This window comes from Alosa sapidissima, chromosome 16 (genome assembly GCF_018492685.1).
Source record: "Alosa sapidissima isolate fAloSap1 chromosome 16, fAloSap1.pri, whole genome shotgun sequence".
In the NCBI taxonomy this organism is placed as follows: domain Eukaryota; kingdom Metazoa; phylum Chordata; class Actinopteri; order Clupeiformes; family Clupeidae; genus Alosa; species Alosa sapidissima.
Window position 1 is genome coordinate 11,181,148 of NC_055972.1, and position 72,089 is coordinate 11,253,236.

Genomic DNA, 72,089 nt, shown 5'->3' on the forward strand with positions numbered 1-72,089 from the left:
TATGAACATATTTTATGGCGGCAACAAAATGAACTAGAACACACACATGAGAGCAACATCCCTTACGGCTACGACTTTTTCAAAAGTTCATGGCATTCAGTAGTGATGGTGGCAAACTTCACAGACAACCACCTCAACTTGTACAACCAGCCAATCCCAGCTCAGACACAATACATCATCGGCAAACAGCAGCACAATGGCGTGAAGTTGTTTGCATAGGATTGGTCACGGCCCTGCCTCTGATCTACTGCCAGCGTCCTCTGCCTCCACACCCGTGCGGTGGCAGGCCCAGAGGAAATCAGGCCGATCCGACGCAGCCTGGGGTGACTCGACCGGACCCTGAAGCTATGGTTGGGGGGGGGGGGGGTGTACTGGTGATGTGTCTATCAGCATCCCCACTCAGGACAGACTCGGGATCCAGGCGATTAATGCGCCCATTAATCATGATCAGAGAAGCATCAGTCGTCGGGATCCCCGCGCAGACAGGAGATGACAGCGAGAGGCCGTAAACCTGTCCAGAGCCTAATTTGATTACTGTCCTGACCAGCATCTGTGCCGTCTCCACGCCAGACCCCCGCACCAGGCCCTGCGCGCTTGATGGAATGAAAAAGACAAGCCGCTCATGCGTGTAATGGACGTCTAAATCACCGACGTGCCCACGGAGGCTCCACACAGGTCGGCCAGGAGGACTTCTGCTAACTAAACTTTCTGTGTGTGTGTGTGTGTTTGTCAGATGTTTATTTTTGAGTGTGTGTGTGTGTTTCAGTGTTTTTATGTCAGGTTGTGTCTCATGGGCTGGCTCAAGTTTGATGGGAATAGCAATCCAATGTCATTCCAGGGAGGGAGAGAGGGAATAGATGTTCTATTTGCAATCTGGGGAAAGAAGACAGAATCAGCACATGAGGTCAGATGATCCTGTCTGTTAACCCCCCCCCCCCCATCTCTCTGTCTTCTACACAGACAAAATGCCCCCCCCCACCCCAAGACAAAACCCAGCCATTCCTGAGACAGGTGATATCAGCAGAAGCCTTCACACCCGGAAGCCACTTAAGACCTGGCATGTTTGGCATGCCGAAGCGCCCGAGGCGAAGGAGGATTGCCAGTCAAGCAGCTGGGCGAAACCTGCCCGGTCGCTCGTCCCACCCTCCGCCCCCCCCCCCCCATCTCCACTGCCTCCCTACCTGACACCTCGGCGCAGATGGGCCAGGTCCCCCAGGTACGGCCCTGCTAAACACTCGCCATTAATCATGGCATAAAGCCCGCCCAGGGGGAGCACCTCAGGTTAGCCATCATTTGGAAATAAATTGGGTGAAAAATAGCTCTGGCAGGGAGGGAGGACTGCTGCGGCACGCCACGATGCCGTCTCCCTGAGGGGAACGCCGCTAAGTGTGAAAACAGGCGCCGTCCAAGCCGCTAAGTAATCTGTCAGTTAGTTAAAGACATCATAATTCATTTGGCTCCGAACAGCTCGGCAAAGTGATAACAACCGCGGCTGTTTGCTCGCCGGCTCCGACACATTCATCTTCTTTATGCACCCAACGTAAGTCTGACGAGGATGGTTCTGACTGACATTCCACCATGCCATTTAATCCTCACACTCGGAGAAAGAGAGAGAGAGAGAGAGAGAGAGAGAAAGAGAGAGAGAGAGAGAGAGAGAGGGAATGAGAGGGATTAATCTGAAAGAAAAACATTCATTAGAGAGTTAGAAGACATTAAGTAAATGATGACAAACAAACATTAAGGCAATACAAATTTAAAGAATGACAATTTTTGCATTTTTGAGGACATTCTGGGTCCACAGAAAATATATACGGATTTAAGGAATCTTAAAGAAATGTTCATAGTTGATATGGCCATCAGACATGACAATAAAGTGTCAATATGGTGTCAATACTCCTAAAGCATTATAAAGTATTCTTAAAGCCTCTTAATAATTGTCATGTATCTATATCTACATACAGTATATTGGCATGACTGAATTCATAACTTGTTATGATCTTATTGTATAAGCCTCTTATTGTATAAGCTTCTTTTAGAATTTATGTTTAATATATTTATATATTTATGTTTATATACCGGTATATGTTTAATATAATTTATTTATTATAATGAATGATCATCATAACCATTATCAAGTTTTATTACACATTCTGATACTTCAAAATGTAAAGGCTTACAGTAACATCATTGTGCTTCATGAGTGCATTCATTTAATTGTACTTATGTGCACCTATGGCAATGAGGCAGAATAATTGAAACCTTTAAGAATTTATAGATACTGACTTTTTTAAGTTACAGTAAAACAAACAAAATACAAAAACAACTGTGCGTCCTAGAAGCCTAAGCAGTTCTAAATTGATTGACTGTTGTGATATTTTCGGTGTACCATCCTATGAGTTTAACTCTCTAATTCTTGATTTTGGAATCCATGAGATCAGCCAAAAACACCAAATAAAAATGCTCTACAGATGTGTTTGGCCTCTTCTCTCTGTCCTTGCAAGGTGTATGATCTGCACCTATTTTAGGTCATGTTAAGAGGTCATATTCTGCAAAGTAGTCTCCACACGTGGGACCATAGGACCCATTCAGAAGGCTTTCAAATTTCTGACATGTTCAGTGAGGCCCTCCACAACACTTTGTCATCACTAAACATACAAACACAAAGCCACTATCGGAACTCCCCCTATTACCGTCGGTCCCGTATTTCCACTGTCTTGCGTGTATGTGTCACTTAATATCCATTTCTATACAAACCAAGACAGCGGACTCCTAAAGAAACGCAACCACCCACACCATAGGGGTATCTATATTAGCTATGTACCAAAAATGACATTTTACCGTGACTCAATATGCTGTAAACAGTGTTGTAAGGCTGTGTGTACACAACCGCTTGGAGCTCCAGTGGAATTTTAATTTCACGACGAGAATTCTCAGTCTAACCGTCCATGTGCCGTTGAAACGGTGTAAATAGGCGACCCATCAGGCCAGCACTATAACTCCGAGCGTGGTAAACAAAATCGGATATTTCAGGCAGTAAATGCTCCCGTTAAGAACCAAACCAGATTTTGTTCAAATCTACACACCTATGGCTACTGAAAAATGTAAGGTTAATTTAGCAAATGTTATTTTGAAGTGTTAAAAAACATTGTTGTTTTAGAATTTCTGAACAAAAGTGGTGATAATTGGGGGTGTTACGATAGCACTTACAAAAACCACATTCAGAAACCGCCCTCCACCCGCAACAGACTCAGGCACATTTAGACCATATTTCACAGAATACCTCCATATGGAGCCCAAGCGAGGGACCCCCCTGACTTCAGGCTCCAGGCTGGCCTGAACGGGAGTCCAGGCGCGGCCACCTCGGAGAGCCTCCTCAGGGAATGGCCACTCTGGCTGCTCCCTTTCCGAGCGGATTAGAGGAGCATGGAGCCCGGCCTGTCCAAAGGGATGATTTATGACTGTGGGGACGAAGGCGTTTAAGTGGCAGTCTTTGCTGTATTGACACTTTGGCACTTGTCAGAGATGACAGCATCCAAAATGCACCAGGCTGTTATTGCTGGGTTCCTGCTATGTGGGCCTTACATTCGATCGAGGACAGGAACTGTATACCTAAAAGAAATTAAATACAAGTGAAATCACCCTGTGGCATAATTGTGTTTAGGGAAGTGACTTAATCAATAATAATAGTAAATATTTTAATTTCTTGGTTTTAATGGGTACAGGAGCACAATTGAGATAGATTTCACCACTAAATGTCCTCAGAGTTTTAATGCCCCTATAAGTCACATTAACGTTGCTCAATAATAATTCTTCTGCTAATTTTTAGTTGTGGGATACATTTTTACATTTACTATCATGCATTTCCCTGGCAGGTTATCACATAGTCATACTTCATCAGTGAACAACAGAGATGATGCACAGTGGTTTGGCTGCATAATATGCAGAAATAAACGGAAGCCGTTTATTCAACCACATCTGATCTATTTATGATATCTCTCATCTGGGCAGTCTACGGAATACAAAGATTACACTGGCTCTGAAGGTGTGTCTTTAAAACTATATCTCTTTATATAACTCTATTCTGTTTTTTACACTAACATAAAAAATAAATCACAAAGCAATTACCCCAAAAGCAAATAAAGAAGGAAAAGTACTTTCAAATAAACTAAAAAAATAAGTAAGTAATAGTACGCTCTGACTTTCTGATTTTCTGTACATTCAAACGTAATCAACTTTTAATACAAATATTTCACAGATTTCAAGATATTATATTTACCTATATATTACTAATATTTACCTATATATTTCATAAACACCATTCTGGGAGGCAAAATTAATAGAGACATATTTGCCTATTATAATGAGATTATGATATTAAAGCACACACACACACACACAGAACACACACACACACACACTCATAGAATTCTTGCACAGTCAGAATTTTCTAACCTTAATAAGCCTACAGCACATTAACATAACACATTTCCTTAGTCCCCCCTAGATCATTCTAGGTGATGGTCTGTTCCCCTCTCAGGCTGTAGGGGTCCGCTATGTCTTCTCATCACAATGCGTCTAAAGCCAGCACTGTGCCTTTCATTCCCTCTCTGATCTCCACAAGTCCATTGTTACCACGGTGAAATTAATAGACTCCGTTGAGAGCCAGAGCTTGCCCTTTCGTTTGATTCCAATCTGTTTGTTCACCTCTGCCACGCTCTCACACACACACACAGTCAAGTGCACACCATGGGCTCTCATCTGTCAAAAGGCCATGGTTTTACCTGCCCCGCTTTGATGCTGCTCCACACACAGGACCCAGACTATGCCCAATCCAGGGGTGAAACTTTGAATTGAACATGGGGGGGGGGGGGCATTATCATGTAATAACAGTTTCATTCATCATGATGATATGATTATGGGGGGGGGGGGGGGGGAGGGGGGGGGGGTATCGGGGGGAGGAGGGATGGGGGTTGCATTGGCAGGTTTTGATTATTTGATTATTTTAGGCCTATAGCCCAATCACTTGTATCAGTTACTGTGACCCCACGTGACACTTCACTCCTACCTCTCACCATGTGTTCCACCCATGGGCTAGAAAATAATGATTAAGCCTCCCCGACTGTTGGCCATTTTTCCCAGCCGCTGCACTGGGGTCATCGGAGTGGGGTCATCTGCAGGCATCACAGTGGGGGTGGAGTTGCATCCATTCCCGCGCTGGAGAAAGAGACAGAGCTCAGATTCTTACCTCCAACAGCTTGAAGCTGTCAGCAAGACTAGACAAAATAAATGACTTGGTGACCTACTTTTCCCCTTTTTTTCTATGGGCCTGCACAACGTCTTGCATTGTCTCAGGATTTTTTTTGGAGTCTTAAGCAAAGATGTCCTTGGTTTTTTTTTTTTTTTTTTTTAAAGACTGCTCCTTGGTTTGATTGTCTTGGCTGAGATATCTTTGTTTTGGCCTGCTTTTGATCTACCTTTAAAAATGACTTTCATCATCCATCATCCTTGAGTGTCACAGCAATGGGAAAAGAAAATGATCACTGCATCATTCAAACAACCGATGTCTTCCGATGTCGCCTTCCTCTGGACTGGCTTGTGCAGAGGTGTGAATCCTGCATGCATTGTTTTCCGGTCCCATTAGCTCAAGATTGCAGCTCATTTTCTTGTAACTAATTTAACTTACAATAACATATATCTACTTGTGGTAATCTATTTACTTATTTAAGAGAAAAATACTTACAGAACTTTGGTATTCATAAATCATGAGCACACAATGAACACATTTATGTGTATGTAATAAATTCATTGTGCATTATTAGGTCTGGTTATAAGTCTATATATTTAGAAATGGACATGAATGCATGTAAGCACTCTAATGTTATTGTATATGTACTACACACCTATGATTAACAAACTTGTATGAAGTCACATTACGGCTCCATGAAGAGTATTTGGTGAGTGAAGGGTATTTGGACAACATTTAACAAAAGTAAAAGATCTTCATCAGGGCCGTTATCAAGACATTAACCTTTAATTTTATTATGCATTAGCTTTATTATGCATTCTGATAGTTGATAGTAATAATATCGTAGGCATTAATATGTATGAATAATTATGTAGACTTTTGTCTATCATTATGAGGCATTGTGAATACTTTAGAACTCTTTATTAATGTCTCTCATGCTTTGTGAATACTGAGTGCCAAAGTTCCTTAGTTCAGTCCATTGAGATTAAAATATGAAAATAAAAAAAACACAATTTTGAAGAAAAATCACAATACTAAGAAAAAACATGTTCTCATCTCAAGACAAGACATTCATATGCTTTTGTCAGTGTGTATTATTACTCCGTGTTAAGAACATCATAGACAACTGCTCTTGTGTATGATGCTGAAGAAAACACAAATCTTTACCAACTGGCCCTGGTTCAATTGTGTCATTGACAATGTTTCTTTTAGATGCCATATTTTCAGCCCTGATGCATAATATTTTCCCTTCCTGAGAAAGTGCTTCTTCAGAAGTCTTTATTATAGAAGAATTTATTATAGCACATGGGAAACCACAAAAGTTGTGAAGGACTTTTTTGTACACAGGAGCTTCCCAACCTCTGCACTGGCTGTGCCATCAGTATGGGGTAAAACTGATAGACGGCCCCCAGTGCGCTTTAACCTGCCAGGCCCAGACTATAGTGTGGCAAGTCGCCTTATAAAACACCACTACCCGTCAGATGGAAGGCAATTTATGCCGAGCGTTCATTGTCATCTGAGCAGCCTTTGTCTGAAGCCATACAAGGCATATTCTAAAGATGTTTGGGTGCTGTAGTACATAAATCTCTAGGAGGCCCCCTTTTAGGTGCCACTCCGTTTGCCTGCTCTATATCATATTCGTGCGAGGACCCCGGAGCTGTGTGTGAATGGTCAGTGTGGATGGTAGACACTGGCGGGTGGTCTGGGCAATAAGGGTTAAATATGGTTCAGTCCCTGAAGGCATCAATGCCGGGGGTTGTTAAAAAATAAGTTATGCTCGCTCTATATCTTGTCCTGAAGTCAGAAAATGACAAGAGGTGGCGGGGCTAACACACTGTTGTCCCGCCTCTGAACTTCATGCTTGAAAGTCAGACTGAATGAGGCCTGTACACCTCTTGTTGTCCTTAAATTTATCGGCTAACCATCAAAAGCTGAAGGCTATAACCTTCTCTTTGTGTGACCCTATCGATATACTGTGCCTCTTTGTAACACAACATTGGACATATGTCCATTCAGAGGAGAATTTATGGAGATGTATAGACTCATTCCTGCTCTTAGAGACAGAGTAAACACAGAGAGACTACATGAACTGGCTACCCACAACTAATGCTGGACAAGCAGTGTCTGGCTGAATGAACTCTGCATGACTTTGGATGTTGTAGTCGCAGTTTAGTAGTCTGAGGTTCAGTTGCATGCACCAGTCTGCAGGGACTTCAATGTCTTTAAACTGATAACACATTCCTATTGTATTTAAGTAGTGTGTTTGAGAATGAGATGTCAAAAACTAAGAGATTGTACACAGGGGCAGAGTGGAACACTAAATATCACCTGGAGATTCCAAACTCCAGCGGCCCAATCCCAACAGGGAGTGGAAGTGTTGATGGGTGTGTGACGCAACTTATTCCTTATTTCTATTTTAGAGGGGAAATCCAGGGCTACTTAAAACATGCGGCGGCCACTCATCTAAAATCTTCAGCAGTGTGTACGCATCTCATACCTGCATGTCAGGTCATCATAGTTGTTTCCACGTTATTACTGTGGGGAGGGGCTGCAAAATGAGAGTATGGGGCTGCCATCACTCACTCCAGGGTGCGGGAGGGCGTAGCAGCGATATCAGGCCCTTTTTAAGCTCACAGTAATCAGCCCGGCCTCAAAACGTTATCGGACATTTTCTGGGGGAAAGTACTGTACAATCACAAATCACAAAATACTTCCCTTCCTTCCTCAGGGAAATATGTTTTTCAAATTAAGACTAATTATGATTTTGCTAGGGTTGTGTCAGACCTTCTAATTAACTGATGATACTGCCCTTGTCTCAGCGCATATTCACATGTATCCACAAAGTGAGGAGAAATACAGACCATTCTCACAGTGCTTTTGTACTGCACTGAAATGGTTAAATATTGACCTCCTATGGGCCATCCTTTTTAACCCTTAAAGAGGTGGCACAGTAGCCTCCCTGGGTGAAGTCAGGACGACTACCTCTCAAATCCTGAGCTGGACTCTCTCCTACCGCCCCCTCCTACCGATGCTCCCCATTGTCCAGCTGACAGTGTGGGCCACTGTCCCCATCGATCACTTTGACAAAGTGCCACCGTCGGCTGTTCCCACACAGGCGAGATCCGTGTCTCCGTCTGCTTACGCTGGCAGCCAGGTACATCGCCATGGCGACGCACGGGGGCCGAGCCCAGTCGTCGGAGCCCAGCGGCGAGACCGGTGTGGCGGCCAGCGTCAGTCCCACAGCGTCGCGTTGAAAGGAAGAAGGGACTCACCTCTGACACAGTCTCCTCCCGTGAATGGGGAGTTTGTTTTGCGATTGCCATGGTTCGTCCTCACACCCAGTCCCTGGACAAACACTGGTGGAAGGGGGGACACCCGAAAGAGGCGGTGGTGGTGGTGGTGGTGGTGGTGATGGTGGTGGTGATGGTGTCTGGATGGGATGGGGTTTGGGGGGGGTGGGGGGGGGGTTCAAAGCGTTCGGGGTCCCAACTTCAGCTGTGTTCACATGAGAATCAATCTGTTCAGAGTCTTTGAAGTGAGAGGCCGAGAGAAAGAAGTGATTGGGGGTCGCCGCTGAGAAATGGAGATGAGGAGACTGGTTCAAAGGCAACAAGGGAGGAGCGCCCTGCACCTCTCCATCAAAAGGGAGCCATTAAGTGATTAACATGGGGCCTTTTTATATCTGCTTACGGAGATATCCATCAAATCCTTGCAAGTGTGGGCTTTAATAGTTCTGAGATATCACCCCACAGCTCCATTTAACACCACAGCGCTCCATATTAAGTCAGGTTTACCAAGCAATCGGAGAAAACTAGTGGTACTCATAGTTTGAGAAATGCTATGGCCTAACATTAATAAGTTAAACAGTAAAACAGTTATTCAGAATGACTTCTCTTCAGAGTGATATTACAATGTTGGAAAATTATTTCCAGCTATACAACATATTTTACATACAAAAAATGGACCAAAATGGGAAGCATAATTGATAAAATCAACATACTGCATGTATTTTGCTAAACCACTGAATAATTCTATATAATGAAGTGGTCAAGCCTTTTGGCATTTTGTTTGCCATTGCACACTGTATAGCAGTTTGATTCTAATTTAATTTGGTCACCTACTCCTTCTCCGAAATCTATCACTGTTCTGAGCGTCCAGTTGCTGTGAAAGTACAACTGGACACTCACTCATGCAACCTGAGAACACAGTCAAAACAAAGGTCTGCTACAACAGCCTGTCCCAAGCTTGTTGTCAGGCACTTAATTCTAAATGAAAGGAATGTTGTTTTATTTGTATTGCTCTCTAGAGAAACCTAGATTTCTGTCAGGAGAAAAAAAGACTATGAGGACAAAGAACAAGAGCAAGGGGGGAGACTGACACTTTTAGTTCTTTCTTCCTTTCTCGGCGGAACGCAAAACAAGCTCAGACAACTCTCTGCTTTCAGCTAATTAAGCTGTTTTAAAGAGAGCTGGTCGAACAGTGACACCCTAGTGGGGAATCAAGGAGTCAATGGGCCGATACTGAGGGAGAGACATTTATGGGTTGGCTTTTGCCATTGTCTCCCCCTGAAGGGCCTTTTCTACATGGCCGCCTCCGTCGCAGTGACCTGCACAATGAGAAGAATGCCGGCCCTGACCTCGCTGCTGGCCACAAAGGGGATAGCCACAGAATAAAAATTTCACGCCGCTGAGCTGCGCTGCAGTACGGCCAAGATTCCACAGATAGTTTCTGTTTCTTTTCTCTCCCTCTCCCTCATTCCTTCCATCTATCCATCTCTCTCTCTCTCTCTCTCTCTCTCTCTCTGTCTATCCTTCCCTTTCTCCATCCCTTTTTCTCTCTTACTCATCTTTAATTGCTTATCTAATGAGTGACAAGGGATTATGTGTCACTTCTTTTAACATGTAAGATCTTTTAACATTAAGAGCTTGAGATGCGTATGAAGAATGTATTCACAGTTTGCCAAAAACCTAAAGAATATCTTTCTCTTAGGGCTTTGCACTTCTGAACTTGCAAGCATGGGGTTGGAACCACACTTATCTGGCTGTTGGCCTAAAAACGTTTTGCCTGGCAATTCCCCAAAAACCAATGGCCAAGTCTCACGACCCCCTTTTCTCCAACCAGCGAAATGTTAGTTTTTGGATAATATTGCAAGACAGACATTGCCAACAGAGGCAGAAAATGTATTTTCTAATTGGTAGCCTATGTCAACACCAAAGGCATTAATGTCAGCATTTGACAATCTGATTTATTATTTTCCAATAAGTAGCACTCATCCAATATATACAGTAGCTGTTGTTCCTGTGGCAGAAAAGGCTGCACTGTCCCTGCTAAGCTCCCACACTGTATCATGGAGCTCAAAGGTCATTGCTTCAGGTGCAGGTAGAGATTAGAGTTTTTGTAAACACAGCATGCACTTTCAGAGGAACGCTATTTGAACACTGTGAATTGTAGGCCTACAGAGGTCCTAGGTCCTAGTTTTAAACCTAAAAACTTTAATTCAGACACCCAATCATTTCGCGACCTCTTCCCATATTTTTGGAAACCTCCCCTGGAGGTCCTGTATGCTAGTTTAAGAGCCACTGGTCTAAATGATCCCATTAACACAGCATCATAGGTCATTTTCTACAAGGAACATTTAAAACATTTTGACCATACATGACTCACCACAGGATTGCTTCTCGTCCAAATGTTCCCTTAGAATGTGAAAGCAGTTGACAAACTTAAAGCAATAAAAGGTCAGACTTTCAAAACATGCCATCACTGGCAAGCCTGTAAATACTTGTAAATAGCTGGTAAACACCAAAACAATTTCAGATTTGACAATAAAGCAGCATAACAATCACTTTACAAAGTTCACTGAAGAAAATCTCATGTACAATGTGAACAACTACTTTAAATATATCATCAAATTATAGACACAAATAATAAAAAAGTGGAAGTGGAAAGTGTGACGCTGTCTTTTGGACGGGTTGCAGCATAGGGCCACAAGTGGTGTGCACGTATCTCCGTGACCCTCCCCCACCCACACGCTGTGCAGCGGGCACCATATGGGAAGCCTGAGCCTCACGCTTTCCTGCCAGGGGTTAATGACTGGGAGAGTCTCCCACCGGAGACCGCTCCAAAAGTAACCAAACCATTGCTTTAGAATTAAAACTCGACCTTCCGAGGGGCCTTTAGGGATACACACACATATTGTCCTAAAGGAGAGGAGAACAGACAAGGTGCTGACAAACAAACATATTACATACATACAATGCTAGCATGCCAGCATGTGTGTTTACGCATGTACAGTCAGTTTACATTCTAGTGCTTTTCTCTTTCACACACTAAAACAAGTTTTACTTCAAGCCATACTTTCACTTTTTGGTGAAAATACAAATATCAACAGTTGCTACTCAGTAAAGGCTGCCTTATTAAAAAATAATTAGACCGGATTAAAGAGAGCATAAAGGTGAGCTTTGGAGGCCTATTGGCTTCTTAAAGATTTGCCTTTGTCTGGGACCAACAGTTGTTTACCACAACTGCCTTTCTTGATTACCTTTCAACTCAAAGTCCAAAAAAACAAAAAAAACAAAAATCAGGGAAAACTTGGAATGACCACCTTTGAGGCTGGCCACTAAGCGCGTCCACACAGAAAACAAAGATGTCTCTTGGAGACCGTCTCAATGTCTGCACATGTTGCAACCCACTTGATGTACATCCAACTCATGTTGTTTTGCTCAAGAACAGAGGCTCTGTCTTCAGTCGAAACACAAACCCCCTCTCCCTCGTCAGCCTGTCACAGAGGGGTCGAGCTCACGGCATCTCTGATCTGGCGGCGTTAAGTTTTACTTTTTAATTATTATTTTAAGAGTTAAAACCAAACTGTCAACACCACCTGCTACTTTTTTCCCTGCCAGTTTTGCCTCTCTTTAGCACGAGCCATGTGTTGTCATAATGTAGCGCCGTCACACAAAGTGTTTAGCACAGTTTCAGCAGAGCCAAAACATGAACAACAAAGCACACCAATTATAGAGTCATTTATGTGTTTGTTGAGGCTTCAAATGGGCCCGCTTCTCTCTGGCTGACCATATTGAAGGGGTCATGGCGAACATCTGAAAGACGGCTTTATTACAGAATGGCTATTTCCCCCTTACGTTGTGATGCTGAAGGAGAGAAAGAGAGAGAGAGAGAGAGACCATGTGTGAGTTAAAAAAAAAAAACTTTGTTCCTTGCAACAATTTGGCGCCAACGGTCCGCACACATTGCTCTTGCGTCTGTCCCAGCATGTGTTTCTGGGATTGTTCTGGACGGGAAAATGCCGAAACAGCAGGGAACAGGAGATAAACGGGCAATTCGTGACTCATTAAAAGAGGCGACGGTGGCCAACATTGTGGAGAGTGGAGGGACCCTCGTTCCAACTGGGCTATAAACTTTTTCGGCACCAGCTGGACTGAGCATCTGTCGGCTCACGGCGCCGAGAGATGAGCCGCCACAAATGACATCCGAGCGGAAGCGCCGCAGTGCTGGTGCCGTGCGGTGCGGAGTCCAGAGCGCCTTACATAACCCGCGCTGATTGGGCACCCAGGGACTGTTTGGAACGGTGACACAGCTTAATGTCAGGAGGAGACGGCTGCCAACGTTCTCGCTGGGCACGGGCAGTGGCATCAGCACACCAAGCTGACACTTGGCTCCCCTAGGAAGAGGAGGTGGGGGGAGGGGAGAGGAAGATGAGAGCATGCTGGGAAGAGTCAGGGATTCACAGGAGGGTGTGCTGACACTATACCTCATGCCTGAACCCTTGCAAAGTGTACTAAAAAAGTATACTTTGGCCAAGTGTGTTTAAAAGTGTACTTAACACCTACGATAACAGTAGCCTTTTGTTGAATATGGTCAAGCTCTGTAACTGATTTAAAGATTTAGGATAGGCTCGGAGATTGCACAGATAGAGTTTTTTTCTGTATTAGAGATTGGTAACTTTGTGGCATGTTTTTGCATGTGTAAACATGTAGATTTTTTGGATTGTAGGATCTGTGACATGTTTGTGAATATATAAATATAGTAATTAAAAAGTCTTCTCTCTTCTTTCCTCTCACATAAAGTAAATCTCTACTCTTTTAAGCATAAGTTCTTTGTCCATCGATTTTTTAATGGGGTGTTTACAACCATATTACCCAGTTAGTGAATCAGCCCATGAAAAATAGATAAGAGCAGGGGCGCTGCATATCGCATCCACTGCCAAATGAGTGCCGTCTTAACTTAAGTCTTCGCCATGTGACAGAAGGGCTTGCTTTTCATTTCGCTGCGTCGGGGTCCAATTTGGACTTTGAGAAACTTTACGACTCCCCGAACCAATTTCCTGGAATATGAAAACCCCAGCATATGGCGGAGGACAGCACGAGGCAAAGAAGTCAATTTCCCCATCGTGCTATAACGTGAGGGTGACATTCATTTCAGATGTCCTACCCTTGGCCCTCCTGCACTCCACATACATTCTGGTCAAAAAACTGCAGCGGGCCTGCAAGCGTAGTGGTCAGTGCAGAGGCAACTGTTTAAAATAAGCCCAACACCGCCAAGCCACCTGACCAAACTATACAGAAACTGGTATGGAGCTGCCAAAACGTTCAGCCCTCTCCATTCTCTGGGCAATATTAAAGGCCTGCTGTTTCACGCCCATGAATTTCAATATTTACGGTGGACCGAAGAGGAGGAGGGGTGGGGGGTAGAAGCATGGCTGCGCCTGTTTCAGGGATGGAATCCGTGTGCTAGGTTTTTCCATTTTGCCTGGCCAGATGGGGTGCAATATGCCACCTTTCTGGGAGGACAGATGCAGATACCCCACCCCCACACACCCCATCCCACCCAAACATCCCCCTGGCTGTGGGGGCATGTGACTCGGAACAACATCTGGACCCAAGGCGGTGCCACCCCTTCAGTTTAGGATGCTGCTCCGACAGCATGAACACCAGTAGACCTTTAAGGTAACAGTCAGCTATCTGTCTGTGTGTGTGTGTGTGTAGAGGGTGTGAGTGTGTGGAGGGTGGTTCTGACACTCATTTTAATGTGTGTATGTCTGTGTGTGGAGGAAGGGGTATAAGTATATATACTCTTTTGATCCCGTGAGGGAAATTTGGTCTCTGCTTTTATCCCAATCCGTGAATTAGTGAAACACACACAGCACACAGTGTACACACAGTGAGGTGAAGCACACACTAATCCCGGCGCAGTGAGCTGCCTGCATCAACAGCGGCGCTCGGGGAGCAGTGAGGGGTTGGGGTGCCTTGCTCAAGGGCACTTCAGCCGTGCCTACTGGTCAGGGTTCGAACCGGCAACCCTCCGGTTACAGGTCCGAAGTGCTAACCAGTGGGCCACGGCTGCCCCACGTAGACCACGGCTGCGGCAGTATCCAGTATCCAGTCACCCCTTCACGGTCTCAGGCATTCCGATGCCCATCAACTGTGTAACAACCATTGAGTCCTCTCCCCCCTCACACACATACTCCACCACCACCACCTCCCCCCTTAGAAAAAAAAAAACCAAGAGGCTGTCAATCAAACGGGTTGCCGTGCAGTCTGATGGAGTCTCGCTCAACATGGGCCTGTCATGGGCTGATGGACAAGTGGAGTTTCCCACCTTGTAGGGGGTCAGACTGTGGCGGGAGAAAAAAACAAGTTTTTTCCCCATATTCCTTGCTGCTTGTTGGCAATAAGGAAAGTTAAATATTTGACCTTACAGTAAGTTATTACGCTACAAATCAATAGTGTCTCAGTGCAGTGTGATCAAGAAAATGAAGAGTACATGAAAGCTCTAATTCTAAAAAGATTAAATGCTATATTTTATGTTGTTTTGCAAACTGCAATCTTTTAAAGTTTTCCTTTTATGCAACATAATCACACACAAGACTCCAAAGCCCAATTAAACAATAATACGACAATTTCACAGTACAGCAGTCACTGGGCAATTATTCAACTTACTGAGGCAATAAACTGCCTTCAAATGGCTTTGTTTGTTGTTCTTAATCTACGTGGACGCATACTTAAATGAAATATTGATATCACTTCTACTTTAATGCTTCAAGAAAAAAATGTCACTCACCTGACTCACCAGTCTAATAGGCAACAACAAGGTTAATTTATAGCTCTTGACCATGGTAGTCAACCATAATGAAATGTAATTGTCTCCAAAGGTGTGGCTTTGTATAATGTCATGTCACACATGGCTTCACAGACCCTGTGATCTATTCCAGGTTGACCACAAGGTTAAGAGGGTTCCTCTCTTCCATATTCCACACATTAACACAATCATGCATCATGTCAGAGTAGAGACACATCAGAGTGGAGATTTCTGTCATTTCCCACTTTCTGATAGTCCTGGTTAACCCTCTTTACAGTCCTTAGACCAACACATGACAAAACATGAAAAAAAAAAAACACACTGTACAAGTTAGGAGGTAATGAAAGCCTCTAAAATGCCATCTCCTGTACCCCCTCACACCCCTACCCCATTCCTTCCCACTCTCTCTCTCCCTTTTTTTCCTTTTTTGAATAATTAGTGATGTGTGTCAATATTGCGCCCCCATAGTAACCATATGGTGAGCCCGGGCAGACAGGCGATTGTTTGGCGCTGTGAAATATTGTGTTGCCCGGCAAGCAGTGGAGCCAGAGCCGGCAGGATCCGTTGTTCAGACTGACAGTTACATTGTGCGCGTGAAAGAGGAGAAACTTCTGAGGAAAGGACGCGAGCACACCCAGACAGAGTGCCCTGACCCTGGGGAGAAAGGCCGATTGGACATGGTGCCACGGCCGCCTCCGAACCGACCACCCCCCCCCCCTCTCCCCGTCTCCCCCCCCCTCTCCCATCCACTCCTCAGGCTGGGGCCCCTGTGGCCCTATCAAAGGGAGGGCCACTGCACTTATGGACGCCGTTTGAAAGACCAAAGAGAGAAAGCCGTCATGTGTTTACCTCGGAGAGGAACAGCCCACAACAGGCCTGAGCAACGGCCTGGGTTTCACAACAGCCATTGTGAGACGTATTGGTCATGTGAATATCCATTACTTGCCCATTATTAACAATCAATTACTCAAATGAAAGTAATCTCAACTCACAAGAGATAAATAAAGAGAAATAAACATAAAGCATTTTATGATTTTAAATAATGTATATATTTGTTTATCATTTAGATAAAAAAATATTAAAACAAGACAAAAAACAAAATAATAATATTTACATTGACAACTTACAAGATGTTGGATGATAATGTTGACACAAAGGAAACATACATTTGAAGACATAGATACTGTATACTTTTGAACAAAAGTAAATATAAATGCACAGTAACTGTGTTAGCAAGAGCTTACCCTGATCAGTTCACTCTCAGTGCCTGTCTGTAGGTGCTCGCTCTGGGGCTGCAAAGGAGACCTGGGTACCATGGAAAGAAGCAGTGGATTAATGTGGATGTTCATTGCACTGAAGGTGCTATATTTGGATGAATTTTAATAATTTACAAATTTGGCATATATCTTTACATTGCACAAATAGGTATACATATTCCCCATTTTGCCCAAATGAATGGCATTGGCATGGCATAGCACGGCACGCTGTTAAAAACGAGGGACAAATGCATGCTGGAGGCAGTTGTTAGTGGCGAACTCTCTATGGCATGAATGTGGCATTTGTTTTTTGGATCGTTTGGGGTAGCGCTGCCTGGCACGGCGGTGAAAGGCAGCGCGACAAACAAGAGCAGGCGCTCGTTTGGCCACCTGATCAAAAAGCCGCCATCTTCCCTGACATGGTAATCTGCGCCACTTTCATCGGGGCGCTTGGCTCTCTGTGCCAATTACCATTCTGCTCGCTCAATCTGCTTTGTTCCCTAATAAAGACAGACTAAAGTGATGCCTAGTCTGCCTTTATCCACAAAATAAAGCCCAACAATTAAAGCCCGTGTCTCTTTGCACAGCTTTTGATCTCTTACAAAGCTGTCCCACTCACTGTTTGCTTTCTTATTTCCCCAGGGTTGGGGTAGTGGTGTGTGTGTGGGGGGGGGGGGGGGGGGGGTGGTGTGGCAGTATGGAGGCTCAGCCAGGCTCGTGGACTTGGAGCGCCGGTCGTTAACAGGCGTGGGCCAGGCCTCTTGTTTTAGCGCTCTCAGGCTTGGTGCAGGGGCCTGGCGAAGCCATCGGCGTGATTCATTTGTCCACGTTGACCCCGGGGTCCCACGCTTAATTGCCCCCGCAGATAATCTGCCAGAGCCCAGTGCCAGGAGAGAAGCCCACCATTCCGGCTCAGTGCTCGGAGCACTGACCCGATGACCAGAGGGCGCTGGCCACAAGAGAGCGGGGTCACACACACTCACCCGGCCCCTTAATCAGCCTCAGATCCAGTGACTTCTCTCACTCCGGTGGACCCGGGTGGCAGCGTCAACAATCTACTTGAACTCTCCGACATTGCCTTGTCATAAACATGTCATGGCAGATGCCCTATACTGTGTTCAGATATCATAACCCTCAAAATCTAAAGATTTGACAGAGTGATATTAACATACAGTAGTTGGTGATTGCTACAGCTATGCAAATAATGAATGTCACTACAGTCATTAATGTAAATATCATATGCTTAAAAGTAGTCATAGCACCAACTATTTGCAAATCTGAAAGTCATCATGGAAATGGCTGATTATTGTCACATTTATACAATTATATTAATGCATACTTACTTTACAGAATATTTATTATATACTTTACAGAATAAATTATGAAAAGACATGCCATCAACCATTGCAGGTTGATCACATGGTTATTTCAGTGTTAATGGTGGAGGGTTCAGGTATGTGTTCCTATAGCAGACTCCCTCCCTGTCGCCCACTCCCACTCTCATGACCCCACCTCCGGAGGCCTGGGGCCAGAGGCTGAGAGCGGAGCCTAGCTCAGCAGCCCTAACGAGGTGTTACGAGCCGTTGCCCTCGAGGAGACGTGGGAGAGAGAGGGGCGCTCTGCATGGGCACCAGCCTCTCTGTCAGTGGCCAAACACAGACGTCGGCAGCCGGGGGGGGATGGGGGGGTAGGGAGAGAGAGAGGGTGGTGGAACTCTCCTGGTGCCGTGCCTGCTGGATAGACCCATCTCACATCTGGTGTGGATGACAGAATGGGAAATCCAGAGGACGGAAAAGCAGCAAGTGCTTTTTGTTCCAGGGATAAAAAGAGCGTTTCATAATGTGGAAGTTCTCCAACCTTGTGAGTTGGAGAATGTATTAAAAAAAAAGATGCAAATGAGAACAAATAAAACCAGTAAAAAAAGAGAAAGTATTGTCTTGCTGGGGATATCATACAAAAATCACAACATGCATTAAGGCGAAGCTAATTACCAGGAAAGTTGGGATTGAGGAAAATAAACATTTAAAAAACACAGCATGAGCCCTCAGAACACATTTAACATGCTCCTTCTCGTTTATTTGGCAGCGCTTTAGTCTCTATATGCAACAGCAACAGGGGGCAAACTTTGTTTTTTTTTTATATGTTTATAAGAGAAGAAAAACAAGATTTGATGAAATGACACAAAGAGGAGATATTTCACTTTAATGCCAGCTCCCCTCATCAGCTTTTTTTTTTCTACAGTTTTTTAATCACTGTTGCTCCCCCACTGAGTTTCGCAGAGACTTTAATATCAATTTTGACAGTACTGGCATTCTGAATTGAAGATACCAACAATTGAATCCTATCACCACACAAAATAAGCAAAGATGTTGATACTGTCAATAGCTGGCAGGCATCTCAGAATCCTGCTGCAGAATCTTATCTTTCTGGTGCTGAAGCAGGAAGTAACCGACACATCTAAGGTAGCTCTAAGCAGTGGTGGGAACAAAGCTTGGCCGTTTCCATAGAGACCCCCCCCCCCCCCCCGCATCCCACCCCATCTAACTCTCGACCAACCCAACTGACCACTGCCCCCCTGCTTCCCCCATGGAGCAGGGGTTACCCGGGAGCCTGGAGCCTGGGGCTGGAGCAATGCTGCGTTTACAAAGGCCCTGACAGCAGAAGTGTGGAGAGAGTGATGAGGACTCCCGCTGGCCCAGCCTCCTCCACTGGCTCCCTCCATTCACAGAGCCACAGACCCTGCTGGCCACAGCCAACCACACACACACACACACACACACACACACACACACACCCACACATCTCGATATCCACACATCCATACAGAAGATATCAACTCATCTACACACAAGCATGCTCACACAAACATGCACAAACACACACGCACACGTACATATACCAAACTCAATGTCCTCTCTCTCAGTGAGGGGTGAGTTCCACCTATCGGAGCTGAGCTTTTATGTATGGCTATGACAGGAGACATTCCTTTACTTTAGATGTCAAACACCACATCCAGGAAGAGTTGGGTAGTAATTGTAAACAGAACAAGTTTTAGACCATCCAGAGTCAACCACCCTTCCAGATGAACCTAATAGCAGTGTACGTATTTGGTATTATTAATGATCATGGTGTTTTACATTACATAAATGTTGCATGTCTTGTTGACATGAATTTTCTTACATTAAATATGGGAGTTTAAAGCAGTGTGGTGGATATTACTTTTTTCACTTGTTGACATCAAACCCATAATTTAAATTAAGGCCCCAAGAGTCTAATTAATTTTTACAGATGTTATACAGGTGGCACACAGACACACACACACATGCACACTTTACATACATTCTCTCTCTTCTTCATCTTGCTATCCTAACGTTACTCAGCAAAAGTGTTCCTCTCTCTCTATCCCCCTCTCTCTTCCTCTCTCTCCCTCTCTCTCTCCCCCTCTCTCTATCTCTCCTCCCTCCCTGCCTGTCTCTTCCTGTGTGAAGCGTCCCGCTGCACAGAAGCGCCACTCTCTCTCCGGGGAGAGCAGGCCCTCAGTGTGGGGTGTCTTTATCCGGCAGCCCCTGGCCCCTGGCCTTGGGAACCTCCGCTCTGTGGCCCCCAGGTCTGAGGGCCCTGGGGGCCACCCCACCTCTTTGTGCCCCTACTGGCAGGGGAGCAGACTGGGAAGTGGGAGCGTGTCATGCCTGAGGACTCTCTTTCTCTTTCACTCTCCCTCTTTTTCACTCTCTCTCTCTCTCTCTCTCTCTCTCTTTTTCACTTTCTCTGCTCTGACACACATCTACGTCCCTCCAACGGTCTCCCTTTCTCCTCTCTCCCCCTCCCCACATTCTCTCTTAGTGGTGGGGGGGGGGAAATCGATTCTGTTCAGTATTGGGATATTTTGTGCACGCAATTATATCGATAGTATCGCAATATTTAATTGTATAATTGATTATCTAGCTTACTTTTATTTGAGTCAGGTTTATTCGGGGTTTACTCTGATAACATTAATTAGCTTATTACGCCCACAAAATGGCACTTGTTGTGCTGCTTTGTTGTTGTGCAATCAACAGCAATTTCAAATGAAAATGGCTTCACAATCACAATCTGGTATACACAACACTCTGCCTTCTTTCACATCGAAAGTGTGGGTGTATTTCGGTTTTCAACAAAAAGCGAATAGAAAGGACCTTGACATGCACCATGCCATGACAAAGTTTTTGAACTACCCTCCTACTAAGTTTTTGCACTTCAGTTAAAGTGTAGAAGATAATGTTCACAGAATTAAATGTGACATTTGAAGTGAGTTAAACAGTCTTATGTTTTTCTTATTTTTTGTAATGCCTTTGAATAATATGGGAGACATGAATCGCAGTATCGAATAGCAATACTTGTTGTATCGCAATATGTCAAGAATCGCAATAATGTTAAGAATCGCAATAATATTGTATCGTGGCCCAAATATCGTAATAGTATTGGATCGTCAATTCCCACCCCTATTCTCTCTTATGCGTATATATGCACATGCTCTAATGAGTAACACATACAAGTTTGCACACACGGACCTATTGTAAGACTAATGCAAATGCATGGATACAGAAATATGGACATATTCACACACACACACACACACACACACACAGAGAGAGAGAGAGAGAGAAAGAGAAAAAACAGAACCATTCTTTGAAACATCTTGAAGTTAATTCATTGCAAACACTAAAAATACCACAGAAGCCTATTCATGGGTTTCATCATGTCCCTTTCCACAGGTGTATAAAATCAAGCACCTTGATTATCAATGCAGACTGCATGGTGCTTGATTAATACACCTGTGGAAAGGGACCTGATGAAACCCATGAATAGATGCACACATATGCATACATTACATTATAGTCCACGATACTATTTCTATCCCTATCATAAAGAAAAGCTGAAAAGAATGTCCTTACCCTATCAGAAAAAACCCTACCTGCTTTTCCAAATACATACACCACAAAGGTTCAGATGACTGACTTCCATAGAAAAACATAGTGTGCCTGCCTCCTCTCATCGTTTTACTATATTTAGCTTAAGATGTTAGAAGAGAGACAGAGAGAGAAGGTTAGAGAAAAAAGGGATAGAGAAAGAGCACACACACACACACACACAACACTATGACCTCAAGGATGCTTGTAGAGAAATGGAGGTGAGAGGTGAGATGGAGAGAAGGTGGCAGAGAGAGGAAACAGAGAGAGGAGAGACAGGGGAGCTGGGGTTCACACAAAGACAAAAACCACTGAGAGAGACAGAGATGGAGGGAGAGAGAGAAGAACACTAAGAAATATAGAGGTGGAGGGAGAGAGAGAATAACACTGATAGATAGAGATAGAGGGAGAGAGAGAACATTGAGAGAGATAGAGATGGAGGGAGAGAGAAAAGAACATTGAGAGAGATAGAGATGGAGGGAGAGAGAGAATAACACTGAGAGAGATAGAGATGGAGGGAGAGAGAGAAGAACATTGAGAGAGATAGAGATGAAGGGAGAGAGAGTCAAGTCAAGTGCTTTTATTTGTCACATACATTTTACATGTAGTGAAATGTAAAAGGGTCCTATGCTCTGCATTTGAATAAAAGAACATAACGCATATATATATATATATATATATATATATATATATATATATATATATTAAATAAAAGCAGTATATAAATAAATAATATAAAAAAATAAATAGATGCAAGTTAAAAACATATCTGTCTTTGGGAGAAGAAAAACTTATTTAAAATGCGCTGAGTTGAGCAGTCTCACTGCCTGTGGATAAAAACTCAATCTCAGTCTCTCAGTCCTTGTGCTGACTGACGCAGCCGCCTGCCCGATTTAAGCAGGGAAAAGAGACTGGAGTTGGGGTGAGAGGAGTCTTGCATGATCTTCTTCGCCCTTGCCCCCACCCTCATGGTGTATATGTCTCTCAGGCTTGTGAGGGGGGCTTTTATGGTCCGCTCCGCAGAGCGCACCACTTTCTGCAGGACCTCCCCGTCTTGTGCTGTGCAGTTACCGTACCAGGCAGTGATGCAGCCTGTGAGAATGCTCTCCACCGCTGAGGAGTAGAAGGTTTTCAAGATGGAGGGAGAGACCTTGAACTTCCTCAGTCGGCGGAGAAAGTACAATCGCTGCCTGGACTTTCCTGTCAGGTGTTGAGTGTGCAGTGACCAGGAGAGGTCCTCAGTAAGATGTACCCCCAGGTACTTAAAACTAGGAACCCTCTCCACAGGCTCCCCACTGATGCTAACTGGGATGTATTTGTTGCTGGACACCTTCCTGAAGTCCACCACCATTTCCTTAGTCTTCCTGACGTTCAGGGCCAGGTTATTGGACTGGCGCCATAGTGCTAGGTCATCCACCTCCTTCAGGTAGGCCTGTTCATTGTTATTTGAAATGAGACCCAGCACCACGGTGTCATCTGCAAACTTGATGATGGTGTTTGAACTGTTGGTGGCTGTACAGTCATGTGTATAGATGTTATACAGCAGCGGGCTTAAGACACACCCCTAGGGAGAGCCTATATTGATGGTTAGCTTCCCTGAAGTAACTCCTCCCCCCACTCTGACCACTTGGGGGCAATCAGTGAGGAAACTGAGCACCCAGTTGCACAACACAAACTGATCAGTGAGGAAACTGAGCACCCAGTTGCACAAAGAGAACAGCATTGAGAGAGGTAGAGATGGAGGGAGAGAGAGAGAAGAGCTCTGACAGGGTAAATTGCCTAAGATGCAGCCTATTTTCCAGGCTCTTGTTGCATTTGTCACATAGTGAGCATGGGACCCATCTACTGTGGACCTGTCTTCACAATACTGCTTGTGACATAATGTTCAACAACTTCCACCCAGGACTGCATTTCCCAAAGGAATCATTGAGCAACCAACATGGTCACTTAAAGAATGAATGTTGAAGATTATCTTCATCATTTTGTTTTTTCTTTCTATGTTAAACGTTCTCCAGTGATGGTTTGTGAAAACACACGCCTGTTCAGCACGCCAGAGTTCTGCAGTGCCACCGAAATGACTAAAACATCACAACAGAAACCTAGCCTAGTTTTTCTCCAAGTGACACAGATGGATGAGGAAGATTGTTCAATGGAAGTCTGTCTTTCACACCTGTGAGTTTACATTTGGTGGAAAGAGATGATCAGATGCCACAAATTGAGCAATCAGTCTGTTCAAGTTCAACAATTTAAAGACATTCACAATTGTACTAAAGGCTCTTCAATTTTGTATAGGCCTATGAATTATTACCATAATTTCCAGACTATTAACCAAGGTTTATACATTGATTTCCAAAGTGTATTCTGCTATGAGGTTAAAGCAGGGGGCGGGCCATACATAGGAATGCATTTCTTTTCTTCATTCTTCTTTAAGATTAAAACACGATCTGATTCTGATTCATTGGGCTATTAGGCACTGCGGTTAATACATAGGTGTGGTTAATACATGGTTTTGTGTTTTTTATTTGTATAAAACACTGTCCTGTGGTTTATACATAATGCGGCCCATACACAGGAAATTACTATAGTTCAGCCACAAATCATTGATCATTTAATTACATATTGTTCTACTCTCCATAATCAGAAATATGTGGCATCTCTGCTTTACTGGTGTCAAGACCACTTTATTAGGAATTGCACCTAGTATTTTATATTCCATGGATCTAAACCCTATATTATTCAAATGTAGAAATACTGTATATTAATATACTGTATTTATTCATAATGGCTTTGCTTTACATGTTGTTTTTGTCACAAGTGAATCTCTGAAAGTTTCAACAAGAGAACACCCCAGGGTATATAGCTATACTGGTGTCATATGCCCGATGTCGCTTGACAGTTTTCACCATTTATTTAACAAATATTGTTTACAGACCTTTTATTTTGCTATTTTGAAACCATAATTAAAATATGTAAAAATATATATCCCACTCCACATAACATAACAGGACCTGAAATGACAAATAATATGTCACAATTTAACTGTTTTTGTCTTTCAGTACACTGTGCAATTTTATAAGCATTCAAATCCATACAAATATGAACATATGACAAGAATGCAGAAACATATCTAATGATGATATAACACACACTCACAAAAAAATAGCATAAAACATCTGAATGCACAAGTTGGGCTCCCACTGATAACATTCTATTCCCAGTGAGGGGGCTTATCTTGGGGGGGTGGGATTGTTCGTTGGTGCATCTATCATTTCGTCTGCCTATTAAAGTCCACAAAAATCTGATCAAAACTTTTAAAATGACAAAACAATCACAGCAATTAAATTGTGTTTCTTATCAAGAGGAACAGCACCTGTGTTGTTCAAAAAAATATTGCCTTGAAATGAGATGGAGGTTTTAATATCGTGATGTGGGAAGTGGGAGGCACTGTGAGCACTCACACATCCAGTCTTTGAATTTAGTCTGTCAGACACAGCAGGTGTTTAAATTACTTCATTGTCTTGCAACCTGCATTTGGATTTTTGATTACCTTTAAAATGAATCACGTTTATTTTGTCAATGAAAATCCTTCACATTTTACCCCTGGTTGACATATTTTTGTGGTAGAAAATATTTTCTTACATTTATAAAATAAGATTTAAATAAAGCTGGTATTGTGATGTAGTTAGTACTGGCAGTCTAAAACACACTGCTTGCTACACATTGCTCCAAAAGCAGACCAATGCTCTTCCAAAATGTTTAATTTGAGTCTACTGCCATCTAGTGTTACAAAACAGTGAACTGTTGGTTACAGGAATTCGTTGTCCATCCCTTGTCTAGCTTCACACAAACATTTCATTGTACTGAGAATATTTGGTATTTTTCCATAAGGCAGATAGTGAATTGCCATGGTGGGGGGTGTATTAATGTTCCAAGACAGCCCATGTGTTTTTTTTTTCAAATTCATACTTAGGTCTATATCAGGGAAAACATTGAGAGTTAAATGTGTTCTGCACTGCATAAACGTAACAATGTATGTGGGTGTGTTTGTGTGCATGTAAACATTTGAAATGATTATTAATATTATGATTATGATTCATTATTATTGGTAGTATTGTTTTGTTGTTATTATTATTATTTGAAATTGCAGTGCATACAAATGACCACCAGAGTGCACTGCTGTTCTAGCCCAGTGTCTTCAAGTCACAAAGTTCACAAAAAAACACTCTCAACTCAAGATTTACTTTTTGTGATTCTGTGTAACAGGTGCAGATATAATTCCAAGTAAATTGCATGTTTTTAAGCCCTACTAATATTTCATTTTTGCAGAGCGTGCATATACCTCATTTCAAGTAGGTTACAGCAGTGTGCACGGAGGGGATCCCCCTGTAGCTGTCCTCACCAAAGCTCAAAAACAGAAACAGTGTGCTTCCTTTGACTAAATGAGCGACATGGTATCTGGTGCAGCAGGGTGGCAGTGACGCAGATGCAAAAAAGATAGCAGAGTAAGCTATTGTAAGACATGCGTGTCTACACACCACAAATGGTGATCACATAAATGATTAGAGATGGAAGGTGAAAGTATCAGTGACGTTCTTCAGTTTTGGAGTCTACCTGCAGACCTGCACTTCCACTAATACTTGATTTTTTTTTTTTTTTTTACTTACTTGTTTACTTGGCCCTCCCATTTCTCTAGGAATCAAAACACTGCAAGACGAAACATAGGCTAAACAACAACAACAACAAAAACCGTTCATACAACATCTACTTGCTTGATGGATATTGTAAAAATATAGGGCTGAGATTTACCTTGAAGCATTATTGTGCTGGAACTGGAGTAAAAACATTCAACAGGTTGCCATTCAACAGGTCAATCATAAACCATCATAAATCATTTTCCTCTGTCAACTCTGGCAACTAACAGTCGTTGGATTCAAACTGTTTCCTGAAAAACATAAAGAGAAGATTGCACTGCTGGAAATTGATTCAATATATAGGTAGGTTGATCAGGCTATATTGTTTTTCTTATAGAGGAAAACTTGTAAAAACGCATGCAGTCTCATTTGTACCCCCCCCCCCCCCCCCCTCTCTCTCTTTCACACAGACACGTATGTGAACTCATTGAATAGCCTATTTCATGTTTGCTGGTTATGCAACTTGACATATAGGTTACAGCTGTCTGCATATTGCAAAATGTAATGTATTTGCATAATGTCTAGAAGAGAAATTATAGTGCCCTTTTTCCTCTAAAAAAACGCCTATGTTTGTTGTGTTAAGTTCATTGTGCATAATTTCAATCAACCACATCAACTTCCATCCTCAACTAGCCATCTTGCTGTTTAATGTTTTGCACCAATGTTCCCCGTGCAGACTTGCCAATAGCTGGCCTATAGCTTAGGCTATATTACAGCTTTTTGACCATTTCATAAATAAAATTTAAAAAGAAAACCTCTTCAAGAACAGAGCATTCCCAATAACAAGGTCTAGGCTAAGAGGCTACAGGTGTATGAAGGGCTCTAAGAAACCTTCTGAAAACAATGTGGAAAATACGCAATGTGACATTATCGGAACTCACAGGACGCATATCGTAGCCTGAAACCTAAGGAATTTCACAACAGATAATGACGTTCGACTCTCCCATCCTTTGTGCACAGAGGGTGGAGACTGAGAGCGTGAAGCGAGAATGGCGTCAGCACGTCACGCCATCATAAGCGTAACGTGATGGCGTCACAAACTAGCTTTCATGTGTGCGCCCCTGGTGGCCATCGATAGTATAGTAAGCGGCTCAAGCAGCCTTGTAGCCTATGTGAGCGAGCGTGTGTGTGGCGGAAAGTCCCTAGCTCTGTGGAAATCCCCACTCTTTTCCGTGTTGAAGAAGCCGTATTGCTTAAATTAAGTTTAACACTGTGAGCTAGAATCTTATACCGTGAGGACACTACAACATATCTGTGAGTTAAGGTTAATGGCGCTATGGACGACTGCGGTTACATTCAGTGAAGTGCCAGTGGTCTAGTCGGAGCATCTTATGGGCTTTGTTGATACCGACATATTGAACAGGTAAGAGTTGCATCCTGTCGCTTTGCCTTTTTTCGGGCCCGGTATCGCTGCAATATTCATAATTTTACGCGATAGGCCTAACGTTATAGCTTCCAAAGTATATCAACCCAATGTCTCGTTTACAAAGCCCCTCAGTCTGGTAGCGGGGTTGCTTTCCCTTTCCCTCTCTCTCTCTCTCTCTCTCCCTCTCTCGGCGCCACCGTTTTTGACAGCCATTGTTTACGAATACGTCACCTACCAGCAATTAAATAGCATTAACGAAGGATGAAATATTCATATTGATATCAGTGTCACTGACAAAAGCAACGACGGATGTCACGACTAACAGTTTAACATTGTTAAAATGTGTCTATCAAACCAATTACGTAATCGTAGCGTCAGCAAGGGCTCCTGTTGTAATATTTTTTCGAGCCCGAAGTACCTTAGCTGCGGCGGCGGTCTCCATTGTGCCCAGTCCTGTGGTGTAGCTGTCTGCTTTAGCCTACTATGTAGCGAAATCACACAAAGCCTCGGAGACAGCGTTTAGCGAGGGCCCTTGGCCTTAATGGGGGAGAGAGTGAAGGCAATATCATAACATATCCAGAGCTTAAACTGTTATTTTACTTAACCTAAGCACCTCTGGCGGGGTTGCTGGTGCCCTTGTCTTCAACGTGACATCTTTTGAGTGAGAGTGCCTTTTCACCTAGCAACTTCTTGTCTTCTGTTTCCCATACGATTGTCTTTCTCAGTACAATTTGTTTCTTAGTTGACCGCCTTCTTTGTGTCAAAGTCGGCAAAAGGCTTGCCGACCAGACAGTTTCTGTCAGCATTATCCAACTGACATTTCCTTGAAATGCTTTTTTCTCACGAGCTTGTGAAATGACACCAGTAGATTTGATATGAGGCCAAAAATGATCTAAAATGTTTTTGGTGACTCTGTTTATCTGGTTCAACACTGCATGCTGCATGGGAAATCTTTTGTAAACAGAACTCTTGTATGAGGTGGTATTTAAAACAGACACAGGTCAACCACATTATTCCAACTCAACACGCATGTCTAGCCTCTTTTGGTCATGTTTTGAAATTCATTCATAAAGGTACAGGTAGCTAAAGTACAAGTGATCTTATATCAATGTATTGTTCTTTCTCTGAGACTGAAACTGAAGATCAAGATCATCAGCAAGTGTTGTCTGATGTATGCTGAGGCCTCCTGCTTAACCTCCGTCTCTCTCTCTCCATCCTTCTCTGTCTCTTTCCCAGTACCGAGTTGGTGCCGATTATTCCGGAATACGCCATGTCGCAGGGTCAAAATTTCCTGCCCAAGTTCTTGTTTGTGAGCAACCTGTTCAAGGCCATGAAGATCCGGGAGAGGGTGCCCAACGACGTGGTCAAGCCGTCGTCCAGTGGTGGCCTGGTGCACCACCTGCGGGGCATGCACCGGCACACGCTGGAGATGATCCGCATGAGCCACTTCCACCAGACCTTCCGCGAGGTCATCCAGTCGGCCATCTTGGACCGGGCCATGCAGACCTCCCTGGAGCAGGAGAAGAGGCTCAACTGGTGCCGCGAGGTCAAAAAGCTGGTGCCACTGCGAACCAATGGTAAGATCAGAAACACACACACACACACACATACACATCCCGGTGCTGAAACTGGAGACCCTGGTACCCTGTTGTTGCTGACTATCAAGTGAGATTGATCGATTCAAGCTGTGGATCAGTGGCGATTACTTACAGTTGATGTCTTTTTGTGAAGTTCTCCCTATTGGGTATAACACTGGCTCAAATGATGAGGGTTATCCATGTTAAACAGTGAGTGCAAACAGTTCATCTCTAATACTGGAGAGAAGGTAACCTCTGTTATCCTCAATAATTATCCATAATTCCAGGGTAAAGTATGCATTTGTGTGTGTGTGTGTGTGTGTGTGTGTGTGTGTGTGTGTGTGTGTGTGCTATGATGGTGAAGCTGACATGGGCTAGGTTGCTCAACATAGTTTAGTCAACCCTAGCAAAACATCCTCAAGTTGAAACTCCAGGCATTTTGTGGTTCCTCTACTTGGTGCTAGATGTACAATCTGTACTGTGTTTCGGAAAGTAGTGTCATGGTGACCTAAAAGGCATATTCTTCCATGTAAAGAACCCCCTCATATCCCCCACATTTGACACGACTTAACTTAATATCTCAATCGACTTCACTTGTCCATTGCTGCTGATGAGTCCCCCTTTGTCGTACAGAAGTCAGAGTGCTAGTATGACTAAGAAGAAGGAAACTTGTGTGAGTGTACCAGTGGAGTCTCCCTAGCTAGTTTACTAGTCATTTACTGTAAGTCCTCTCGCTGATGAGGCACTGGATGATTGCTTAATGTTCAACTATATTACTGGATTTTTCTCTTAATTTTTCCCAAAGAGTTTATAGTCAATTGTGAATGAGTAGAATAGGAACTGACTTGCGAGAGACTGCTATTTTGCTTGCAATGGCAGATGACAGATCATCTTTGAGAGTTGAAAACTCATATTCAGCATACATGAAACATATGTGACATGAAAATTACATTTCAGCATGATAACAGCTTTAGGCTTAGTCTTTTAGAAATGGCTGCTGCTGTCCCTGGTTGTGTATTAAACTTAAAAGAGAACTTGTATGTTGAGAACTTCTATGTTGACTTATGTTTATGTTTTTTAGTAGATGGCCTTGTTCATCTTCATTAAACTACATGTATTGACAATGTTGTTGTTGCTAATGGAATTTAAGTGTTTCTTCTGACAGTGTATTTTAAATGGACAAATTCTGGGTTGTGAATACATTGTCATTTTGAGTGTGTGAATATATTTTCTACATAAAGAGGACAGGAACGTTTCAGACAGTATTAACTATATTAACAAAGGCTAATTAAACCATAGCATTTATGCCTATTGTGTAAGAGTTCTCAGTCACCTGACATGATACGTTTTATAGCCATATAGCCTAAGTGAAATATTGCTGAAAAATACTATTACCCACAATTCACTGTGTGATTGTGCATTTTAAATATATTTTTGTTTGTTAGAAAAGGAGTTGAAATAATGTTGCTATGTACGCCTGTAGATCATGAGTTGGTAACTTCTGAAGGCTAAGTTGGCTAAATGGCTGATTAGAGGCTGACTGCGAATTCTGCGAATGTTAGTGCTTGAGAAAGACCAAGGATGTGATATGTCAGGTCCTGGCAGCCATTTCCTTCTTAATGAGAGGGGAATTTCCTATTTGAAGTAACACAAAGCCCAGGGTTTATCTTGTCTTTTTTTTTTTTGGGAATCTCTGGCCTCACTCAGGGACATGACACATATGTGACTCCTCAATGTGGAATTTACAGAGTGTGTAATATCAGCCCAGGCCGAACTTGGATCCTCCTGACAGGGGAACGTGTGGACAGTGAGGTGGGACAAACTGGTGGCTTCCACTGGTTGCCACCACACTGCTCAACTGTGAGCCACATTGTTTGTGTACACTTCTCGAGCGTGTGATTGAAACCCGGCTCGTCGTTGATAAGAATGTGGTTGTGTGAGTCGGTGGAGGGTATTTCCAAGACGGGATCTTATCGGTGTCATGTGTCCAATCCCAACTTTCCCTTTTCACTCGCAACCAACCAGAGGGCTTCACCATAAAGGAGAAAAGGGGTCTCAGCCCTGGACTTGTTTTTGTCTTGAGTGAGAGCAGAAGAACCTTTAACTTAGTTAATGCGGAACAGCCACATCCAGGGTTCACGTGTCCTGTGGTTTCAACATAGGACAGTTTCAACAAGTGGCCGTGAGGCTGTTATATAGAGTGTGCATTTTAGCTTCACCAAAATTGCGTAATAGCCATATTTTTGGCTTTCATATCTCCGTGAGCTAACCTTAGACGTGCACACCATCAACCCACTGTGGTGTTGTTTACATTCTCATGGTGTGGAATCTTTGAGCCTCGAAAAAAAAAACGTGCCCTTCCTCTTCCTTTAGGTTGGCGGAAAAACATGATATTCAATTTTTTCATTTGGCTCCATTGTTTGCTGAAAGAGCAAATGTCTCCTTTTGTTGTAAATTGAACAGGCCTACACTGCAGAGGTCTGCATTAGTCTTTGAATACCTTTGAATACCTTTTACCGGCATAGTAATTCACAGGGCATGGAAACAAATATCAGGAGGGAAATAAGATGTAGCTGTGGAATGCCCTCTCTCTTATTAAAAATAAATACTAAAATGGGAAGTATATGTCACAATTCATTCAAGGCCCTTAAAGAGGAGGGGTTTCCCAGTGTCCTTTTCTCTATAGCCATACCATCCTTCCTTGGTACCCGTGCATATTCAAAGTCTGCTTTATTGTCAATTTCTTCACATATGTGCAATTTCATTCGCTTATGTGAGAGACAGGATGTAGGCCTGTGTGTTCTTTGCAGATTGTCATGTTTGTTTTATGCTCAAGTGAGCTGAAGTGACCAAACATTACAGTTTGACAGAGCCATGTAGTAAAACCATGAAGAAGAAGAAGAAAAGAGGAACTGCGATTACTCTTCCCTTCCTCCAGTCTTGTGAAGGGTGCAAAGTTGCACACACTATGTAGCCGACATGAAAACAGGTTTTATGTTTTTATTACTCCGTTAACACGTGGTCATAAAAACGCCCATCCCATTGGCTGTCACCGGGCAACGCATTCCAGTCGCGCCGAACCGAGCTCCGCCTCCCGGGAAAGTCCGGCTCTGTTGAGAGGACCTGCGCCTTGAGCCCAGGGGAGACAACACCAGTCTATCGACACTGACTCAGAGAGAACCACACACACACTGGGAAATTCCTGTGTGTGTGTGTGTGCGCGTGTGCGTGTGTGGGTCTAACTTGTGTGTGAGCGGTAGGGTATTTCAGTGTATGTCCATCGCACTCATCACTTGTGTTGCCCAATGAAGAAAGTGGGCTACAACTCTGCAGATTTAATTTAATGAACAATAATCTCAAGACATCTAAGAGCTGGTGTCACCAATGCACCAACACCAATGCTTTTGTCCTTTCCAAGGAGGCATAGAGTTGGAGCTGTAGAGGTTCAGCTGAGATTATCATGCTTCTTTAATAGCTAGCAGTTGTGTTGGTCAAACACATGGGAACATGGAGTAAATCTAAGTTGACTTAGGGTTTGGATGGCCATTGTATGGTCTTATTTTTGGAAAAGTGTTTTAACTTTAAAATGCAATAAATAATCAGTGTCTGAAGACATCAAACCACTCCTTGATACTTTATTTTGGCATGATTCGGATGCATTTTAGTTCTTTGCTTGCAGTGAGTATTTCTACCCAATGTGTGTTCTTCACTGATTGGTAGGTTTCATAGCATACAAAGATGAAGCAGGCAGTCTTTGACAGATACAGTGTTGGCACTCTGAACCAGCCTGCTTGTAGAGAGGACGCTGCTCTCTAAAACATAGACCAAAAGAAGCGCGGTGCTCAAAGCTCCTGCTGGAAAAGGCATGTACACTTTGATTTTGAATTCATGCTTTGAATTGACCCTTTCTTCTTCTTCTTCTTCCCTGCCTTGCAAGGAGGAAAGAGGAGGGGATGATCTCAGACGTCTCTTTTTTTTTTCCAGACCTCCCGTCATGTTTCCTCTCTTCAAAAAAAAGTGGGGATGTTAGTGAGATGTAACGCACACCCATCTGATGTGCTTTAACCAGGTTTTTCGGAAATCCCCTGTGCCTTTTTTTTTTTTTTTTGCTCCCTTTTTTACAACTCTTTCAGTCCTGTACTGAAATGTTGGTGTCTTTCTAGCTTTCATAGAAAGAGTGTGGCTGGTGTTTGAGCATGATATGGTCACCTGCAAGAGTTGTGTTTCTCTTTGCCACAGTTGTAAAACCTCAGGAGTGGTGAGCTTTGAGTCACGCAGGTGCCTTGAAGCAGATCTCTTGTAAGCTTCCCCGCAGCCGTGTCTCTATTGCCAGGCTGCTTGAGGGTACAAAACGACTGGGAAAAGTGTGTGTCTTCATTTCACTGTGCTGTCAAAACTTGCTCAAAGGCAGTCTGCTAGTTTGCGTGTGTATTTGTGTACGGCGATTCGCTTGTGTGTGGATGTACGTGTGAGACATTGTGCAGCTATAATAGCACCAGTTCTCCCTCACTGAACATCAAACACCAGTACAGTATCATTAACACCTGTACAGTATCATTAGCACTTTTATGATTTGTGTGTGTTTGTCTGGAAACTTTGGGGAACTCCACATGATAGGGCATTTTTGTTAATACGACAGTGTTATTATCACTTATCACTGGTTAGATATGAAGGCTCAGGTGTGCTCTGGTGTCATCATCTCAGGTGATGACAGGAATTACCCGGACCCTAAAACCAAATTAAGTCTAAAAATATGGCATACACTAGCTAGAGATATGAAAAACAAAGCTTTTCCCTGATATATGTTCTCTCTTAAAGCAACATCTTTAACTGAGAACCTGGAGGCCCAGTCTCTTGCTTTGAGTCTCTTCTGGGTGAAAGGCTGCTCTAAACACCTACCATAGCTGTTCTGTTTGAAAGTCATGTTGGAGTCTTTTCATGTTTTTGTGTAGTCATGTGTGTACACGCACATTGATTGGTATGTGTTGTGTTTCAGGGGACGGTAACTGCCTGCTCCATGCCGCGTCCCAGTACATGCTGGGGGTGCAGGACACGGACCTGGTCCTGAGGAAGACCCTGTACGCAGTGCTGAAGGAGACCGACACGGCTGACTTTCGAGCACGCTTCCAGACAGAGCTGCTCCACTCACAGGAGTTCACCCAGACAGGCCTCCGCTACAGCACCATGGTAATGCTAACACTCACACACACACACACACACACACACACACGCAGACCAGCATACCCAATATAGACTTTTTGTTTGGTACTAATGTTATGCTGCAGTGTTATTTTTTGTTGGTCAAATATCTGAAATAGGTAATATAGGTTGTTTTAGTTTTTTTCCACTGCAGCATTGGGGGGTTTCGGTGGCTATGTTAAGATTATTTTAGAGATAGCAGAGTGAGATGTGATATTTTTTTCTTTTCATGGTGGCCCACATCCGCCAACCTCACCAAGACTGCAGTGTTGGTCTTATTTCGAATTCTCCTTGTGGTGTCCTTACTTATTGTGTGTGTGTGTGTGTGTATGTGTGCGTGCTGCAGAACTGGGATGAGGAGTGGAAGAAGATCGTGGACATGGCCTCACCAGTGTCCAGTAGCAACGGCCTGCAGTTTGACTCACTGGAGGACCTCCACATCTTTGTGCTGTCGAACATCCTCCGGAGGCCCATTGTGGTCATAGCAGGTTGGTTGTTCCGGCCTCAGCACTCTCTTCCTGTAAGGGGCGTACTCCGCTTCCACAGAACCTTTCAGCGGAAGCAGTCAAGTTCTTTGGTAACTTGCTGAACCACATACACCCAACACATTGTTCACAATTCAGTCTTCTATTCTTCTATTTAATTCATTTAAATGGTCACTATTACATTTTTGAACAATTTTGATCAATTTTAACTTTGATTTACTAGGTCTGCCATGGCATGTGACATATTATAGGCCTGATCTACTGGGTTATACAATGTTGATTTTACGGCAAATTCAGTGAGCGTTGTCGAATGTCTCTTCCTGTTAACAGACAGTGTGGTAAGAAGTATGAAGTCTGGATCCTCTTTCGCCCCGCTCAATGTGGGCGGCATCTACCTGCCCCTGCACTGGCCCGCCAGTGAGTGCTACAAGTATCCCATAGTGCTCGGCTACGACTCACAGCACTTCGCTCCCCTCATCACCATCAAGGACAGCGGCCCAGGTGATGACCACACCTGGTGTGACATATAAGTGACCCCAGTGAGGGGTATACTAGTTGCACTCATCACACTCATGATGAGTACTCCACAGACTCCAACTGATACCAATATCTATTAGTTGTTCATGCCAATATCTTAAAGGGGAAACATTTTCTTTTTGCTGTCAAAAGTAAAGGTTAGTAGGGGTTGTATGTCATTCTGAAGGCAGGTATTCCTGTTAAGAAATGTCTGATTTTATTTGTGTGATATGTGTGGTGTAGGCAATAGCTTGTATTTGTGGACAAATTTAACTAAATCAAAGAGACATGGGTGAATATCTAAAAAAATACATGTGTTATTGTGTTATCATCCTGAGTAGTTGTAGAGGCGTTTTGGATTTGACTCATGTGTTTGTGTGTGACTGTTTGCACAGAAATCCGAGCCGTGCCACTGATCAATCCGGGCCGCGGCGGCTTTGAGGAGCTGCGGGTGCACTTCCTGACTGAGAAAGAGCACCAGCAGAAGGAGCGCCTGCTGAAGGAATACCTGATGCTGATCGACATCCCCGTCATCGGCCTCCCCTGCGACACAACGCGCATCATCAGTGCAGCCAGGTAGAGCCACAAAAAACACCAGGGCTTTGAACCAGATTTTTTCCCCAATTGGTTCGTTCCGAACAGAAACAGTATTTTAACGTTTCCGGTTTTTGGTCCAACCCTAAAATTTATGTTCCTGAACCGGTTAGAACAAAAAAATGAAGTTCCTGAACCGGTTAATAACATTCCATGTCAGCTGCGGGACATACAAATAAGTAGGCTGATCATTAGGACTTTAAAATTCTGTTGTTAGTCTACATAATTTTCCTTAAGTCTCTATCCTATCATCAAACATTAAAAAAGCACTATAGGCTACATTATGTAAGCGGCATAACTGTAATTCTGACATGCCTACATTTGTTTCAGTATTATACATGAATTAAGACAAGGAAAATGTCTGCCATGTCGTTTATTGGCAAACAACTAAGGACATATCCATTATACTTCTTACATAGCTCAATGGGTGCAAATGACAAATAGGGCAGGCTACATAGCTGTCATTGAGAACTTCAATTGACCAAACCTGGTCAGGGCCCAATCAGTGCATTTGTTTCTCCTATGTCATCAAATAATACAAAACCACAAAGCATTGCAGAAGCATCACTGTAGTTCTTACATCCATTCAAAAGCCTATGGGCATACGATCTTTATTAGGCTACTTGCTGGCGGCAAGCTTCTATTACATTTGTCCTGATGAGTAAACGACCGGAAGTGAACCTCACCAAATCGTATTGCACAGAAATCTTGTCAAAGAACAAAAAAAATAACGGTGTTAACCGGTTACCATTATTTTAGATAAACGATTCTGTTCCGGAACATAAAAAAATGTAAATGTTTCTGGTTTCGTTTCTGTTCCTAGCAAAACATCAAAAGTTTCTGGTTTTCGTTTTCGTTCCGTGAACCGGTTCAAGGCCTTGAAAAACACACTTCAATCATGTGAACAGGGGAAAGGAAAACACGATGGAAACAGAGTTCAGGGTATCTATTAGCTATGGAAGAAAAATCACGGAATTTGTCGTATTTTATATGTATATACTGAACAGTTATCAACTGATATCTACCACATGCCTATTCATCTTTGGATGCAGATTTTACAGTCCATTTAAGCAACTGATCCTGAATGTGTTGATTGCTTGTTGATGTCCAGGTTGGATGAAGGGAACCTCCCAGAGGATATGGACCTGATGGAGGACTACTTGCAGCTGGTCAACCACGAGTACAAGCGCTGGCAGGAGGACAAAGAGGCCCTCTGGGCCCCTCAAGCCCAGCAGCGGCCGCCGCCCTTCTCCGTCTCACAGCTCTCGCTCATCGAGATCCGGTGCGCCACGCCGCGCTGCACCTTCTACGTGTCGGTGGACACGCAGCCGCACTGCCACGAGTGCTTCGAGAAGCGGCAGGCCAGCCGGAAGCTGGAGCCCAACGTGACGTCGTCGGTCGGACCCGGGGTTGTGGTGGGGACGACGGGGGCGGGGGTGACGCTGGGAGGGCCGATAGCGGCCGAGTCGGAGGGAGGACGCTATCGGGGGGCCCCTCCGGCGCCCACGACTGTTGACCGCACCCAGATTCCGAGCCCGCGGTCAGCCCCTCCGACTGCCCCCAGCCTGAGCCTGTACAGCGAGACGCACGCCATGAAGTGCAAGACGCCCGGCTGCCTGTTCACGCTCAGCGTGGAGCACGATGGACTGTGCGAGCGCTGCTTCGCCGCCCGGCAGAACCCGCCGCCACCACCGCCGCCGGCCAACACAAACACCACGCCCCTCAACGGCCCCACGCACTACGTCTGGAGCCAGTGCCCCGGCGGCAGGGACCGCGAGCGAGACCGGGACCGAGACCGCGAGCGAGAATGGGACCGCGAGCGCGAGAGGGACCGCGAGGCCGAGCGCTGTAGCATGTGCCGCCAGGAGGCCTTCAGGATATTCAACGGACTGTGCCCGCCCTGCATGCAGCGGACAGAGGTGGAGAGGGGCGAGCCCCAGCTGCCCGGGCCCCCCCGCATCGACCCCTTGGCTGCCTCGTCCTCGGTGTGGACGCAGCTCCGTGACGCGGAGCGGCCAGCTGCTTGGGGACTCACGCCCCGGCACGTGCCCACCAACACGGCGCGGCTGTGCAAGCGCAGCGGCTGCCAGTTCTTCGGCACGCAGGAGAAGCTGGGCTTCTGCACCATCTGCTATGTGGACTATCAGACCAACCACCGTAAGTACACACACACTTGCCTCTCCTTATTTACACACAGCACACCTTACTTAATGCCTGTGTGTGTGTGTGTGTGTGTGTGTGTGTGTGTGTGTGTGGGTGGGGCAGTCACCATGGTAATATTGTGGTCGGGTGGTTGCCTTGGTGTTGTACCTGAAACAGGAAGGCACACATAAGGGCCCTATGAGGGCGTTGACAGAGAAAAAGATTTAACAGCGACGAGGCAAAAATTCGGTGCTTGCCACACAAATGTCTTGGTGGGCCCAAAAGCAAGGCCCTGAACACAACGCCCCCTTTTGGGGCATTCCCCCCATTCATTTGTCTCAGCCTCTCATCCCTGTCTGACCTACACATTTAACTGCTAGACCAATTATGACGTATCTCTTTCACCCAATAGTAATGCAATAGGCTATGCCATTACGGAAATTCCGCCATTCCTATTGCGTGTGTGTGCATGTGTGTTGCATGTATCAGTACATGAATCCAGCTCGACGTTGAGAAGTGCACTTGTTGAATGTGTTTCAATGAATGGTATCTATCAATGAATTGCTTCTCATACTCATGCATGGGAGTGGGGTAGTTTGACCTTTGTGTTGAGTTTGACTCAGAGTGATACGGACTGTTAAAGTCACCTTGGAGCGCTATATCACTACAACCCGGGGAGCACCAGGACGCTTGTGATGCCTTTACACATTCATACTGGGACCAGCACTCAAAAGTGCTTTGTCATTGTCAGTGAGATACTCTCAGTTCCATATGACCCAGTTTCGGACCCCACAGGTGGTGGTGCCCCGGCTTGTCTCAGGAACTCTTAGGGGTGTAAGAAAAAAATTGATACTGTATCAATTAAACATAATAAAAACATAATATCGATAAAAAAAGATAGATATATAGATAGATAGATAGTTTACATGCAATCTCTCTATTTACCTAAAATAAACGTTTTTACTTATATTTTATGCACATGATGGTGTCTCTATATCAGTTTTTCTAAAAGTAGACTTAAAACATTGCAATATATCTATTGCCTTACACACCGTATCGAAATATATTGCAATATACTGAGTCGTAACCCATGTATCGTAATATGTGTGGTATTGCCAGATTGCCAATACACAGCCCCAGAAACTATGTGTCTGTGTGTGCGTGGGTCTGTGCGTGTCTGTTTGTGTCTGTTTGTCTGTGTGTGTGCATGTCTATTTGCATATTTGACTAAGGTTTATTGTTCCTTAGAACCCCACTCTAAAACTGGTTTAATCTGGGTTGTGTGACTGGGTGATCATTTGCAATTGTTACGTTTGCCTCTAAACCTCGACATTTATTGTTGTCTTTGTGTCTGTGTCTGTGTCCAGAAGCACCACCAGCTACCGTCCAGCCACGTCACACGTCTGAGGCGGGCTTCCAGAACTGCCCGCGGTGCCGGGGGCCTGGTTGCGGAGCGTTGGGCAAGGCCATGCTGGAGGGCTACTGCAACAAGTGCTACGTGAAGGAGCAGAGCGCCCGGCTCAACCAGGCCACCACCAGAGGACCCAACTCGCCCCCACTAGTCGTGGTAAGACAACTTCTGCACCTCAGCTCCGCTAAGAGCCCAGCTGGCCTGATGCATTTAGACTACACAAGTTTGGATCTTTACATTTAGATCACCCTGAGAGCAATATATGGCTCACGTTTTGTGTGTTAACTGCTTCTTAGATTATCTGAATCTAAACCACTTTGTCTGACGTATACATACCAGATTAACTGTAACATACTTAAATATGGAATGTCTCAAGAATGTGTTGTTCTTATGACACAACTTTCTAATTGCTCATTGGGTCGACATTGTGGGTTCATTGTGCGTAGATAATACAAGTTTCTCTGTGGAAGTGAACTATGGGGTGTCTTGGGGGTGGGGTATATTTGTGTCATGGGTAAACTGGGGGTGGGACAAAATGTTGTATACATGGGGGAGAGGTGAAATCACGGTCTTGTGCTGTAGGAAAGCACTACTCTCAGTAGGTGATTTTTGAGTAGGGGTTTTACTTCAGGGCCAGACAGTAGAAAAAAAGAAGTATGACTTGTGGTGTATGAAGCAAGACTCAATATCCAGAAGATCTAAAATTAGGTTGTGAGAGCCCACATCATCATTGAACATTTCACAAAGTCATCTTGGTTACAGCAGGACTTTTTTTGGTTATTTGGGACCAGTATTTCACTTCCACTGTTTTGGACGAGGGCGTAAGAGTATATCAAGACCCTGAAGTATGACAGTATATCTAACTCATGTTTTCTTTTTTTATTCCTTTGTTCTTGCTCTCTTTTTCTTGCCTCATCTTTACCTTTCTTTTTCTCCCCTTTGTTTTCTCTCTCTTTCTTTCTCTCTTCCTCCTGTCTTCCTCAGAGGGCACCCAAGGCCCGTCCACCCCCCACGTCCAGCCAGGCTCAGTGCCGACGAAGTGGCTGTAAGAACCTGTCGCCTGGCTGCACGGACCTGTGCCCGGACTGCGTGGGCCGGGGTCAGCGCGAGGGCCGGCGCGCCCAGGCGCCCAAGGAGAAGAGCAAGCAGCGCTGCCGCACACTGGGCTGCGACCACTACGCCAACCAGGAGAAACAGGGCTACTGCAACGAGTGTGACCACTTCAAGCAGATCTACCGCGGCTGAGGTCCGCGTCTCAAGACGGCGAGAGCGAAGAATTCGCCCCAGTGCTGATAGTCTGGACTAGCATGCGGCTCAGTTCGAGGTGCAATTTGAGATCATGAGTGGCTCGATCTTCTTTTTTTTTTTTTTTTTTTCGCCACTGACCAATTGGCAGCCCGCCCATATCATATACAACCCCACCTCTTCCCCTACTGAATCAACCTGAAGGCCAAATGATAAAACAAAAATATTTCAACTCCAGAACGAAATCAGCCTGAAGAGGCAGTCGTGGCCAGCCGAAGAGCCAGGTCCATGAATTGGCTTTTCCGCTCTTCTCAATGCGCAGATGGCGCCATGGTCTCTGTGCAAAAGTGTATCGGGCAACAGGGTGACGCAGCAGTTCAGAAGACCTGTCTCCTTCCAAACATATACACACACGTTTGTGGTCACGTGTGTTTAGTGCCAAACTGCCTGTCTGGAAGGGTCCTGCTCTAAGATGGCCTGAATGCCCATCGAATGTCAGAGCAGGAGGGACTTACGGACAAGCAAGGACATGAATGAAGTGATCTTATTTTATGCTCAAGCAGCAGAACTGACCAAAGTTAATTTCGTACAAATGTAAATTTTTGAGGAAAAAAACCGAAACAAAAGCAAAACAAAAAACAAATGGTGCACGGTGCCAAAATACTGATTTGAAGACGAAAACCCCAGCATACCCTACACCAACACAATTCTATACAGCGACAGCTAAACACGCATACATACACACACTCACACACAAACACACACACCATAGCCCAGAAACAAAGGTGTGTGTTTGACATTGGCATTGAAGATGCCCTGTATGTACAAACTGAATCCCTGTCATGAGTGTGCAGTAGGTCACTCATCGATCTGCCATGTCACTTAACGTGCCATAACAGGGAGGACATGTTGCCTTTCTGACACTGAGTTTGTATTTGCCTCTGACCACACACACACACACACACACATACACACTCTCACTCACTCTCACACACATATACAGTACACACAGACACAGTACAGACATACACCGCAGCAATCTCATACTGGCACACAGACCTAAACACACACATATACACCTACAATGTGCAGACAGAGACACTTTATTTTGGTTCTAAACAGGACTATCGTTTTGTTTTGTTTGTTTTTTGTTTTTTGAGACATGCAGTACCACAGCAGCTAAAATCTTTCGCGGTTCCAGAAAATGAGACCTCATGGACATGTAGCTCATGAAAAACAGTTTCAAAAAGTGCAATAAAACTTCTGTATATCCTGCCTTCAATTTTATAAATGGTGGACAAACGATTTTGTTTTCTGTCCGCGCTCTCTTCAAAACAAAGCCCAGAGAGCCGTCATAACGTGACGATTTCACACGTTCCACGGGGAACACGCGCAAAGTGGAGTCTGGAGAAACTACACAGCCATCAGCCATTCCCTCTGTGCTACAGAGATGAAATGATGAAAAAGGACTCAACCCAAGTCTACTGATAACACACACACACAGAAACACACATGCACCAGTACACTCACACAAACGCATGTGTTCCTCCACACACATTATTCCTATTTCTTTGTCTTCTCTCTTTGTTTCTCTATTTTCCTGTCTTTCAGTTCATCTTCTCTATCAATTTGTCTCTCTCTTTTTTTCTGAACTGTCTGCCTGTCTATTCATCTACCTTTCTGTCTCTATCTACCTATCTATCAATCTATCTAAACTACCTAGAGTGTATGTATCTTTGTCTCTCTCTAAAGAACCACTCGATGCCTGTCACACATACAGCCTGTGTGCTCTAACTGACATGGACTTAGGAGTGAAGCTGCCAAATAAGTGTGTACAATATCTGCAGTAATGTTTTCTCATGAAGAGGCTAGTCTGCCCGACAGACCACTGTAAACCCTTACCATGTGGAGGGCTATCTGATGTAGAGGACCATGATCAATACCCAACCATGCCTAAATTCATTGATGTTCATTTTTGTAACGCTTATTTTTTAAAAGACCAGATCAGAATTGTGCGACAAAATGTATTGTGTGCTCAGTCTGCTGATTCCTACTATCTAGTGGGTGTGAACTGTCCTGCAACTACTCTCTTCATCCAAACCTACACATACACACAGACACAGATAACTTCAATATATATCCACTGTATGCATCTCCGAGGTCCCAATACTGTAATGTATAGCTTTGTCTACTTGAAACCTAGATAAATGTTGGCCTAGATAGTTACACATATGTGCTTTACACAGAGGATGTACCGGCGTGGGATATCTGAGGTTCGCTTAAGGAGATTTCTTGGAAAGGGTGTACACTTTTCAGTTTTATGTCTGTGTCTAAGAGAAGTACAGACCATCACAAACTTGCACAATAACCTAAAACGCTGCTCTGATTTAAGGATGGTACTTTCTTTGACACTCATAGCGACATTCCAATGATGGTTAAGACAACGAAGAAAGTCTGGAGAATTTTTTTATTTGTGCAACCTTTCATATTAGATTATTGTACGAAACGCCTTTTTTTCTCTCCTGTTGATTTGTTTAGTATTTATTCATAACAAAATATCTGTGCCATGTGTTGAAAATATTTATATGTTGTCCTGAAAATAAATTATTTTTATTAAGAAAATAACATGAACTTGAAATGTTGTTGAAGTATTTTTTTCACTGTCCTACATTTTATACACCATGTGGCTGATACTCAGTAAATAACTGTTAGAGTTAGTTCTAATCCTTTATACCCTATTGTGCAAAGTATCATTGAGTATTATTCTGAATAGACATGATTTGTTCATTGATGAAAACAGTATTGATGAGGACAGTATACTTCTTACATTCATGTGCTGATACAGTAGGGATTCAGTGGCTAGGTTCAGATTTTTGGTCATAGTGTGATAATAAGGCTTCCAAAATAGAATAGAAAGGACACTTAGAATTAGGTTTATGGGTAATACTGTGCCTAATTTTTTATCATTCCAATTCCTTGTTCTACTGACACAAACATTACTTTGTTCAGTGTGTGAATTGTAATGGTCCATTTTGTTGTAGAAAACAAGAAGTTCAGCACTACCAGCTCGACACAGGGCTGCTACAGCCCTCAGTATCTGTCTGATAAATTTAGTTTCTTCCTCTTTCGAACAATGCAGATGACTGCCCCCACACTTTTTTTTTTCATCCTTGCTTTTGTTCAAAAATCAGGCAACCCCCTTACCCAATATACAGTGTAGTGTAGGCTGATTTGGAGTGTGGAGGAAAGACCCCTTGAAATACCGAGGGTGGGGGCGTTTGTTGTAGAGAAAGGGTGACATTTAGCTTGTGCGTTGGCGTAGTCGTGTTGTAGCGTGGGTGGCGAGGCTCACAGTCACCTCAGCAACAGGTGAGCGCTTATGAAAATAGCACACACGACAACGCATAGTGAAAGGCCAGCGGTCACCGGCGCGCTGCTGACTTTGAGGGCTTCATAGTTATCAGAAACACTCAAATGACAGGAAAGGCTGTATTATTACAATGGCTGGTTTTTGCCTATTTTACTGTATGTCACCTATTATGAGCCCAATAGTAATGCAATTTTATTTCTACTTTTCTTTTCAATAGAAATTGAAAGATAACCTGTTGCACTGCACAGGGGGAAAACGCTAATAATCATAAATATAATATGATTTTATTTCCTAGTAACACTAAAAGTTAAAATCTCTTATTCCACATCGATTAAAAGTGTTTAACACAGGCTTAATTGCAGGCAATGTTATTCAACTGCTCTATAGGCTATATGGTGCGGCGAATGTAGCACTGTCCATTCCTTGAGTGACAGTAATTCCTTTCAATGGTCAAAAAATGTTTAGTCAGTGATTTTCATACTTTTTTCCTGTTAAGTGTTGGGAATTTATCAGCTTGTCCTGGCAAGTACACCGTGTTCCAAGCAGTACATATGAACACCACACTTTTACTTACTGTAAACACTCCTTCAAAAGCTAAACATTATGGTAATGAGTTTCTGCTACTGAAGTACACAAGCACAGGGAAACATACAGGGAAATTCTAGCACTGAAATTCAGGATTGGCAAAGAGTTTGACTGAAGGAAACGGAATGGGATTTCCAGGGTTTTATCATGTTTATGTAATTCCTCCAAGTCTACCTGCATCCGCTTAAGCTGCAGTTGCATAAACAAAAGTCCCAGTCTACTCAACAGAGGTAGATTCCAGTTCTACCAGAGCCAGACAGGAAATTATAGTCATTAATATTTGTGGTCTTTAGCATCTCAGTTTTTTAAAGTGCACACTTCCATTATTGTTTTATAAAAAAGAAATAGGTGTGTGTGTGTGTGTGTGTGTGTGAGTGTTTGTGTGTGTGTCTGTCTCTGAGTGAGCTAAATCATTAAATATGAGTCTGTGTATGTAGTGAGGTGGCAGGCCATTCCCTCTGAGTGAGATCTGCGTTGTGCTCTGAGCTCCGAGCTCCTCCCGTTATGAGTCGACGCTAAGCACCCGGGGAACATCACAGCATTCCTGACACCTCTGGAAAACACCCAGCTGTAGACATCACCCAGCCCTGCCGCCAACCACTAATGAAACTAAAACCCCTTAAACTCTGCCCATGTGAAGCCGCATGGCCACAGCCCCAGTCCTTATTCAAAGTCTACCTGGCGAGAGAGAAAGTGGCAGAAAGAGAGAGAATGAGGATTATTTTGTAAAAGAATATTTTAGAAGAAGGTGTGTGGGTGAAGATTTCTACTTTTTGACGTAGAAAGAAAAATGAAACCTTTTCACGTGAACATAAAGAGATGTGCAAATATTGCTTGTATCTAGACGTGACGGTGAACTATGAACTGTGATACATGGTAGGCTGACTCATTCTCTATAAATGATCAACTGGATGGATCCAGTAAATCCGGAAAGTCTGCTTTTTGCCGTTTTCTCATTCTCTCTTATTCTTTTCTTTTTGAGACAGGGCTCTGAGATATGACTTCAGGGGGTTGTCCCCAGAGTGATACAGAGAGGACTTTTTTTTTCTTTGAGTAAACCCCAAAAAGAATAATACAAGGAAGAGGAAGAAAAACATGAAAAACATGATGGAAAAAAATACCCTTAAAGAAACCTCACCCCCCTTTTAAAGTGACATGAAAGTCACCCCATTTCACTCAAAGGTCTTTGAATGTGTGTATGCGGGGGGGGGGGGGGGGGGGGGGGGGGGGGGGGGGTGAGGGTGGCGGGTTCAAGCCTGAGGCCAGAGTACAATAGAATCAGAGGGCGATGATGTACTTTCCTTTTGTCTAAGAAAAGTCTTCAAGTGTGAGTTTCACTTTTTCTTTGCGTAAGGCCCTCTCAAAACCCTCGTCTTCCCAACCACATAGGGCACAGGAATGCAGTTAACCCACCTCAGTGAAACCCCTTACGACAGGCACTGTAATTACAACCAACGGAGGCTTGCCAAGCTGGAAGACACTTGTCCAGGGTGAAGGTGATTACCTTAAAAAAAAGAAGTTGAATGGTCATTGATACCCTCCAAGTCCCTCTAGGCCAGAAACAGAAGCCTGATTGATTTTGTCACCACAGAGACGTCATGCTGATGTCCAGGGTTTTACTCACATGGGCTATTTTGGAAGCTGGTGTAATCTTTGTGGAACATTTATTTGTTATGAGTGAGGATGTTGAATTTCTTCCCTTGTTTGTTTGTTTGTTTGTTTGTTAGTCAGTCAGAAAACATTCCTGGAGTTTTTGCCATTGTGTTACATCCTTAAATCAGAGCGGAGCGGAGCTGATGTATTCTGGCTGCTAATGTGGAGAGTATGGTCATCTTCACATGACCTCATGTCTAGACATGAGCATCAGTTACATCAGGACAGCCAGTGATTACAGTCATGAGTGATTATTGACTCATCTGAAATCTTCCAAGTAGACCCTGGGGCAGGTCTGGGCCAGATGAAGGCCGAGTCACAATCAGATCATGACCCATTGTTCCCCAGTCAACTGCAGTCTGGGTCATGGCCTTGTAGCTTGAGACCAGTTTTTTTAAAAAGCCATCTCCTGGTTATAGAGCCTGGGAGGTGTCATTGCAAGATATTTTGAATGTTTAGTGAATATGCACTCATTTTAGTAAATTGTGCACTCATTTGACTAAATTGTGGTCTCATTTTACTAATGCGCACAATTTAATATATCATGTGCTCTCCACATAATGCTCTCATTTTTGTTATATTGCGGTCTCATTTTATTAGATTGTGCTCTCAATTTAGGAAATCATGCACACATTTTATACATTACTAAATTGTGCGCTCATTTTGCAAACATTTAAATGAGAGCAAAATTTAGTAAAATGAGCGCACTATTTAGTAAATTGTGCTCACATGTGAGTTTTCTGGACATTAAAACATTTATTGCAATGACCCCTCCAGGGTTCCGTAGTTGGTGCTGTGTTTAACAGATAGTAATCCATCTAAGTGATCCAAACAGCTAAATCCCAGCCTGACACTGAAGCAGTACATTATCTGTGCCTCAGCTGCATTGTCGACCTAATCCACAAAAAAGGAAACACAACAGTCACCCTATTATCTCACTCAGCCCATTACCCAGATTACATTTCCAGGTCAGCCATTGGTAGAGATAGCGCCCCTTGTTTGATTTCAGTTATCCTCAAGATTTCTGTCTATTCAGAGGGAGTTTTTCCTTGTGCCCAAATCCATGAGAACTAAGGCCCCAGATTCTGTACAATATTATATATGGGTTCTTTTTCCAGTGCAGTACCGTAGTAGACATAGTACCACTGGCAGAAAGGGCTAAGTCTAGATCCTGCTCACAGTCAGTTTGCCATGGAAGTTACTGCTTTATGAAGTGTGGACTATTTTTGCACAGTGATCTGCTGCCATCTTGTGGTTGTGCTGACGAACCTGTTTTTGTCCCACCAAGATGGACCTGCACAGCTCTTTCTTCGCTTAGATCTTACCCACAAGCACTATGCTTCCAGGAAGTGGGGAAACCCCTCCATAGGGCCATTCTGTTCCCAAAGGTAAAACAATCCCATCAACTATGTGTGCATCTATAACACGATAGAATATCGGCACTTTGTATCAGAGGTAAGGGGGAAGTCACTGAGGGCAGTATTCTCACTTTCAGCATAACATAAGCGCATGGGAGAATACGGCCATAAATTATCTATTTTAACAAATATTCATGCGCGCTAGCTACCCACAGTTTAATCCATGAAAATGTCTAAATGTGGCCACACCTTGTTTTATCGTAAATGTCTTCTCATGCATTAGTTGTGGGGTGTCAATATTTACACAACATTAAAGCTGCAGTTGGCAAGTCTGACAGATTGAGGGGACTTAGCCAAAATTTTGAATGTTTGCAACTCTCATGCCCCTCCCTCACTACCACCGAGCACCCTCTCATCGGGTTTGTGCTCGTCAGTGCGCACCAGACTGCACCAGACTGTGATTGACAGTCAGATCTCACACAGCCCTGCTCTGATTGGACCAGAAGAACCGGGAGCTGTGGATTTTTGCAAAACAAATAACAGGCTCTAGGTGGAGGTAGAAGTGCAGTTTTTTTTTTTCTAAAACCGGCTGATTTATGATGTTCTGTCAGAGCATAGTGTTGGTTTCAGTGAATATAATCAAAAATATCTTGCCAACTGCAGCTTTAATAAAGGGTTGTATTTGCAGAGAAAAAATGATTGATGCCCTGTGGAGTATCACTCTTTTTGCACCTTTTTTTCCAGATTAGTGCCTTATAGAAAATCAATAGTCATACATTACCAGTGGTGGACGAAGTACACAAATCCTGTACTTGAGTGAAAGTAGAGATACACATGGTCAAATGTTACTCCAGTAAAAGTAGAAGTCCTCCTTTTACATTTCCACTTGAGTGGAAGTACAAAAGTACTTGCCTTCAAATGTACTTAAGTATCAAAAGTAAAAGTCCTGAAATGTATTATGCCTAATACAGTTGCATTGTTGAAATGATTCGGCACAGACATAGGCATTCATTGAGCCTTTCTCCTCCATTCAAGGACAAAATCAGCTAATACTTGTTGTATGTAGAAATAACTAAAAACAAACTAATGTGATATCTTATCTTAGATACTTCAAAGTAACCACATTTTTCTTTGTTAAATGCTTTACACTTTCGGACCAAATCAAGATGTTCCCTTTTGTGTTTGATAGTGTCAGATTGTCTATCATTTGCTTGATGGCGTCAAGAGGCTAGTTATGGTAACATCAATATTGTGAAAAGGGGTCAACAAGGTACAGTAAATAGTGCATATGACAATAACATAGGTTAGGCAACACCATTATTTGATGCCTAGCTCGCTTAATAGAAAATATACATTTACACATGTTTTTGTACAGTCTTTTTTCCAAAAGGAACTTCAGCTGTACTTCAGCTGTCACAAAATGTAGTGGAGTAAAAAGTAAGATATTTGGCCTGGAAATGTACTGGAGTAAAAGTAAAAAGTTTAACAAAATTGAAATACTCAAGTAGAGTACAGATACATGAAAAAGCAACTTAAGTACAGTAATTGAGTAAATGTACTCAAGTAATGTCCACCACTGTACATTACAAACTTTTAACAGTTCAATTTAGGCTGCTGAGAGCATCTTCATCTTCAATCCAACAAAGTTTGGTCAAGCTAGAAATAAAATATTAATTCCCAAATATGGCTTCCCTGATAAGACATTTTTTGAGAGTGTAAAAATATTATAAACACAATCAAAGGTAAAAAAAAAATAGAAGTTAAACAAATATATCAAATTTTAGGACAGCCAAACTACACAGACAAAGCAAAAGATTTTTGAGCGAAAGCTGAGATGGTGTTATGCCACTTACTCATTTGGCTGACTCATTTATCCAAAGCGACTTACAGACACCAATTATTACAAAGGCCAATCTCCCCGGAGCAACTTGCTCAAGGGCATAATGGTGGCAGCCAGGAATCAAACCCACAATCTTGTTTTGTGTACTGTTGGCATATTTATTTTAAACTAAAAATAAGTAAGTATGTATAGTTACTACCAGAGCAGGGATATAATTCATAACAGAGCAGGGACAGCCCTCTCCATCAAAAAACTCCTGAAGACCCAGCTCTTCAGAGAACATCTCTTGTAGCAGTACTTACAACTAGTCTTGCTGATCCTAGCACTCGACTAGAACTGACACTCGACTGTTTAAAAATAGCATTCACTGATGCACTTATTCTTATTGTACTCTACCTTTTTTAAATAACCCTAGAATTGTTGAGAGAATTGCTTTAAAAAGATTGAACTGTTAATCGCTTTGGCTAAAAAGGCGTCAGCTAAATGTAATGTAATGTAATGTAATGGTTTACTTTTTGTGTACTGATACTTTGTGTAGTATATATATATATATATATATATATATATATATGTATATGTGTGTGTGTGTGTGTGTATGTGTGTAGTATGTATGTATACAATATACTAAATTGATTTATACTTAAGTATACTTGGCTTATACTGATAAGTATACATAAAGGTATATCTAGCCTAAACTTGATACCTAATATACTTGGCTTATACAGAAAAGTCTAAGTATATTTACTTGTACTTGTAGAGAGGGACTGATCTTTGAGGCTGCATGACAGATTGTAATATCATCATCCTTCTGTAAAGACTGGGTCTGGGTTAAAACTGGGTTGGGTTGACCACTTAAGTCATTGTGTTTTGGCATCCAATACAATGTTTGGATGAACATTTTCATTTATAAAGAAAACATGTTCTTTATTCAGATTATGAAATATTCACCTATAGCGTCTGATTCACAGTCAAGCCTCTCCGCGCCCTTACATGCCCTGGCCTGAGGGCAAAGACCACACCCTCTCCCAGATAAAACCAAAAAGCCACCCAGTGATCAAGACATCTTCTCACGTCTTAGCGTATCCACGATGTGGGTTTCACTAACTCATCACTTTCTCTAAAGTGTTTCATCACGTTCTGTGACAGGGACAGTAGTAGTGGGTAGTATACGTACTGTAGTAAGAGGAAAGTGAGACAGCTTGTATGTAATCTTGCGAAATGTGGAAGACCATTTGAATACTTAGGTTCTATTTACTGTGCATTTTTCAGCAATTTATTTGTGTGCCACTTCTTATGGAGGGCAAATATAACTTCAAAATCCAGTCTAAAAACAACCTAGGGTCTATTTTTTGATTGGTAATGAGAGTACATTTTCTATTGAGGACCAAAATTACATCAATTGGTGCAGGTTAGAGTAAGACCAGAATATACATTTATACCTGAAAATAGCATAGCCTTTGGGGGCAACAAAAAACATTACACATCTATGCTATTATGGAAAGGATCTTTGCAGACAAACTGAAGTATTTAACCTTTGTAAGCAGGGACGTAGTGGAAGCTAAACTCAAGTAAACACAGTTTACCCACCTCTGGAATTCCAGAAGTAGAGTTTATCCACCTCTTATTAGAGTTTATCCACCTCTCAAAAGAGTTTATTCACCAATTGCAACTTTTAACATTTAAAAAACATACTGTATTATCCATATTCACAATATGTGCTCTCATCAAAGATAATTTAATACCACTTGTATGTTATAAACATTGGGAAATAACCTCCACCATCATCAAACATGTTCTGAGTATCTTTTTTAAAAATTCGATACCGCATGGCACAGTCCACCTTACCATGATCACAAAATTCATAATTTACCCACCTCTTATTTTACCTCTACTCCCCTGTTTGTAAGTGTAAAGAAAGGGTATAAAAAATACTTGATATAGTTGTTTTATACTGTATTTCTTGTGTGGGATGTTTGTCTCTCTGACATGCAGTGTCTCGGTTAGAATAATGATTTAACTGGTTCCATCTGAAAGATGTTTATATCTGGTATTTTGTGTCTTCCTGGCATTGTTTTTAATCCTCTTTAAGCCAACTTATTTTTGGGGGTTTCACTGTGAAGAGTGTGAGTAAGTGTCAGACAATGTAAGTGGTGCAAAGTGAAATAATTTTCTTCTCATAAAAAACGAATGAAAAGTAAACAGCATATCAGCTGCTGAACTGACAGTTGAACCAGGGCAGGGAGTTGTCAGTGTGTTTTGTGTGCTGTTGTGCGTAGGTCTTTATTTTTTTACACATGGTCAAAATGAAGTCTTGCGGAAAGACTCTGGACCCACTCCCCACCCCCCAGAGCTAAGTTCCTTTGACGACTTCCACCTATTCTAGTTCACATTCTGATCATCTGCACTCAGTTTGTTTTCCTGAGCCCAGGGATGATGGCAACAGTCTAGAGAGAGAGAGAGAGAGAGAGCTGAAATGCATGAGTAGATATAATTTCTTGATACAGTATAGTGTCACCTAGTGTTTGGAAGTTTCAGCTCTGTGCTGCATTTGCAGAGCTATTGCCACGCCCTCTTCTCCTTTGACACTCATTTCCCCATTCAGTCCACTGCAGCTCCAACCAATTAGCCCAATCAGCCGCAGACTTTATTGGGCAACACCTGTGCTCACAGCCCTTCCTTTGTTCAAGCCACATGGAGGAATCCTTGTTTTTCTTTGCTGCTGCGAATGTCGTGTCCTGCCTTGTGTGCGTTTTTTGAACTATGTAAGTCATGTTTTTCTTCAATGAATGTTGTTAATTTAATTAATTTGATTGTTTATATGCATTATTAGTTTATTAATTATGGAGCAAAGGAAATTATGTATTTACTTTGGACTATTTAGCCTATTTCCTGCATTCTATGTTCTTGTGTAAATGTTTGTTGTTTAATTGAATTGTGGCCTTGTATTGTGGCATTATGGAGCTAATTGTATCCCATATCCCTTTCCCTCTTAGAGACCACACACACACATACCTACTCCTATCCAGACAGTCATACAACCACACACAACCATAACCACACTGGATGTAGCATCAATAAAAAACGATTGTGGAATTACAAGTGACTGGACTGAACTGTTCTCACCAACACCTCCACTGGTATCAAGCCAGCCACCTACACCTCCCTCTCCAACCTCCTTTTCATGGTCCTTCGAGCCGGAGCCTACTGATGACCAGTGGAGATGTCCAGTCACTCCTTGCCCTCGCTACTTCAGCCTGATCGTCCACGCCGCCAAGCCCAGCTTCCTGCCCGGTACGATGACTTCATTCTGCAATATAGTCAGCGACCACAACATCCTGCTGAAGCACCAGAGCCACAACCTCTTTACTCGGCAGACATCTTTGGTGCTGGACCTCAGTATCAACCACAGCATGAGCAGGAGGAGGAAGAGCCTCAACTACCCAACGAGTATGATGAAGAGGAAGAGCTGGAACCACCGCAAGAGCCAGAGCCAGCGACAGAGAGAGGGACTCGGGCAGACTCTCCAAACTCTCCCTCATCTGTCTCTTCTGGAAGAGCCTCAGCCTTGCTTCCTGACCCTCAAACTGAGCTCTTACAGCAGTTACTCGTAGAAGTAAGAAATCAAGGTAGACTAATCAAGCGCTGTATGCTTAGTGGCCATATCCCTTTCCCTCTTAGAGACCACACACACATACCTACTCCTATCCAGACAGTCATACAACCACACACAACCATAACCACACTGGATGTAGCATCAATAAAAAAGGATTGTGGAATTACAAGTGACTGGATGGAACTGTTCTCACCGACACCTCCACTGGTATCAAGCCAGCCACCTACACCTCCCTCTCCAACCTCCTTTTCACCTAGTGGTGTGATTGAAAAGTATCCATTTTTACTCTACAAACATGAATATCATTTTTACAATGTCATGACTGAAAAAAGATAAAAAGGTCCATGTTTAAGGAAAGCAGGCGAGAGGTAGTTTTTTCATCACCTGCAGGGCTGTAGTGGAGTTTAAACGCAAGTAAGCACAGTTTATCCACCTCTGAAATGTCCAGAAATGGTTTATCCACCTCAGAGCCTACAGAGATGAGATGGAGTGGCTGTCAACATGGTGCAGGGCCAACAACCTGCTCCTCAACCAGAGAACTCATCAGAGACTACAGGAGAAAGAAAACAGAGATCCCACCATTCATTATCAACAGGGACTGTGTGGAGAGGGTGGCAGACTTCCACTTCCTGGGAGTCCATATCGAGGAGAGCCTATCCTGGAGTGTGAACTGAGCTACTGAAAAAGACCCAACAGAGACTGTACTTTCTGAGAATACTGTAGTCAAAAATCTCCAGGCACACTCAGAAAACACTGCAGGTTTATTCACGATGCCGGGAGCAAGTTACCAGCAACAGCACGTTCCAGTAACAAACCCAAAGTTCTCCAGGACGAGGCCCCATCTTATACATGTTAGTTACATCGTAGTAATACAAATCACATGAGTCCTTCTCACTTGAACATACGATGGTCTTTTCCAAAACTCCTCATGCAGAAATACAACAAATCGATACTTCTTGGACATTGCATGTGATCCTTATGCTCATGTGGCTGGTCCAAGGAAGTAAAATAATAGGTCAATACAATACATATACGTCCTTCAGCCTTTTCTTTTCATAGTATACTCTCAGAATATTCCTAATGCAACTTGTGACAAAAAGGGTTGCATGACCTTTAAAGTCGTGTCATGGAGAGAGCAAATGACAGACAAAGCAAAGTTGATGCATAGAATCGAATGTACAGAAAAGCATACACATACTTACAGAAATGTCAGATTTCTGGTGAACAGTTGCAAGGTCATATTTTCACATGCAAATTTTCTGTTTCCTGCAAATAGCTGTGGTAAACTTCTGGCAATGGTGCAGCAAATTTGCAGCAATGTCATATGCAAATTAGGTTTGTCACCAGAAGTTCACTGGAAGTTTGCCATAAACAAGGTATGGGATGGGATCTTTGGATCATGCTTGTTTCTTATAACTTAATCGGAACAGGTGCAAGTGCTTGAAATGTAACAATTTGTAACTTTGTGTGGGAGTAGCAGGTGCAGAAAGATAACATCCCAGCACACAGACACCTACACTCAGACACACACATACAGACACACAGACAGACACAATTGAACTACTTTATCTATGTCCGCATAAATGTACATAAGGACATAAATGTTACAGATACAGAACATTGCTATAAGGCATGATCCACCAATGTGGGTCTGATGACAATCTCAAACAGCAGATTTATGGATACACACACTTTCTTCTCCATATATGGCGACTTCCAATAATGGAGGATATTGAGCAGTATTTGGCAACTTGCTTTGCCCTTGCTTTTGTAAAGCCAACTATCCTATCCCTAATGACAAGCCTATACACGTGGCCCAGGCTGCCGAAGATAAGTACCAGATATTGACATTTGTAGCCAAGGCCAGTTATTTGCTGTAAAAGAGGGTGATATTTTACTAGCTTTGTTAGGTAAGCCTCCTCTAGACATGAATCAAAACAGCAACCTACTTCCAGGGTGAACACACACACACACACACAGCAGGCCCAGTTGGGAGGACACAGTTAAGATACATGGAACCTACAATTATTACACTCAGGTCCAGTAGACCCGAACAGTAACTGTGTACAGTCATTGAAAAGAACTTCTTTTTTTTATGTTTTTTACAGAAATAAAGGCCAAGGCCAATGAGTCTGAGTTTGAAGAAATAATAAATAGCATAATTGTTATTTTAGCAAACATTTAAAACAGGTCCCACAGACCCGAACACCTTACAAGGGTTAATTAGAAATGTTCACACAACTGTCACTGCCAGTAAAATATGAGAATCCTCCTAGGTGTGGCTTGTTGGGTGGCTTGTTAGGTGTGTGCTTTTGCCAGAACAAACAGCATTACGCCTGCAGGTGTTCACAAACCTATGCCCCTATAGTTGGGTCATCTATGGCAGCTCCGTGACCGTGGAGAGCGAAGGTTCGTTTCTCACTGGATTTGTCATCTATAAAGGTAAAAGAAAAAAATTAGCCGGGGAGCCCCTCACAAAAATGTGGGGAAATTTATTGAGAGCCCTATATCCAACATGGCTGCCGACAGCCAAGCTGGAAATGTAACTGTTTTTCCCACAGTGCGGCATAATACATGGTTTCTGAGACTATTTGGGTCAAAAAATTCATAAATTGTGTAGATTTATTGATTTCACCTATTGTTGACCTTTATATTCAAGATGGCCGCTGATTTTTGGCTCTTTAAATGTCAATATTTCAAAATTGTCATAGAGCCTTAATATTAGGCTCAAATGGAAATTCTGCTCATACTGAGTTCAGTTATGGACAGTAAAATTACAACATACACATAGGTCATCAGATGTCTGTCATTTTTTAAAAATTATTTATTTATTATGATTTATTTATTGAATTAACTGAAAAGACTCTCCATCTGAATCTGTTGAATCTCCACACTGACTCCTCTCATCATCAATGCTACTCTCATCTGAACAGTCATGAGGTGTGAGCTGCTGGGGCAAGGGGGGAAGGGGGGTGGGACGCACTGGTCGACACTTTCCGTTCACTAGTTCCCAGCCATGACCAATGGAAGAAGGATGCTCTTGCAGGTTGTAATGGAGCTGGCAATATGTAAGGTAATTTGTCCTTTCCATATGAAGATTCAAAGAGTCATCATCAGGTGGGACATGGATTGTACACTTATTCTTCAGTTTGTGCCATTTGGAAACTCTGGCTGCATAAATGACGGAGAGGACAAATGCCTTCATATCCACTCCAACTTCATGTTTTAATTCCAGACTCTCACCCACTCGTCCCAGGAGCTCACTTGCCTCAGAATTGATCTTCACCTTCTCCAACACCTTCTTCTTCCCATGCCCATATGAGGTGTGGTCACTGCCAGTAATCAGTAATCAATTTTTAAAAATGACATCTAACGACCTATGTGTATGTTGTAATTTTACTGTCCATAACTGAACTCAGTATGAGCAGAGCTTCCATTTGAGCCTAATATTAAGGCTCTGACTATTTTGAAAAATTGACATTTAAAGAGCCAAAAATTGGCGGCCATCTTGAAAGGTCAAAAATAGGTCAAATCAATAAGTCTACATCATTTATGAATTTCTTGACCCAAATAGTCTCAGAAACATTGTATTATGCAGCACTGTGGGCAAAACCATTAAAAAGTTAATTTCCAGCTTGGCTGTCGGCAGCCATGTTGGATATAGGGCTAATTTTTTTCTTTTACCTTTATAGATGACAAATCCAGTGAGAAACGAACCTTCGCTATCCACGGTCACGGAACTGCTATAGAGCTGGTAAGTCCCGCCCATCCGCTAAACATTAAAATATTAAATATATTAAAAATTCACAGACAACATATGTTCACATTCATGGCAAAATTCAAACGGGACCAGAAAATAATTATTTTCTCACATTCACTTGCATTAACGATTTTTCAATCTAGAGGTCCAGCGGGGATAGCGGAAAGGGCGGGACTTACCAGCTCTATTAGGGGTTTGCACCGACGTCACATTCTGGCCGGTAACTATGGTAACCCAGCACGCGCGGCCATATTGGCGATACTCAGTGAATGAAGTACAATGGAGTATTATGCACTTTGGATATCTTACGTGATTGTAGCCGTGTCTAAATAACAGAAAAGCTCATCAAAATGCGTCTAAGATGCAAAGGCATATAGGGCAGGACTTGGGCCACAAGAAAAGGCGCGATATTTCGAGAAATTACGGATTATTGGCAGCGCAGATCCATATGAGTTGGGTGAGGGAGACGAAGTACCAAGTTCAACCACAAGCGCCCCCCTTCCTCTGATAACTTCTGGCATTATTGTCCCTTCTCCCTGGTTTTTTAATGACGTTTGGAAGTCGATACCTACACCAAATGTTTTTCTCAGTCTGACCTATTGGTACAACCTAAAACACGGCAATAATTAGGGGAGCGCGGGGCACAAAGTAACGTGGGGTTAAATGTAACACGGACTTTTTCCTTAGTTGCAGGGGGTTGATCGAGGCATGCTATTGGTCAGTTAATCACATTACTATGAGACGGTGTTCCACAAATTTTCAGTCAGTATGGACGTGTTTCCACGTAGATCTGCAGCAAAACGCCTTTTGAAGACATCAACGTAAATGTCTAGGTGGTGCTTGTCTTTCCATTACTGAGTTGTGGGTGCAGCTCACTGACTCCAATCTTGTATCATCTTAATAACCGTCTTGTAGGTTAAAAATGAACACCGTTTTGAAACATGTAGCCAACTCATAGCAGGAGCTAGCTTATCTTATAACAAACGTGACCCAGCGGGGTTAGTTGTAACGCGCTGTTACAACTAAGCCACTCATACTATAATAATGTATTTAGTACTAGTTTAGTTCGTTTTTGTGATGTTTTGCATTTTGCCTCATGTGTTTTCAGGTTTGAGGGCTTTTCTTGGCAGGATTGACCTTGGTTAGACTCTTTGCTTCCATTGGCGCATATTTCTCATGTTATTTCTCCGTATAGAAAATAAAGTCAATTTTCGACATACGTCTGTAGTTAGTTCATGACTTATGTATCATAAATAGTCAGATCCTATTCTATCATACACATTCAGATACATTTATTGAATTCATTTAATTAAAAACAGCCTTTTGATTGAGTGTTACAACTAACCCCGCATATGGGGCAGGTTGTAACATTTCACCTATCGCCACTCTCGGTGGAATTGTAAAAGAACAGTAGCTCCTACAAACAAACTTCCAGTGCATATGTGTAACAGAGATATGTATGTTGCTTGTTAAAAAGTAGAACTAGTGAAACTCAAATGATTTTAGAATTATTTAGCCATAAACAAAAAGTGTTACTTTGTGCCCCGCGCTCCCCTAACCATTTTCCTTGACGATGTTAGGGATTTACTTCAGTGCCTAATGCTTTCTAATGAGGCGAGTATCTCCAATATGGCGATGTCCAGATCTGATGACACGCCGTGCAAACCCCTAATAGATAACCCAACTACTACCCTCATGACCAAGAGTTAGATGAGGCTTCAGAGGATGTAAATTCCTAGCAGTGAATAGAAACAGACCTATGCAGTGAGTTTACCCTGAATAATTGCCAAAAATATGTGTCATTGGGGATGTTTTTGCTTCTTTCCTGTTGGTTATGCCTTCCGGGTTTTGTCCACCCACGGAATGTTATTGTTCCGTGAACTCGGTCCAAAGCCCCGCCCTCTATAACGCCTCTGTTGTCATTAGGCCTGTCAAACTCGATTCCTTTTAAGGATCCGGGTTATTCTGAGTCACTCACTAAACTGATCCGGGTTGAACGAGTCACTTGAGTCACTTGAGTCAGTATTACTAAATCGCAAAGAAATTCAGTCCTACGTTCAAGCAGTGCCGTGGGGTGCTTCATTTCATTAAGTGCCTTCTCATGTTGGATGTGGATCCTCCATGATTTGAAACCAGGTTTTTGCAGCACTTGCATTTAGCCTTTAGAGTTTTGCTCTCCTGGTCAAAGTGCATCCACACATTGTTCATCTTTTTGGTGCTCATGTTCAGAAACTTTGATCTTATTGACAGAGAGGGTAGCCTATATTATAATAATTAATTATTTGTTGTTGTTTTGTTAACAATAGAAAAGTTTGCCTAGGTCTAATGCTACTCTGCTACAATGTTTATTACCACTACTACTAATAGTAGGCTACTAGGAATTTATTCTAATAAGTATTATAGGCTGCTAATACTAGGCAACTAATATTACTATTAATCATAGCTATACTGTTAGGTAGCCTATTATAATATCATATAATATAATATAACCTAATATAATAGCATCAAAACCTCCACCCACTCACGGGAAAGAAAGCAGTTTGAGCCAGACTGTTGATTTATTGTCTTAACAACCTAAGCAATTGACTTTCAATGTAGACATAGAAACAGGAACGTAGAAATGCCCTGCAGTGAAATTATTATTGTTATTATTATTATTATTATTATTATTATTATTACTACTACTACTATTCTCATTAGGCCTATTATTATTATCACCTTGACACGAGTAGAAACTAGGCTACTCGCTCGTCTACAGATCCACTCATGTAGCCGGCTGATTCGACTGACTCGCACTCATAACAACATAACGTAACCGGTCCGCCCGGCTGATCCAAATGACCCAGGTAGGCTAGCCTACTCAAGCAACTCCATACAGAGCTTGCAATGTTTCGGACTCTCTTCGCGACCTAATTGCATTTTAAAGTAGGCTATGCGTGCAGAACATATGTTATTTCAGAAGTGAAAGCATGGCTTTTGTTGTGGATTTGTTTTTCACCTTGACGAGGAGTTACTAGCTGCTCTAAAGATCCACTCATGACAACGTAGCCGGCTGATTCGACTGACCCAGGTAGATACTCAAGCAGCTCCATGAGCGTGCAGTTCGGACTGTCTGCACGACCTAATTGCATTTTAATATGCTACATCTATACACCAAATCTAATTATGTCTAGGCTACATGCAGAACATTGAATGTTATTTCAGAAGTGGAAAAATGGCTTTTGTTGTGGAATTGCTTTTCACCTCGAGGAGGAGCTACTCGCTCTCGCAGATCCACCCATGACAACGTAGCCGGCTGATTCGACTGACTTGTACTCAACGTAGCCTAACCGGCCGGCTTGATCCGACCCGGATTGCTAGCCGCTCCAATCTGAGTCACATGGTCTGTGAGTCTGCAATGTTTCCGGCTCTGCGGGAAGTTAACCAGTTATCTCGGACTGCCTGCTCACTCAGTCGCTTGAGTTGATTTGTGGAGTTGTGGTTGCCTACGAAATTGTTACATTTTTGGCAGCTACGATGGCTAGGGCTAGGAGGCTAGCTAATGTTGCAAGAGGTTTGTGTGTGGCGCTGTTTATCGTTTTAGATTGAATTGTAGTAGGACTCAACTGATCCGAGTTAATGATACTAGAGACTCGCGACTCATGGGTTAATTTAAAGACACGGGTGAAAGATCCGAGTGAATCACGACTTAAACACCTTTAGTTGTCATGCATCTCTGAGGTGTGGATTAGGATACATGGTTGCAAACTTGCTAGAGCCTATATTGTGCTGGGTTTATGCTTGCTGTTGCAACATAGTAAGTGATTATGGTGCTGATATCACTAACATTGATATCAACCCTGAAGCTATTCTGGTATATCAGGTATTTTTTCAGGATAAATCTGAGGTGTGTCAAAACAATAAACAGGAAGAATAGAAAAAGGCATATTGAACAAATGAACTGGACATCTGGAATCGCTGTGGTGTATCACATTGCATAACATCCATAACAACAAACAGAACTGCACCTCTAAGTATACAGGCATATTAGGGCACAAGGCCAACTTTCTTCTCTGCTCTAAGGGTCCGTTCGTTATTTATATAAACGGGGTCACCGGAGGGATTTTGGGTGCTTCAATCAAAAGTTACATGACTCTCCCCTGTCTGCAAGAAAAAAATAAGTTACTCCTCTAGTAAGTATTCACATGAAATAAAACAATAAAACATTGAGACCATTCAACAAAGCACACTGGGTAATAACAAATTCAACACATGAACTTGTTGCTATGGACTCATCTCTAGGCTTCCTCAGTCATTGTAAAGTTGCCGAAGCTGAACATTATCCAAAACTCAATTTCTTAGACGAGCGAGCGTCAATTTGGGAGCTTGCTACACTCCTTCCTTCTCAAATGACTTGAAAAGGCCGTTTGCACAATTTCACAAATAATCACAGGGACCGAAAAACACCTAACATGCCAACTTTTTCCGGGTTTAGGCTTATCATTTTAACTTTTCCCCGCTGTCTTGCCGTTTTAATATTTTCCCGTAGAATATCCCATATTACTGTAATACTCTCATAACATTAGTCCTGCATTCTGGCCTGTCTTTGTGTTGTCCTGTTGTTACCCCTTGCCCTTCCAGAGAAACAGATGTATTCAAATCATCGTTTTGCTTGCTTGAATGCGAACTCAGAGTGATGTTAACCTACAGGCCTATTTAAGTTAACGACGTGGTTGTCGTGAGAGCACGATTCATTGGTGCTTGCAGTGTTCGGTCGTAGGCTATGTCTAGGTGCGCACCTGCCGGGCTAAGAGCCAAAGAAATCCCCCTGTATATTCACTCCAAGTTGGTCTACCATAACTTACCAACTCTACACTGTAGACCATAAACTGGCTATTTATATGACCAATGTATTTGTTCAACTTTATGAAGCAGAATTACGCACTGCTACTTGGAAAGTAACACATTTTGTTGGCAGGAGAGAGAATGACAGCGATTAACAAATTGCACTTGTTGCTAATTACCAATAAATAGGGCCTAGCCTACTATATATTTTTTTGCAAACAACAAAAACAGAAAGGATGGAGACAGCAAAGCTAGAGATGGGCAGGAACAAGGTCAATTGGTAGAAATGCTTGTCAAAACGTTAGGAGCTGGATGTGTGGATGAATGAAGCACAAGTATGCTTTTTAAGCATGTACACTGTTTAAAGTTAGGCTAGGCTACACGGTAAACTACAAGTAAACCAAAGTTAAATTTAGCTTTTTTAGGGCTGGATAAAGTTGACCAAATGGATAGCCTATAGGCTGTTAGGCGTGAATAAAGTAGTCTACTTTGTTGCTCCAACCCTTCCAACGTTAATGGGGACGGATGTTGACATTTTCCGTATTTTGCGTGAGAAACCCGGGAAATCTCACTTATTTTCATTGTTCAATGTTGACAGAGCTATGGAACGGAAGAGAACGTTATATGGCGACAGAAATCAACAATCAAACAAGCCACTTTGATTTTTTGCTGTTTTCATTAATACAAAAGATGGGTACCCCCCCCCCCCCTAGACAAAAAAAAGTTAGGTGACCCTCCCCTCAACAAAGAATAAAAAGAAATGACCCTCCCCTATTTTCCTCCGGTGACCCCGTTTATAAATAACGAACGGTCCCTAAGCATGCTGCAACATTTTAAGGCCAAGCCGGTTTCTGTTTCTTCAGACAAAGGAACTTCACGCTTCACGTCATTCTGTGATTACTTTATTTGAAACATAAATGACAAACAAGTGGCATCATACACCAGGATGGATGTCTGAAACACTTTTTATTGCATAAAAAACACACAAAATTCTTGCAAACAGTCTCATAATGTCAATTAAATTACAACTATGCCAATATCTGGGAAAGTACATTGTATTATGTACAGTACATATCTTTAGAATGGAATTTGATATTCAACAACAGATAGGAGATATTACAATATATGTTTTTGACATGGTCTTTAAGGCACAAATATTAGTATGTAGTAAGACAGCTAGTAAACACAGATGGCCGTGACTCCAGAGTGACTCTGGCCCCAATCCTGCACAGACCCATCCAATCTGAGTCAGATCAAGGCCAGACTCATACCAGACACAGCTGTGATTTGGACTAATGTAAAAGTGTTTTTGTTTTTATTAAAATGTGACATTTGAAAGAAGGACACAGCTTTGTAGCAATATCACAAAAACTGCCACAAATGATGAATGTCATGAAAACAAGATTCGAGGATAAAATCAAACAAATGGACTACATGACACAGTTACTAATACATGGACCACATGAAGCCACCTGTGTTTATACTTTTACATGGTGATCCCATCACTCAGATGGACATTAATTCTTTGAAAACCTTTTGTGCAAAAAATGGATAGTCAGAGTTTAACAACAGCCACATACAACACACACACACACACACACACACGCACACACAAACACACCCAGAGAGAGAAAGAGAGAGAAAACAGTGACACGTTTTGCATAGTTGCATACAGAATTCCAAATCCTCTCTTTGATTTCAATTATGATTATAATCTGGAAAAAATATAGTTTTTTGAGAAATATATACATTCATCTGCAGGATTAGTTGTTTTCTTGAAGCTTAATATGTTTAATGACATACCAAGATTGAAGTGGCCGTTGGAATTAGTAAAAAGCTTCTAAAAGCCATCTTAAAGTATTTGATGGAAACAGAATAAGCCCATAACGTATACATTTAGACCTAGAGTACATTTTTCTATTTATTTTAGTGTGCATTAAGAAATCCTACTCACTCACAATACTACACACCAAAGATGTAGCAGACCAAGTGTATATTTTCCTTTCCCAAGGGACCATTTAGCCCACGACCTGAGCCAGCTTTATAATGTATAATCCTATGCGCTTCATTTGGTGGAAAGGTTTTTAAGTGCACTTAGGAGCTATTTGGGTTGATACGTATGACTTGGCAAGTGTAAGTGAAATGAGTGAATTGGGACAGTCAATTAACACATAGCAATGAGTGCTGAACAATTACACTGGTGATTCCGAGTGTCCAACTTTCTCTACACAAAAGTGACATGAATCTTGCAGAAACCCAGGCTAATGGACCATCATGATTACAACCATCCCAATAGGCCATTCTTTTTGCTCTGGTCCTACACAAATGTTAATCTTGCTGACCATGGACACGCAACGAATGAAGAACTACAGAAACAGGAAAGAGAGAAAGCGGAACAAGGCCAAGTGTTCTAAGTCTATGAGGAGATGGTCCACTTAGAACCAATTAGCCCCGTTTTCATCTGTCAGTGTCTTCAAAAAGTCTCCACCACAACCTCTATCTTTATCTCATCTCTCACAGGCTGATGACCGCAAGGGAAAGACAGAGAGAGATAGCGAGGTGTGGTCAGTGGGCTGATGCTTAGGCGGAGGTGTAGATGTATTTGGTCTTGGACAGGCCAGTCAGCTCGTCCTCATAGCGGGGCAGGCAACAGAAGAGGATGCCACAGCCGATGGCAAGGATGGTGGCGCCCCAGCCAAAGCCGTACGCCCAGGTGTAGTTGTAGTGGCCCTCGAAGATGAGATCCTCGTTAAACTTGACGGGGTAGATGATGAGGGCGATGATCTGCAGGACGACTGTGGGACGAAGAGAGAGAAAGAGAGAAATGGTCAAATCTACACATCGAAACGCACAGCGTAACAGCTGACTAAATAAGGTTATGATTTCACCAAGGTCTCACCAGGGTGGTTTTATGGAGATCAGAAGAAAGATATGTCATGAAATCTAAATTGTAGTGAATAATTTACATAAAATGTAAGAAATACTGGGTAGCTCTTTTGAAAAGGGAAAAATATAAAATATAAGAAAACACAATGAACAGAACATAATGTATATGAGAACACTGTCTGTTGTTTTTCCTCATTGTCAAAACTGGCATCCAAAGTTGAGATATTGTAATGAATGGTTCACATGATTGTGAATAACAGCCCCACCCTGCTCGAAGGGTGTGTCAGGTCCTCTAACACATAGCTGTGGGAAACACCCAGTTGCCTGAGGCATTCAGTTTACTCTTTGCATATTGCATTTACCTAAAAGAGAATGGAATTTGGGATTGGCACTGGTTTGGTATTGTTAGGCTTGGCAGAGTTTGGCTCTTCTTCTTGATATACTATCTACACTGAAATGCAAACTGTTCTCTCGAAGATGAGACATTACTGGGCTAAACACTTAACTTTCCTCCTAAGAAAATGACTACTTCTTTGATACAGATATGATACATGACAACCTGTTAGAGGATAGTTAGAGGATGATTAATTTTGATACTGAACTGGATAGTAAAGAAATGACACTGAAAATGAGTAACTCCTCTTTACTGCTCACTGCTCATAGACCATTCAGAAGTCTGTGTTGTCCTTTCTAGGAGACAGGAAACTCAATGTCAGGCAAAAGGGGAGGGTGGGAGTGTGAGGGTAGGGAGAGGTCGGGAGGGTGGGGTTGGGTGTACAGGTTTGGGCAGCCCTTGCCAAGAACTCTTCACACACAACACCCTTATGATCTCACTATCACCACGGTGACTCAGCCAGGCTCAGTACAATCTGCTTGCTCCCATGGCAACGGCATAGCAAAGTAGAGAGGAGTGTCGTTGCACTCTTTTCTTTGTTGGCCACAGCTCTAACTGTGAACAGCACTCGAGGCACAGAAACAGGCCACGACAAGCCTGCTGTTGCTTGCAATATGTTTTTTTCATTGCTTTTTTAATCGCATATTCTCTACTCTTCTATGCCCAGTCTTGTTCTTAGTAAATGGCAAAAAAGCTAATATTAATGATTTTGTCACTCTCTTTTTATAAATAGCAAAACAGCTTAAAAACTAAGTTTGGCGGTCTAAAAGTTATACTGTTTTACATAAGCCACATCCGACTGGCTGGATATAGTTTGTGAAATGACAAAGTACATTTTCTGTGGAAAACCCACGATTGCCACAAATTGCAGTCAGCTCCATCCAAACACTAGAGAACTTTAAATATCTAATCTGTGCCCTGAACACAACATGCAAAGCCTGACCTACTTGTATAATATTACATGCCCCTGACATCAGTGCCTTTACACATAGTAATTCATTGTAGACACTACACACCAAAGCTGCATGCAAGCAACTCTTCAATGCTTTCCCAGAAATGAGCTGGTAGAGTCTGTTTTCAGAAATGTTCAGCATCCAAAAACGTAGCATTTTTTTAAGTATTATTTTCTGGCTTCCCTGGTACTGGTAGCACTTGACACAATAAAGGATTCATTGCTTCATGTGTGGCAGGATTATTGTTTTGTATGGGTGGCAGTCCAAACTAGGGTTGCAAAATTCCGGGAATTTTCAAAGTTGGAAACTTTCCATGGAAATTAACTGGAATATATGGGAATTAACAGGAATAAAAAGGAATGAATGGGAATAAACTGGGAATTTTTAATATGGCAAGTTAGTCTATAACAGGGAACTTAAATGTAATGGACAAAACCCCATCTTGCAGTTTAATATTAGTTAAAACAACCTGATTTAATGCAATTTCAGTCAAATTTCTACCCTGCACATATGTCAATCACATGCACACAGCAATCGGCATAGGCTGCTAGACATAAAGGAAACCTATGGTGAAAAAATGTTCCAACCAATCGGATTTTGTTGTTGAGTGGTGTGGTGTGGTGTGGTGTGGTGTGGTGTATCTTGGGCAGTTTAGTGTTGCTAGTTTAGCACGCTAGTAAACCATAGGCAGAGAATGGGATTCCCGCTAGCATGCTAGCTAGCTTTGTATGCTAAGCTAAGCGAAAATACGAACATACAAATCATATTGCTTATTACGAAATAAAATGTTTGTATATGAAACAGTTTGTATGAATTACCCAAAATTCCCAGTTAATTCCCGTAAATTCCCATAATTTCCTTTAATTCCATGAAAGTTTCCAATTTGGAATATTTTTAAAATTCCCCAGCTTAACTTCCCATGGTAAGTTTCCGGAAAGTTTCCGGAAATTTACCGGAAATTTTCCGCCCCTTTGCAACCCTAGTCCAAACACATAATTAATACAACCCCTTCCTAAACAATGATATCAAGGGAGCATCACCTCAGCACAGACACTTTTATATTATGAACAGTGGCGTTAAGGGCACTGGGTTTACCCCCTGTTACAACTCTGTTTCCCTTGTGTCTTAAATAATTGTCAAAATCGCCTTTAAGAACCATGTCTGACAGAGAAGAAGAGGGAGTGTGTAATTAATTTCACTGGCCGCAAGCTTGGCATGGCATGGCATGTGCTTATGACATTTTTGTTTGGATCTGCTGCCGACCAGTAGGCACGGCTGAAGTGTCCTTGAGCAAGGCACCTAACCCCTCACTGCTCCCCGAGCGCCGCTGTTGTTGCAGGCAGCTCACTGCGCCGGGATTAGTGTGTGTTTCACCTCACTGTGTTTACTGTGTGCTGAGTGTGTTTCATTAATTCACGGATTGGGATAAATGCAGAGACCAAATTTCCCTCACAGAATCAAAAGAGTATTTATACTTATTACAGAATGAAAGTAAGATGAAGGCTGCGAGGATGACAATGGTGAGCTGCCTTACCCGTGAGGAAGACGAGGCCACCGATGAGAGGCGCAAGGCCCAAGTTGAGCGTGCAGCAGAGGGCGATACAGGAGATGATGAAGGCGATGATGAGGAAGATGAGACCGATGATCATCAGGGCCGCCACTGCCTGGGCCCAAGCTGTAGAGATGACACATTACATTACATGACTTTTCACACTTGCTCTTTGTTTACTTATGAAAACTTATGCACGAAGATCACAAAAGAAATGTTATAACTGTTCATATGTATAGTTTTCCATGGTCTTTGCTTTACTTAAGATTCCACACTCAGTTCCCCGGTTTGTGTCCAGTACACAGGACACAATACTATGCAGGACTGTAGTCCTTCACGAAAGCTTGAAATCTCACTTTGTGTCTGGAGCTCTGTGCCATGCAGAGTTCTTGAATTTATTTTTTATGACAGTGAGTGAATATTAAAATAGGGCTACATCCAACACTAAAAGAAGCTTTATGCAAAGCAGATCAACAAATTACTTTATCACACTGGTATACCAAGGCATACTTACAAATAATTTTAAAAATAACTCCGGTTACCAATAGAAACAACCAACGTAGAGTTGCAAACACAAATAGGCCTACTCATCTCAAGTTATGAATTAACCACCTCTAATTAATATGTAACTAGCCTTCAGAATCCAAGATAACAACACTGACATACACTACCAATGAGGAATGTGTCTGACAGAGCATTATCCTGCTAGTATGTGTTCTAACCACAACTTTATAAGAACGGATGATGGGTGCCAAACAGTATTTGACACCTTGATTATGTAAGAATTAAAAATAAAAAAGTCTCACAGGATGCTACAGGGCAGACAAACAATCATGTCTATCAACAGAAGGAAGTGCATAATAATAATAATAATAATCATAATAATATAGTATCAGCTCATAGATAATAGATGCACATTTTCACTACTACATTGCCCTAGTAGTTCTGACTGAAGTATTGTGTGCAATTGCACAGGATTATGCAGACAAAGGGGACATTTGTGCTTTCTTCTTGTTCTGCGATAGTCTGTGATCAAAGGTTTGTTGATATCTGAGCTCAACACCCAACTACCCAAGTCCCCTTCATGCTCCTGAAGCAACATGCTGATTGTCTGGAATAATTGCATGGCTTGGTTCTAGTCATTTGGCTTGATTCCTTGTTCCATATAGCTATGGATATGTTATGGCGATTTTTATGAACATAAAAAATGACCTAGCAGAGACACCTTAAATTTGAATAGACAGGGGCTGACTTTTTTTATGTCACAACTCAGGGAACGGCATTAACCTCTATGTCTCTATATCTATTGACCTTTTGATCATCTCTCGGAGATGTCCATTGCCTTTGTCTCTTCATGAACTGATCGAGAGGACTCACCTGAATTTCCCCTTGGGGATCAATAAAGTATCCATCTATCCATCTATCTATCTATCTATCTATCTATCTATCAATCTATCACCTGGCCCTGAGGAAAATAATCATGCTGCGACTGGTTCTATGTTCTAAAGTGAAACTGGTCAGATGGGTTCCATGTCAGTTACCTTCCTATCCAGTTACCTACCTTTGTACAAGCCCATTGGGCCTCATTCCCTCTTTGCACCATTGATGTTAATGTGTGCTAAATAAATAAATAAAAACAAACCTACCACTGCAAAACTAACTCATCAGAAATTAGAAATTCACAAGGTTTGCTCTCACTGGAGTCTTTACACTATATATATATAAATGACCATGTGACAATGAATGATAAATCATGGAGCCATTATAAGCGTAAAATATATAAAAAATAAAGTGAATTAGACTGCCAGGACTGCTCCAAAGTTATTTGCCATTTCGGGGTCCCTAGTTTGGCGGTTTGTTTTGAATAAATTACTACCTTTCACTGGGTTTATCAGTGCACTGTTTTAGTCACACATGGGTGTGGCTGTACATGGCAGAACACGCCTTGTCTGTCTGACTCATCACAGAGATTCCAGGTGTGGAACCTCACCTGAAACTCACATTCTAGTCAAAATGGTTGCAACATAAGAGCCAAATGTCCAATTGAATCATGGTCACACAAAACAAGAATGTATCTGTTCTCAGCACTAGTTAAACAGTGAGTGTTATTTTGGCAATGTCCTACTTGAGGACTGATTAGCTAAAACAAGGGTTCAGGCACATGGTTTAAAAAGCCTGCTGTTAAAATGATTTGATAGTTATGTGTTATGGTTACCATTGTGGCTACTATAACTGGATTCCTAACTTCTCAAGGAATCATTGCACTTGAATTCACACTTGCAAATTAAATTACGAGTCTACAATTCCAATTAAAGGCCTCTAGAACAAGTTAAAAACTCAGGTTTCTCTGCAGGCCCCCTTCAGCTTTAGAGTATATATTTTATGACACTCCTCAATCAGTCAGTCTGCCATTTTCCTCTTTCCCTGTTCCTCCGACAATTGTTTACTTGCTTTCTGCTTCTTTTGGCTGGCTCTGCCATGACGAATGTCTGAGAAACGCCATGGCTACCTTGTTCTAGCCAGTGCCTGGCATGTATGTGTGTAGTGCAGTAAAGCAATTTGTTACATCATGAGACCGCAATACTTTCTGTCTCTGAGGCTGGTGGCCTGCCGGCCCAAAGTTGCAAGGCTGGTTTTTCCGCTCACAGATGCTAGAGGGAAGCGAGATGGCCATCAATCACTTCAGAAAAAGCCATAGAACCATTCCAATGACTCGGAAGCATCAGAAATGTTTGTATGTGCACCAGAAACTTTGGCATGCTCTACAGAAACTTCTGCCTGCATATAAGAACTTTCTCGTGCTCACCAGAAACTTACAGGCCCTAGAGGACATGGGCAAAAAGTTTTTTTTTCTGTAAGGTTCTGGTGCACACTAGATAGTTTCTTGTGCTCACCGGAAGTTTTCTGGAGTGCATGCAAAACATTTTAGTGCACATGTCCCTTTAGGAGCTCCCAGGTGACATGGCAGCTAGAGTCTTGTCAAAGGTTTGCTTTCAAAGAGCCTTATTCCTTTAAAATGGTTGTATTTGTCATTTGTCAACAGCATGCTAACAGGGGTGAGATATGTTGCCACTTAAAGACCAGTCACATCATCACCATATTCAGTAGCCCTATGTGAATCACTGTCTATATTTCATGGCTTGAACACTCTCACTCCTGATGAATCAAGGCTGATCTGGAATCCTCTCACACACACTTTGCAGTAGGTTGCAAGCATGTGCTATTTTGACATTTGGCATGATCAGTGGAAACAAAGCCAGACCTAACTTGGACTTCATATACATTTCACCCAACTGCATTTTCATACTCCCGAGCAACATGTTTGATTACTGTAAGCCAATAATTTACGATGGTATGAGCAGTGACTTAGAAAAGAGCATGCTGATAAAAAAAAGTCTGCCTCTTTTCTAAGACTGTGGAATGTATGATTAATTTTAGCTGAGCCCTGAAGACTGCACTATGTTAAATTTAACATCGCAGCAATTTTAGATAGACTAGAAATGCCTCATCTTAAGTTATCTACTTTTTCCAAAGCATGCTTTGTTTACCAATATAAAAAAAAAAATACGTCCACATGTTCCCATTTCATATGTTTTTTTAGCATACATTTATGATTAACATGAAAAATCACAATTTTAAACGAATTACTACCTTAGTAGAGAAGTCCACCTTCCTAAATGTCTAACAAAACATCCATATCCTACTACAGACGTCATTCTCGAACTAGGCCTACGCTTAACCAGCTTTATTAGCCATAGGCCTATATGTTGATTCTGTACACTTCTACTCAAATACTTAGAATAGGCCTACTCTAAGCTCAAATTTCAAGGATAACTTACAGCCGGTTGAATTTATTCCAACGTAAGGTGACATTTACTGGGACATTTCACGTCACAGTAAGCCCACGGTGAAGTGCAAACGTTAGATCACAATGTCTGTATAGCCTACAACCAAATCCGCTGTGCGCATTTTTAAATGGTTTTTCAATTTGAAGGCAGCTCAAACCTTGGCTAGAGTTGATATTTTGGACACAGGCGGTAAACGAACTTCTAGGTTTACAACTGGTGGTTAGAGTTCATTTCAAGACAGAAAGGCACAAGGATATCCAACGTTTTGACGATGCCTAAATTCGAACTTTTAGTTTTACGTTCCGCCCGCTGCCAACAGGTAGGGTGCAATTGTGCAAGATCAAGTTTCAAGCAACAAAACATATCGAAAAAGACACATTAAAACACATTTTTGTCCTTCCAGTCACCTTGATATTAGTTGATTACACTAACGTTGTTTTTAATACCGCTAGACTCAATGATACTTACAGTATTCCATCAACGACTTGGCGGTCCAATTGTCATTCCTGCCTCGCCAATGTGTCCACATATTTGCGTAATGAGACTTTGCGTCCTCGTCTTCGACCCATCCGGACGAAGCTGCGATTGCAATAATGTCAAAAATGATAGCAAAAAGCAAAAGAAGAGGCAAGATCCACCTGCATCGTGGATACGCGATCCCGCAACGAAACATGATTTAATTTCAGCA

The 72,089-nt window shown here is 42.5% G+C and overlaps 2 protein-coding genes and 1 long non-coding RNA gene across 3 annotated transcripts in view; 1 reads left to right on the top strand and 2 right to left on the bottom strand.

The window, feature by feature from the left end:
- Nucleotides 1-24,661: 24,661 nt before the first annotated feature.
- Nucleotides 24,662-27,240, bottom strand: LOC121685905. Its single transcript, XR_006023473.1, has 4 exons — nt 27,115-27,240; nt 26,349-26,484; nt 26,207-26,246; nt 24,662-25,997 (listed from the first exon to the last, which is right to left on the bottom strand). It is a non-coding gene; the product is annotated as an uncharacterized LOC121685905 (long non-coding RNA).
- Nucleotides 27,241-27,353: 113 nt separating this feature from the next.
- On the top strand, nt 27,354-40,991 carry tnfaip3 (tumor necrosis factor, alpha-induced protein 3). Its single transcript, XM_042066754.1, has 9 exons — nt 27,354-27,596; nt 28,836-29,176; nt 34,173-34,363; nt 34,722-34,863; nt 35,191-35,361; nt 35,772-35,952; nt 37,082-38,127; nt 39,480-39,679; nt 40,508-40,991. Exons 1-9 carry the CDS (start codon nt 27,565-27,567, stop codon nt 40,766-40,768), a joined length of 2,565 nt encoding a protein of 854 aa, XP_041922688.1. The 5' UTR covers nt 27,354-27,564; the 3' UTR covers nt 40,769-40,991.
- A 21,727-nt stretch (nt 40,992-62,718) lies between these two features.
- LOC121685904 (p53 apoptosis effector related to pmp22) overlaps nt 62,719-72,089 on the bottom strand; it is a 9,470-nt gene continuing 99 nt past the window's right edge. The window contains exons 1-3 of the mRNA XM_042066755.1: nt 71,870-72,089; nt 67,539-67,679; nt 62,719-64,566 (exon numbers count right to left, since the gene is read on the bottom strand). The exon at nt 71,870-72,089 is cut by the window's right edge and continues 99 nt beyond it. Coding sequence (XP_041922689.1) covers nt 64,352-64,566; nt 67,539-67,679; nt 71,870-72,074 — 561 coding nt within the window. The 5' untranslated portion in view covers nt 72,075-72,089 and the 3' untranslated portion in view covers nt 62,719-64,351. The remainder of the gene's footprint in view (nt 64,567-67,538; nt 67,680-71,869) is intronic.

Excerpts from the sequence above, each read along its gene's own strand:
- tnfaip3 (XM_042066754.1), top strand. The coding sequence starts at position 27,565 with ATGGGCTTTGTTGATACCGACATATTGAACAG. Across the intron at positions 34,364-34,721 it reads GCCTCCGCTACAGCACCATG|AACTGGGATGAGGAGTGGAA; the intron begins GTAATGCTAACA and ends TGCGTGCTGCAG. Across the intron at positions 38,128-39,479 it reads GGACTATCAGACCAACCACC|AAGCACCACCAGCTACCGTC; the intron begins GTAAGTACACAC and ends GTCTGTGTCCAG.